The sequence below is a fragment of the Sabethes cyaneus genome, chromosome 1, assembly GCF_943734655.1.
Source record: "Sabethes cyaneus chromosome 1, idSabCyanKW18_F2, whole genome shotgun sequence".
NCBI lineage: Eukaryota > Metazoa > Arthropoda > Insecta > Diptera > Culicidae > Sabethes > Sabethes cyaneus.
This window is the reverse complement of record NC_071353.1, coordinates 107,557,415-107,627,255: the sequence shown is the minus strand read 5'-3', so window position 1 is coordinate 107,627,255 and position 69,841 is coordinate 107,557,415. Positions and strand designations below refer to the sequence as shown.

The window sequence follows — 69,841 nt, the reverse complement described above, 5'->3', positions numbered from 1 at the left end:
GTAAAAATGTCCACGTGGACAACCAGGGGAGGGGGGTGGGGGTTGAGCAAATGTCCACGCTTGTCCACGGAGGGGGACGGGGGGGTTGAAAATTGGTATTTTTCTGTCCACGTGGTATCTGGATGGCCCCTAATAACGACTGAGTTTGTTTTGTTTCGAGCATCGAGCCGCTATGCTGCCCGTTCTCCCGATACTCGACACTCGACAGTGCCTGAGTCGAGTCGAGTTGCACGACATGACTTACAAAATAGAGCCCATATTCATTCGATTTACTGTCCTTGTAACGCAGATGTCTTTTGAGTAGATGTCTTTTTTGTGTTAATTTACTATCATGAGAATATTGCAAACTGGGGCCCCTAATATCAAAGGTCCGGTGGGCCCTTTGGCTCCCAGTCCGCCCCTGATGCATGCAAAGGATTGGTGTCCGTTTTGTCACTCGCTGTGTTTCGGAGCCATCGTTCGCTCGGCTGCTCTGCTATTGACCTGTTAAGTAACGTTTGTTTTGAATAGGTTCCGTATGGCGTATGTTTTGATGCGTAATATTGGATGGGTATGTATTTTGTTTTTATGTACCGTGACCGCACATAATTGCGATCAGCTCCTAATTCCTAACACTCAACCTAACGGGTCAATTTTTAGAAAATTGAGCCCCAATCTGTAGTAAATGAGCACGCTTAGTTGTTGTGCTATGTGTTTATGTGTCAGTTGATGAAAAATGACTGACTTTGGGGCACCATGCACTTCAAAATAAATTAAATTCGACAGGCAGTAGCAAAATGCGCCATCAAAATGTATTTTCTTAGCCGAAGTGCTAAGCGCTCGATCAAATTTGCTAAGATCATAGCAGCGTGAAAATAGATTACCTTCTTCGGTATTCTATGATAACAAATAGATACAAGCATATGTAACCGTTCTTTATCAAATTTGGATGAAAAAATGCTGAATTTGCGGAATTTATTCCATTAAAGTGATTGATCGGAATTATGAACATAATTTTTTTTTCTGCTTCTAATTCCGATCACTATATCAAAGTTATAAACTGGCAAAATGCAAGCTAACGAAGTTGCTATTTGAATTTTAGGATTAATTGCAACATGATAACATGGTAGGATTATCGAACTTTTTTGACGTAGAACTACGTCTTACGGCAGGGTGTCAACCAAAATTTGGAGTTAAGCCACCGTCACGAAAGAATGAAAGATTTTGAGCGCTAATAGCTCTTCCAATTTAAAACGGATTTTGATCATAAACGATGCAGCAATTGTATGGCTTTCTTGAAAAGATTGTTCAAGCTTAAACGCGAAAAGAAGCGCGAAGAAAGCTTTCAAGCTAAAAAATTTCCATACATTTTCCGTATGATAGTCTGGGAAGCAGGCACGGACGACCATTACACACCAAGCTTGTGGCTGCTGCTAATTAACATAAGCAAGCATAAGCATAGGATTTCGCCCGTGTGCTGCTACTCCGTTATTGACCAGGACCGATGAAAATTGCAAAATGATGGTTGGAAAAAGCATGCTTAGGACAGCGCACTGTTCCTTATTGTGCAACCTTATCAGAACCCTGCGTGCTGATCAATACCGACGCCGGCCACGTCCGAATGCGGTTTCTGGTGGGATGGGAAGGAATGTTAGTCCAATACTTGTTGCTAATAAAGACCAGGGAATCCTCTGCATCTTCACAAGCATCAAGCTTGTGGCTGCTGCTTATTCAAAACAAAGAAGTAAAATAAACTTGCGTGTTTTTTGCTTACTACAGAGCACAGTATAGCCTAGGTGCTACATTCCGATTTGGAATTTTGACCTTCTGTTTTTATACGACAGACTTCGCAGCCTGTAAGAGTACGAGACAATTGTAGGACTAGTGCTACAAATCCTTTGACTCTTTCAGTCGAGATTCGAACATGTGACGTCTAGCTTCCCGATCAGATGATTCTAACAAAAATCTTACAGAATTGTTGCTCAAGTTGATATTTCTATCAAACTTTGTTATTTTGTAACAATTTTAGTTATTTTAACTGCTAACGAGATCAAGTTTATAACCAAACGCAAAGGAGACTTTGTTATAAATACTTTACTCAGACGTTTTGCTTTTCTAACGCTGCAAACAAGCGACAGCGACAGCGCAGTTATGAACTACCTTAATAATACATGTTCTTTTAATATAACAATAACATATTATTTTGAGGACTTAAGCTTTCTCCTAGAACTTTGTTAATAGCTGGATGCGTGAGGTAAATTTCTATACTGAAATACTCCGATTTTAGCACTGGAACAAATTTTCGTTTTTGATATCACAAAATAGCTCACCTACCAGCCTCACGCAGCTCTACGCCAACTACATGGTCATGTCTGAAACACAACCTTTCTGATTTGATTTTTACTATTATTTATGATCAAAGCTTTATGAAACCGTCGAGTGTGGCCCAATTTTATTGTAATTGTAACAGTTGAACGAAGATAAAAGAAGAAGAAAGTTTCATAATCCGCTTGTCGATCTTTTGAGTACAAAAATTTTGTGAATATTAAGCTAATGATAATAATGATCATTAACGCAAGCAGAATATGACTGGTAGGGGGATTGTCGTCAAACTACATAAATGCAATACATTTCAGATCCATTTGGTACGAGTTGTTAATAGTTTTATACTTTAACAACCCATCATGACGTGATCGGAATTAGAATCACTCCTTATAATTGATGATCGGAATTAGGTGCACTGACACATTATACTTTGATGAATTTTTTTAACTTTCGGTAAATAATTTAGGTATTTTAGTATTTTTCCATGAAACATAATTGAAAATACTTGCTAAAGATGCATACCGTGTAAATATCAAAGTTTTTTATTAAATTTTTTTCAGAAGGGACTCAAAGATGAATCATGCCTTAGGTGATCGGAATTAGGTGCTTTCACGGTAATGCAATATGACATCAGCTCAAAGCTGTCCACCGTATACCGAACACGTCAAAGCCGCCCTCCTCGGCTGAACATCAGGCAGCTAGATAACCCGCAAGCTGCCGAGAACTACGCGCGAATACTGAATGAGGCACTGCCTTCTTCCGAGGAGTTAGGTGCTTCAAACCTCGAAGACGGTTGGGGCAGAACACGCGCGGCCATCGAAGAGGCCGCTACTGCGGCACTAGGTATTGAGCTTTGGAGTACACAAAATGATTGGTTTGATGGGGAATGCCAACAAGCCGTGGAGGGGAAAAAACTGTATGGAAAAATTATCTAAGTATTGCCACTAGAGAGAACCTGGCCAAATACCGACGCGCTAGGAACCAGTTGATCACGATCCTGAGGAGGAAAAAGCGCCAAAAGGAGGACAGAGATCGTGAAGAATTAGAAAAACTATTCCGAGCTAATGACACGCGCAAGTTTTATGAGAAGGTGAACCAAACTCACCGAAACCTGATATGCGTAGGGACGACGGAGGGAATCTAATCACAAACGGGCGCGAGGTGGTCGACAAATGGAATCAATTCTTCGATGAATACCTCAATGGCGAAGTCGCAGAAGGAGGCGAAACGGAAATTAACCTAGGAGCGTCCATGGAAGATAGTAATGTCCCAACACCTGATCCAAGAATTCAAACAAGAAATCGGGCTGCTGAAGACCAATAAAGCCGCTGGGAAGGACCGCCTACCGGCAGAGCTTTATAAACATGGCGGAGAAACGCTAGCAAAGGCTCTACACTGGGTTATTTCAAGGATTTGGGAGGAGGAAAAGCTTACTGGAGGATTGAATGGAAGAAGTGGTTTGTCCCGTCTACAAAAAGGATTATCGGCTAGACTGCTGCAACTATCGCTGTATTACGCTGGTAAACGCCGCCTTCAAGGTACTCTCCCAGATCCTGTTACGCCGGTTGTCACCGATAGCACAAGGTTTCGTAGGGAATTATCAGGCGGGTTTTATGGGTGCTCGCGCAACTACGGACCAAATTTTTACTATCCGACAGATCTTATACAATTGAGTATAAAATAATTGAAAATATTTGCAGTGAAGGTTTTCATCACATTTATGTTGAGTTGATGCTAAATGGAGGAACGTATGATGTTCACGGTTTGTATCGTCCTCCTTCGTATGATTTCAATCTGCTCCATGATCTGTTAGAGGGTTGCTTACTCAGAAGCAAGGTTAATCGTCCTTGTTTATTATTTGGTGACTTTAATATACCAGTAAACCTAGGAAACAATAACGTAGTCCTTAAATACAAGCACCTCTTGCAGTCCTATAGTTTTATCTGTTCTAACACATTTATTACGAGACCTTCTAGCCAAAATATACTTGATCATGTATTATGCAAAATGATAGATGCCAACCGACTTTGCAATCATACAATATTAAATGATTTAAGTGATCATTCTCTAATTGTATCAGAGTTTAAATTGTGTGGTGGATCTAGCAGGATAATCTTATCAAAAAATATTGTCAACCATAATAAACTTGAAGCTGAATTCAAGCGTTATTTGGAAGGCATTGGACCAGTTCATAACGCGAATGATTCCTTGAAGAATATCATTTCTAAATATAACGATATCCTCAAAGGTTGCAGTAAAACCGTATCTAAGGTAGCTAATATAAAAAGCACCCAATGCCCTTGGATGAACGTTAGTTTGTGGACAATGATTAAAATTAAAAATAATTATTTGAAAAAATGTCGCAGAGATCCAAACAACACGCGATCAGCTGAACTATTGAAACATATTTCAAAAAAACTAGATACAGCTAAGAAACAAGCCAAAAAAAGCTATTACGAAAATCTACTAAATAATACACCGCATTCTAAACTTTGGAAAAATATTAACGCAATACTAGGTAAACCTACTAATAATCCTAAATTCTCTCTATCCATACAAGGAAATTCTGTCACTGATAATAAAACAATCTGTGAAGAATTTAATAAACATTTTACATCTGTTGGTCCAAAGCTAGCCGCTAAAATAAATGCTACTCGTGGAAATCCGTTACGGCATATCAACCCTGTTTCTGAGTCAATCTTTCTGCAACCATCGTCTGAAAATGAGATTGTGCTTTTGATTAACGAGCTAAAATCTAACAAAAGTCCGGGTCCTGACAATATCCCCGCAAAAATAATCAAAAGTAATGTTGTTCATTTCTCACGAATCCTGTCTGAAACATTCAACCTGATTATCGAAACAGGTTCATATCCAGATTGTCTTAAAACTGCCAAAGTGGTCCCAATATTCAAATCAGGAGACTCAAGCCAACTCGACAATTATCGGCCCATATCAACCTTGTCAGTTTTCAATAAAATATTTGAAAAGCTTCTAATTAATCGTCTGATAAATTTTCTGAACCAGCATAACATATTGTACAGTTTGCAGTATGGTTTCCGTAGTGGAAGTAATACAACTGTGGCAGTAACTGAGCTCGTTGATCAAATACTAGAAGAAACCGATGCAAAGAAAATGGTGGGTGCCTTGTTCCTTGATTTAAAAAAAGCATTTGATACTCTCAATCATGATATACTATTGCGGAAATTAGAAAAATATGGCATCAGAGGCATTGCAAATAACATTGTTCGTAGCTATCTGAGTAACAGAAGCCAATATGTCGTATATGACGGGGAAATAAGTTCTCAGAGAATAATAAGTACTGGAGTTCCACAAGGGAGTAACATTGGCCCTTTACTTTTCCTCCTTTACATCAATGATCTTAGTAACATAAATCTTGCTGGGACAGCTAGGTTATTTGCTGATGATACAGCCATATTTTACCCTCACATGAAGTTGAATATCATCATTTCAGACATGAAACAGGATCTACAACTGCTTCAGGAGTACTTTTCTACTAATCTTCTGTCATTGAATTTAAAAAAAACTAAGTTCATGATCTTTCGATCACCCAGGAAAATTCTTCCACAGGTACCTGTATTAGCTATTGGAACTGATATTGTTGATAAAGTCGAATCATTTAAATATTTGGGTGCATATCTAGATTCCACCTTATCTTGGAATATTCACATCGAAAAAGTTGCAAGTAAGATATCTTCTATGTGCGGAGTATTGAGACGTGTTAGCTATTTTCTTCCTCGAAAAGCTATGCTTCATTTCTATTTTGCACACATCCACTCTCATCTGAGTTACTTGATCATTTCATGGGGTAGAGCTTGTAAGTCAAAATTGAAAAAACTTCAAATATTACAAAACCGATGCCTTAAAATAATCTTTAAGTTACCGTTCTTATATCCGTCAATTCAATTATACACTAATCTTCCTCACACAATACTACCAATTCTTGGGCTGTGTGAAGAACAAACGTTGCTAATGGTCCACAGCATTTTACATGACCCAAAGCGGTTACACAATCTAGCAATAGATATAGCACCTCGGATTCACAACACAAGGCAAATTAATTACCTTTCGAGATCTCATACGCATTCCAGCTTCAGTCAAAAGCGGATTTCTTTCATAGGTCCTACCAAATATAATAGGCTACCTATGCATCTTCGAAGAATGACTAATGCTTCATCTTTCAAAACTAATGTCAAACAATACTTGAAAGATCAAATGGCGCAACTAATAATTTAAAAATAAATATATATATGTAATAAGTTGAAATGCTTTTTCTTTCTTTTCTTTCTCTTTCTATTTGTTATTTCCTTTAATATTATTGTTCAATATGTTTTTGCTTTGAGTAATTTTGTTATAATCGTCATTTAAATATAATTCGTAAATAGTTCAATATGCTGTGCTTCTTTAAAAGGATACTAAATCCACTAGAAGCACATATATTATTTCTATGTTAATTTTTTTTTGTTTTTTAGTTAATATTAAATTTAATCTTAATATTTTGATCTGCTCTCAACCAATTAAATTTTGTTTTTTTGTTTAGTGTATGGTTGAGTGTTGAGTGTCCATTACCAGGGGGCTCAAGAGAGCTTTTTGGTGTGGGGGAGAGCGGAGGGTTATAAAAAAAAAAAAAAAAAAAAAAAAAAAGATCTTGCACAAAAGTCGTGAGTGCAACGTGCTCCCAAATACATGAAAGGAAGAGACTCAAAGGAAACAAACGCGCGTCTCCCACGGACGGTAACCGTTGAGGGCGACGAACTAGAAGTGGTAGAGAAGTTCGTGTATTTGGGATCGCTGGTGACCGCGGACAACAACACTAGTAAGGAGATCCGGCGGCGCATCCAAGCGGGAAATCGGGCCTACTTTGCCCTTCGTAAAACGCTACGATCAGGAAGCATACGCCGCTACATGAAGCTAACAATGTACAAACCCCTTATTAGACTGGCAGTTCTTTATGGACTTGAAGCCATGACTCTGCTCACGGAGGACATACGCGCCCTTGCCGTGTTCGAGCGGAAAGTGCTTCGGACGATATTTGGCGGAGTACAAACTGAAAGCGGATAGTGGCGGAGGCATATGAATCATGAGCTACAGGTACTGCTTAGGGAGACTCCCATCGTACATCTAGCGAAAGTTAGCAGGCAACGGTGGACCGGACTCGTCGTAAGGATGCCGGACGACAGTGCGACGAAAATAGTCTTCTTCAACAACCCCACCGGCACCTGGAACAGGGGGGCCTAACGTACACGATGGTTCGACCAGGTCGAAAGCGATTTGCGACTTCTGAGACGACTAGGAAATTGGCGACGAGTGGCTCAAGACCGAGTTAAGTGGAGACGACTGGTTGAAACAGCACGAGCCACCCCAGCTCTATGCTGAAGAAGAAGAAGAAGAAGAAGAAGAAATATGACATCAGGAAGGTGAGGCACGAATAGTACATATAGCCACACGGATCAGGATGCCTTTGCAAATCTGCGAAACATATTGCGCTCAATCTAGATTACTCTCATACGAAAACACGATTTTTTTTCTTTTTTTGTTTTGTTTGATGATTGTCACTTTAACAGCCTGGGGCATTCGTCACTTCTGCGGGGTTGGGATTTGAGCCCGGGTTCTCGGCGTGAGTGACGTGAATGCTAACCACTGCACCGGGATTGACCACAACAAGAATTTTTAACTCAAATGTTAAATCCGTGTTGCTCTATGCAATGTCTCAGCGGAGACAATGCGAAAACTATAAGTATTATTTATTAATCGTCGTCTGCGTATATCATTCGTGCCTGATGGCCTGACAACTGGGTATCCAGTGAGGAACTCACAATATTTCAGAGGAGCACTCGACCGGAATCCGCAAGGACCGCGTAGAAGAAGCAGACCCAGAGGCTCATGACGACGCAGCTTTGCCAACGACATGCTTCAACTTTATCCATCGCTGTAGCAGAGTTTATCGTTACAGACAACAAGCAGTGGGTTGAGATGGTTAAGGAAAAGCGGAATATTTCATACTACTAGGTAGATAAAGCGAACAAAGATGCTACACTGAGAAAACTTTTCGTATAGTTTCTATGTGTTCCACATATAGATTTTTACAATGTGCCCAGTAAATGATCTTTATGTGCCAAACAGTTATCATTTATGTGCAAGCGAAAAATTAACACATACTATTCATATGCGTATGATTTTTATGTGTATAATTGCACATACTATTCACGCGCATATAATTTTTATGTGTATTTCTGGAAGGATTGTGTTTATATTGCGCTCTTCACACTCAATTGGACTGCACAGTTATAAAGTGCAACCTTCAAAACTGTGATGAAAAGTGTGCTACTGATAATATCGCTAGTAATCTTATATCGATAATATCATCAAACTTTATCATCAGGGAAGAATATCGAAAATTGGAGGGTTTAAAGTGAAACCTTCTTCTTGGCTTGTTATTATTTTAACATTTTTGTTCTATTTATTTTATATATGCTGCATATTTGTTCAAGTTATGAATTATGTGCGGAATTATGTATTTAGTAACTATTTTTATATTATTCTTAGCGTCGATAACAACTCTACGTAAGCATTAGAATTCAAATAGGAATCAACCAAGATTCATGGGGTTTTCCCACGAAATTTTGGCAACTTTTCTCACCTACAAAATGTGTGACTGAACAAGTGTGTTCAAAATCCAACTTTCAATGCAAAGGGCAATATGCGGCTCATAATAATCATATGGAATTTCATATGGAAATTTACTATTAGTTATGTGCAGAATATTTTGAGTGTATGTATGGACCAAAAAGTAAGGTTATACCATTTGTAAATCTTCAATATTTAATAATGTATTTTTTGAAACTTCTGGAACAAATTAAGTTTTGTGTTGTTTTTTTTTTGTTGAAAATCGTTGTTGTTTTGTAGAAATCTGCCAATCAATGCGGATAATACGAACCAAGATCACTTACCCTATTTAAAATGAAATTGGTTTTACTGGTTGTTATTGCAAAACCTTTTGCATGATTTAACTACAAGTTAATACCACTGTGCTAATACAAACATCTAATATTAATTAAGTTTAACATGCATATTGTGTATGGTTTCTCATCCATTACATTTCGCACTCCTTTCCTTAGGTAGTAGGAATGCTACTGTAGGACATATAATTTGTTCATCACTTTTGACACCGTTGTCCCTTTTTACCTTTCGACACGTTCGCACAAATCACGTACTGGGCATGACTTTAACCCTTTAACTTTACCCATCGCAGCAGCAGCAGCGTTTATCGTTACAGACAACAAACAATGGGTTGAGGCGGTTGAGGAAAAGCGGAATCCCGACCGTGAGAATCGCGTGTCAATGTTGGCAGTACAATAACGAACAGCTCAGCTATAGGTAGATAGATAGCAGCGAACAAAGCGCGGGAAAACTTTTTGCGAAAAATTCCCCTCAAGCGTAGATTGTGCAACATAAAAAAACGGCGACTGTTAGATCGAAATCCGGTCTTTCGGTCGATTTGGAATGCGAGCCTGAGGAACCTGCTAGACTTTACAATACAAATATCCTTTTTCACTGGCAGTCCGTGTTGGACCGCAGTCTTCCTTGGACCGTTGGAGCCATCGCAGGTGCCTTCAGTTGTACCCGTTAGTGGGGAAAATAGACTTGTATAAGTGAGAAGAGTGCAAAGCATTTTTGCTGTTTTGAAAAACTGAAACTGGGACTGTACGGAAGGGAAAGTGCAACCTGTGAAACGAGAGCTGTTTTGAACTGGAGTTGATATATCTAGGTTAAAAGTGATTTTACCGGGAGTGGAAAATCGATGCACTGCATTGAGTTTTTTATGTGATTGAAACTCCACCCGCTTTGGGCAAGTTGAAAAATTCTGTTCATCCGTCCGTATGGAAGATTTTCAGCTTCAACTGAGCTGTCTGGAGCAGATTTATTCCGGATTCGCACTGTTCGATCGTCAGCAGGACTGGTACCCTATGGACTACAACGGCTACTGGTGCTGGTAAATGGGAACGTCCAACAATCCGCTGGACCATCCGCTGCTATGGAGTCAGCAGCTCAAGCGAGCCCAGGAAAAACGGATTGCTGACGCAAGCTGGCGCGATTGGCAACACCGGAAGCATCTGGAGCGGCAAGCACGTGCCAAAGAGCAGGCCCACGTAAGCCATCCCGCTTGTTTGCTAAGCTGCCTTGTGCCCCATACTCCGTTGTTGTTTAGTTCTAACTGTAGCGATCGTTAGCCAATACGAGCGGATAACCTTTACGGTGGAGTTGTTCAGCCGTAAAGGGCGTAACCTCATTCGTGTTGCAAAATTTGTCATTCATCAAACAACATCATGTAAGCTAAATTTAAATTCGATTGGAAAAGATATATTTTCATTTTCGGTTGCAAGTTTCATCAGCGAACTAAGCTCTTGTGTATTTTTTCTGCAAGTCATGCATCACTGTTTATCAATCGTGAAGTAGACGTGATAATTTAATTACGGTTTTCTACAGTTTGATGATTTGCTATTTTTTTGATTTCTATCATTCATTACTCTACATATTACCATATTTTACATTTATTTACATTACATCACTATAGTAAAGGGAATGTTGAAGAGTATCAGGGCAGATTTGTGTTACCAAGTAACTGCATGTTTGTGCTGGAATCTACTGTACTGTACTGTACTGTATCTAATATTTCCGCTCCAGAAGTTCTTCAGATAATAGAAGCAGTAGGTTGATAGCTATATAGAAAAACAGTTGCAAATCCGGAATAATATGAAATCTAGACCCATTTACCCGGATGGGGGACACAAACCAGATTTCGGCAACCTTTAGCGAAATACTGCATTATACGCTTCATAATGCTCCACAATAGCAGAGCAGATATTTCAAGGTTTTGCCATCTGCATTGTGAAAGTGAACGACATCTATTACTTTGTACAAAACTAAGCTTTCGATTGTGATGCCTACTCGAACAATATCCAGTCACTAGATCAGTATGAACAGAAGAATATGCTTATAACTCTTATATTCTGCCTATAATCGCATGTCAGTCCCGTATGCATTTTCATCGAGTTAAATATCAGATTCTCTATTTTTCTTGCTTTACTATCCATTAAGAGTACAAAAAGCTGTTTTTATTGTAAAAAGTCGGAAAAAAATATGAAGACAAATTGTCCCATCTTAAAAATAATCGCATATCAGTCCCACCAAATGTTTTTCCTGGGTATGGCCATATATTTTACTTCAATCCATATAAATGTAAGAAGGAAAGGTTTAGAGTTGCGAGAATACTTAAAAAGATAATTTTATTTGAAAAATGTTTATAACACTCGTAAAAGCAAAGCACTTCGTGTAATCAGCTTAAATCGAACTGAACTTTCTCGTAGGCTGCGCCGGGGAGATAGCCAATCGTCCCACACGGCCTTTCCTGACACTACTTCCGATTCGGAAGTGACCACGGCTTGAAACAATCACCAGCAGATGATGTTTTCTTAGGTCCCTCGGCTTCGTCGTCGACTTTCCGCACCTCGTAGCGATCGTTGGGAAGAACACTTATGATTTCGTACGGCCCGAAGAACTTCGGCTTCACTTTCTGACCATTACCAAATTGAGTTTTCGGTATTGCCACTAGATCTCCGACTTGATACTGCTTGACCGGCTTCCTACGTAGCACAATGGGGCAGATTGACCCGGCGCTCGGACAAAACCTCATAACTTCTTTCATATGACTGAAGTTTTTGGAGCGTCTTAGTAGAATACGAAACCTAAAAATAAAAATAAGAAAACTTATCCAATTTAATTCTACTATGTGTATTTTATTCAATGACAGATACGTATTTCGCCTACGACTTGCAGGCTTCCTCAGTTCGAAAACAGACACTGAGGAAGCCTGCAAGTCGTAGGCGAAATACGTATCTGTCATTGAATAAAATACACATAGTAGAATTAAATTGGATAAGTTTTCTTATTTTTATTTTTAGGTTCTTTCATATGCTTCGTAGAGCTTTATTGTCTTCAGCAACATTGTTTGTTATAAAATTTCGCATCTTTCTGAAAATTTTAAGTAGTTGTATTTTTATTCCTATAGATGGCGTTGAGATCTAACTTTTTAAATAACGACTTTAGAAATATTGTGTCTTCAGAAAAGTTCTTTGTCCTGTAAAGTTACGTAAAGTTACTGAACATACCAAAATTGTAGGACTTACGGGAATTAAGTTATAAATATTTTAAATACTCAAACACATTTTTTTAAGTATGTAGTCGAAATTGGTAGTCTGACGACCTCCTATACAAATTATTACAATCTGTATATCAAGAGTAATTTAGTATTATTATTCTGGTATAGGGTAAATCAACCATTTGTGTACCTTTCTATACATTATTTTGAACTCGTTACGCTAAACACCCAACCAATGGCACTTACAATATTAGTAACTTTCGAGTAAGCCTAAATATATCAATTTCTGCTGCAAATCTCTATATTTTACAGATTTTTAAAAACAGATTAGAATGTCCATTTTCCTTTTATGGACCCTTGTGGTTTACAATAGAATAACGACCGGGTCCATTATAGGAATTTTGGTGTATTTTGTATGGAGAGGTTAGATTAAATTACGGAAAAGCGAAATTTTTGTTAATTCTTTTCACCGTATTTTCAAAACAGATATGTGAGTGATGTAAGACTGCTACATATTTTCAACAAGAAATATCCTCCTGTTGATATCGTATTTACCGTATAACGAAAAATTACATCAAAACCGAACTAAAATAACATTTGCGCATTACTCAGCAACTATGCTTCGCAAGCAACCAAAGTTTACGTTAGATTCAAGCTGTCAAATCCATGCCAATGTAGTCAATTTACTCGGAATCTGCACCAATAAATCATTGAATCGCACTTTTACCCGCATCGCACTTTTACCCCTCCTTACTCTATAGGTTAACTTACCCTACTATCTGCTTTAGACACATTCCAAGCGCATCTATCCCATAAGAGCAAATTTTGAAAGTAGTAATATTAAAAATATTTGTATGTAGTATGTTCAAACATACTATAAAGCTTACAAAAATCCTGAATTGTCATACTGTTTATTGACAATTCATGCTAAAATGCACCTTACCATTGGGAGGTTAACAATATAGATTTTTTCATCATTTAGGCAAGGCTGCAATTAATTCTCTGTCAATAGTTTTAAGCCAAAATAATTTAAAACTGTATATCGTCAAAACATGTTTCATTACTAGGGTAACATTTTGTTCATACAGAGTTTTTTAAAAAATGAAAACATTTTCCAGATAAGCGGCCTTTAAAAATAGATACTTTTATAATGGTGTCCCGTAACGAAAATTTTGCATTTATTTCCATATACCAGAGATTATAATTCCGAATTTTTTGAAACTATGGATTTTCTTTAATCATATATGTACAATCAAAATCGCGCTGTGCTTGACTTTTGATAAGCATTTCTATGTAAAATAAAATAGGTGCTTCAAAATGGTGTCCCGTAACGTTTTGTTTAACGCAAAAAGTAATTGAATGAAAAAGCACTTATCACATCATATTTCAACTAATCTTTATCGACGATAACAAATCTATTATTTTGATGACCAAATGCAAGTAAATATGTATTTATTATAAGTATGTATAAATATTATTACAATATAATAATATATTGTAATATTAAAGAATGTGCGGTAAAGACGGGCACCTCAAGATTAAAATTCAATATCTACACAAGTATCTCTGTTTGATATAGCCATATACTACTAAATTTTGTTCAAAACTTATGCTTTGACATCAAAAAAATTACCTGGTAATCATATTTTTTAGACATTGTACAGAAAAACGGACACATTATATGAAAGGTGGACACCGCAAAAAAAGGTGTAATGCCTGATGAGTAATGGCTAACAAGGTATGATACCAGTCGTCGTATGTTCGAATCTCGACTGGATGGTGCTGCCAAAATCAGTAGGATCGTTGAACAATCCCCGTAGAGTGATTTATCTATTTTGGGCAGACGTTGCGCGTACGTTATTTTGGACATTTACGGCAAAATCAAATAGAAGTGACCAAAATAAAGTATGCGTAAAGCCTATCCAAAATAGACAAATCAACCTAATTGTTTTGTACTCTAATAACTAGCTGCTCGACAAAGGGTGGCTCCAGGCAAAGGGTGAACATGTGCATTCCATAACCTCTGTTTACTAACTTCTAATCCTACGTCCACGTGTTGCCGGCTGGAGTACGCAATCTCGGTTGCTGTAGGCTAACAGTGAAGGGGACAGAGTGGCTTCTTTCCACCTTAAGGTGGCAGCCACGTCAGTGAGATAGGGACCTGAGGCTAACAACCCACTGTACCCGAAAACAAAAAAAAAAAGAAAGAAAGTCTCTCGATAAAGAAGAAGGGTTAAGCCTTAAAGATATTTATACCTAACGCCGATTTCGACTTACTTCAATACTTTATCATTAAAATACTTGAATAGTCTAAAAATTTGGAATTCCGTTTCTGAAAGTTGTTTAGTCAGCTTTTTTAGCAATTATAGTGGCTTCGCTAAGCACACTAGCAAGAAAGCCTAGCACAGAGAACAATTTTTAGCTTGCAAGATGCATAGTAAGTGTCGTACTTCGAACGGCATCATTTTCAGCTACTTTTTATAGCGTTTCTTTTTTGAAAGTTTTCATGACCCTTTTCAACTGTTTTAGTTTTTTTATATTTTATATAACTGTTTTATGACTGTATAATAATTTGCAAGTTATCAACAAAGTTATTTTAAAGAATAGGCAAACTTAGTCTTTTATAGCAACTTATGTTATCGTTATAGTTCGCAACATGAGTTGTTAATGTTGCATGAAATAGTAGAGTTGCTTAAAAACTTTTAAATTTATGCGTTATGATACGTTAACTGATACGTCTGAAGTAAAACAAAATACCTAATTTTTCGAATATTTGATATTTAATACTATTTTGGCGTGCAGCGCAAATAGAGCATACCTTTCGCATCAAGACGAACCTTATTTACCGTTTTAAATTTTTTCAAATAAAATTTTTGAATTTTGTTATTTTGGCCAAAATCATGCAAAATCTTACATAGGGGGAGGGGGCGATTAGTCAACAATGGGGAAAACTCGTTACATAATTAATGCACAGCCCCTACATTTTAATTACTAATGTGTCCAAACCCTAAGATTAGGCAAGCATTTCATTATGATACTTCAGTATAGTTCTCCCATGGGTATTTCTTTTTACCTGAAAATAAACTTTACCTTACATATACTTCGTTACGTATGTCTTATTACCAAACTATAACACACCAAATCAGTACACTATTGTTACAAAATATAGTGAATATAGACCAGATACAGAAAATATGACGGCCTGAACAGAAATCTAGAGAAAATAAACCATATAATGCAGTTTACTTTTTTCGTTACGGGACACCATTTGCAGAATACCGTTTGCCCAACAGCGCATGGTGTCCCGTAACGAAATGATTTTTATTATATCTTAAAAACTAAACACAAAACCTGAATATACCTTTACATTTTGAGTTTCAGGCTGCCTTCAGCTAAAAATTTTTGGAACATGTCGACTTTGAAAAACTTGAAACAGAGCAGAGTTTTGCAAATGTTTGAATCATGTTCAGAATACGCATTTTCTGCGATGGTGTCCCGTAACGAAAAGTATTCCGCCACTATTCAATGATGCTTATTATAATAAATATTTCGCCCTCGTATTGAGAAAGTACTACTAAATAGCAGCTCAAAACACCTATTTTGAAAGATTTTCGTCAGGCTGTTGGTAAAATATGAACAATTTTGCTACGAAAAAACGGTTGCTCATGGTGTCTCGTAACGCTGGAATGTGTCTTTAGTGCATTCATGCAATTTTTTTAATTCATTAGTTTGACCATACGCAGCAAAAGGATACGAGTGGCGAGATAGGCTGTCATCGGCTTCAGCCAAATCCTGGCAGAAGGCACAAAAAATAACGAGCAACTGACAGAGTAGCAATCTGTTTATCCTGCAAACACGTATCAACATGTTCGACTCTAAATAAACAAAATGGAGGCTAGTTCAATCGAGCTGAAAGTCCAACCGAACATATTCTACTGCCAATTTGACTTGAAACAGAGCTAATTGGGTAAAAGCTGTTAAGTGGTCGCCTTTACAATGTCCTGAATTCCCATTATCGACGCCGATGTATCTCATAACGATAATAACGCTATGTCTTACATACACAAGCATGACTATTTAACGTACAATGAACAACAACAACAATGAGCAACAATGAACTTGGCACTGGCGCGCGCATTTACTAACTTGTCGCCTAAAATGCCGGAAAACATGCATTCGGAAAACTTGAATATCTCCGAACATCGCAACTAGTAGCAGCTAATTTTTTGCTTATTACTAGTTAACACCCTGATTGTTGATTTTATGATAGTGTCAGAGCGGAAATCTGTGGAAATCTTTTTCTACACACTATTGAAAATTGACAAAAATAACAAATATTTTGTTCTAAAACACCCTGCTCTATCGAACTGCTTAACCCCGGCCCGTCACCGCCTCCCTATGAACGCGTGTGACCTCAAAGGCGGAGGAGATCTACCGCGGATGCGGTGTTTCAGCTACGTATTAATCGGTTCGGACTATCTGCTTCACCCCGGTCCGTCACCGCCTCCCCTGGAGCGCGTGTGACCTCATAAGCGGGGGTTCGAACGCGGGTGCGTTTTTCCGAAGGATTTCGCCAATCACTCGTTGATCTACCGTCTAAGGGCTGGTAAACCGGGTCGGCGTATTCAGGCCGAATAATATTAATGGGTCCTAGCACGTGGACAGAATACACTGGTCAGTATCTATGCACTAAGGTTAGGGTTGATTTTTCCCCCGTAACCTGTAAACCTTCCATACCTGACAATGCTAATCCACTTCATGTGCCACGGATCGTATACACAAATATCGTGCTATATAATAAGCACCACTTACTTTAATAAGTTAAAGATTTTAACTAATTTTTATTGAATAGCCGGAGCTAATTAATTTTTGTTCTGATTTAGTGAACCATCTAATCGAAAGTGGTGGTAGCTCCACTGTCGCTGGAGGGAGAAACTCCTCTTTCTATTTCCTGCCGTTTTTTAAGCCATTGAACTGACATTTTATTTCGTTTGGTGTTTGTAGAGTTGTGGATTATGTTTTGTATCGTTGCATCGTGAGTGTTTTTTTATTAGTCCCTCGATTTTATTTACTCGGAAATAATTTTACTTTTTAACTATTTTTCCCTAATTTAATTATTTATTTTTAATTTCGATTTTAATTTAATTTTTATATTTATAATAATGCATCATTTACTTCAAAACGCTCACCCAACCTAAACCTATGAATTATTTATATGCAAAATTCATCACGAACTCTAGTCTGCTTCACGATACATTCAATTTATTTCGATCTACCTGGGTGTTATAGGGTAAAGAGTGCGAAACGGTAACATATGACCACGACCATGGTGGAAAGATGTTTTCCACCAGCACCTTCAACCGTTCTCTGGGCGATTATCTTCTACTCAGACAGCCTCGACTGGCGCGTTCGCATAAAAATGTCAATTTTGGCCAAGTAGTTCTTTAACGTTTAGCCGGTTACTAGGAACTACCGGCCCAAGGCACAGAACGATGAGACCACGTTGCTCTCAGTCTTCATTTTCAGCTTCTGCTGCTACGGGGTGGAGTTGGCAGTACGAAAAAAGCATCAAGCGCAGTTGTTTGACTGTTTTTGACATGGCTCTTGCATTCACATCAACTGATAACGTGGCATGAAAAATCACTGAAATCAATCTGTTTTTTTAATCGTAACCAACCCCGGTGGAAACCGAGGTCATATGCTGTCAGGGAAGAAGAGCTCATTCGAGTTAAGTTGGTCCTTCGGGAATACACTTGGTCCATAACCATTTGGTATAATTTTGGACAGCGCAGTAACTGCTGCCGACGCTTTGCATTATGTATAATCGACGTGGAGTTAGAGCAAACTCTCCCATAAAATTTACACGGGAAAAGCAAAGCAAACTGTTGTATTCATACGGCCTTTTGTCTACCATGATACACAACGTTACATTACGTTTAGAGACAATCACTTGTCCCCCTATAATAGTTTTGGTTCCTGGGGCTGCCTTGAGATTGTTAATCATTACCGCTTTTATCTTATGGTGTACCAATCGTTGCTTGACGTCAATCACCCAATTCTCTATTATGTTTTATTGCGTCTGATGCCAGCATTCGAGGAACTTACCGGTCGCTGTTAGGACGATATCGTCAGGAAAGCCGGTGATCTGGATCGCATTGAACAGCCTGACCTCAGTGTATGACCGAGAATCGAGCCTTGTGGAACACCTGCGGTCACTTTGTACTTTTTTACCCCATCAACCGTGTCGTATACCAGCGTCCGGGTCTCAAAGTAGCTTTTAAGCAACTTACAAAGATGGTTTGGTACCCTCATCTTATGCGATCGCTCCTCAACTACCTCAGTTAAAGGCGTTTTTGATTATGGCACACTTCCCACCTTTTCTGCCTCATTGGCTTCTCGGCCCTCTCTATGACTGGCTTAATGGCATGAACAGTGGACTTCCCTTTACGAAATCCATCCTCGCCGGCTCGGTGTCGCGTTCCAGCATTCGAGCGTTAGCTTGTTTAGTTTAGTAGTAGTTTGCCTAACGTATCGACTATCGAGTAGGCAGATCCCCTGGTGTATTCCCCGGTTTTGGTAACATTTGTCTGGAAATTCGCATACTTCTAGACAGCTTTGAAGTGTTTCTATAAACATAGCAGGATATACTTGGATCGCCGCCGTCAGTGTCTCGTTTGGTATCTCGTCAGGACTGGAAGCCTTCTTCGTCTTTAAACCCCTAGCAACCACTATGAGCTCTGCTCGCCTGCACAGCTTTCACCGATCTGGGGCTTTGCGTTTGCGCGCCCGATGGCAGAAACCCACGTTTCATGCGCTGTTTGGCCGTGAGTGCACACACAGACCAACCAACCTTGATTTTGCCAGACGCCAACAGATTGCTGGCTGTTGCCTCTGGCATATTAATGGTTGCGATTTACTTATCATCATCATATTCGCTACCTTATGTCTAAGGGCGCCACTCAATTTTGAGTTGGTCCCTAGAGCATTTTTCAGGCAAGTGAATTGCCGTAGTAACCTCATCGAGGTTTTAATACTCGACGAGAGTGCACTGCTACGCTGACCTACGCTACGTTGATCTGTCCTGCCTCACCCAGGGACTTTTCTACTAGTCCCTTATATTTCAAGCTCTGGACCGTCGGGCTCTCCTTGAGCTCGATGAGAATTTTGCCCTTTTGAGTATGGCGGGTCCTCTTTACGTTGACGGTACCCCATAACGCGCGTAGCTACCAATTTAGACGTTTCTTCAGGCATCAACACCTTCCGCTTAGCAAGAAGCCGTGTACGCGTTTGACACGGCATTGACAGGACCTTAACTTCCTCGGCAGGGGCTTCGGCAATCCCACACCGTTTTAAAAGCTTGTGTCCTTCCACCTCGGCAGCGATAATCGTTGAGTGGAAACTCACCGATAACCATTTAATATCCAAATGAACATTAAATCTTGAGTTGATGAACGAATATAACTCGTACAATAACCTTTTTGCTTGCTCCAACTTGCTACTAGTTGGAGGTGGTATCACTTCCGCATCGAGAGGGCTTGCTTGCGGTGCTTCCTCAGTCGGATGCATTTCGAAACTCTCGATCGGATGCAACGTCTGTTACTTCTTTTTACCACTGTCCCATGCCTTCATGGCGGAGTCACCAGCGGTGGCCCCTGCAATCTAAAAGGAGTGTTCGATTTTGGCGGGGTCTTCTTGGGCAGCACCCCCGATCTCATGAACGTTCACTGAACTCCTTATGAGCTAGCACCAGGGGATTTTTTCGCTTAATCAGCCAACGAAACGGTCATGAATAGAACTCTATTCAGCTTAATTTTAAAGTAATTAACCGTACTTTTAAGTTCAAGTTCATATTTGATTATTAAACTTCGAAGGGAATTCAAAGCAACTTCTAACAGAACCAGAAAGTTTGCGAAAAGTCCACCTAGAAAACAATAAAGATTGGAGGAATTTTTCCACTTCTTCCTGTTTTGTAGATTCATGACATTTCCCATTTAAACTCAGCCATTTAATTTCGGTTAATAGTAGTGACAACCAATATAAATTATTTTATTTAATGAAAGATCATCAGAAGAATCATCGACTGTTTTTTTCTCATAAATATTAATTTATTGTAACTTACCACACACCACTGCATACCACTGCTCCGTTGCTGAAATATGCAATTTGCATCGATTTTATTCATTTACCATTTCTCATTTACCATAGCTCCGAAACGAATTTACACTCAAGAACAACTCATCGGCAAAATTCATGTCACTAGCGGCGTCAGAGGTGACGCAATGCATCAGGATAGGCTTGCAACGCGGAACGCTCGGGTTCAAATCCAGCAGCGATAGGTGTTAGTTAGAATTTTTTTTAATATGGTCTACCTTAATCGCATGAACCGACTTTACAGAAGTTAGAAGGAGGCGGAGGTAGAAAATATAAAAATATAAAAATAGAACTCAAAGCGGTATGCAATAAATTTTTGACACAGTTTTTTTATAATCTGCTTAGTGCTCTATGCAGCGAGCTCAAGATAACTTTGAAGTTCAAGTTATAGATCCATAGACATAAAGCTTGTTAACCTTCCTTAGACACCATTATCCGAACTTACTTTACTTAGTTACTTTTAAGCTGCATGTGGCACTTTTAAGCTGCATGTTGAACTTTTAAGTAGCTACAGATATTAACGGTACTTTATTGAGAATGAAGTTCGGCTTTCAAATATAGTGTCTGGTTGTTCAGCAAGAAAGTTCTGCGGAACTAAATTTGAACCAAATATGAACTTCCTAGTTCGTTCCTTAAGTGAAATTCGATTGGGACTTCTACAAATGTCCCATATATCACTCTGTTAAATTTTGCTCGGCTGAGACAGTACTGCCAAATGAATCTAAATTGAGTACCTGGTCGGAACCTTAGCCATGAAAAGTTGAAAAGATGAATTTTGACTTGTTCTTCAGCCTTTTCGTGGCTTCGGTTATCAGCTGATTCTCCGTTTTGACCACGAAATTATTGGAGTAGATTCTCCGTTCGAGGTTCGTCCAAAAATTTTCTATCGGTCGCAGTTGAGGGACCTGGGGAGGGTTGACGGTCTTCGGTTTAACAATTATCTTCAGCCGGTCCATCTTCTACAGTGGTCGGTTGGAATCAAATGGGCCGTGGTCAGGTCCGGTCAAGGGTCACATCCTTTTAACATCTTGATGAGGATGGCAACTTGCGGCAGGCACTACATACTGTATATTCGCTGGTTCACCGCAAGCTCCGAAGGAAAGTGCAGCGGCTTGAACATTCCCTTATCGTTGATCGTTAACCGAATCGTTTTCGAAACATGAGATATATTTGACGTCATCGTTTACCTCCTTGGCGGGGGACATAAAGTCCCCGGTGCTTCTTTCCCGTTAGGTCGGTTACTCTGACCTCCCGGTCAAGGCTCGCAATGATGAGACTACCATACTTTTGGTCTTCCTCTTCAGCTTCTGCTGCACTTTACGGGCGCAACCAGATTTTTGTTCGACGGTCTCGACTATCTTCAGAAGGAAGAGGATGTTGTAAATGTCACATCGGCTATATCTGGCGAACACAGAGTGCTCCACGATGTCCAACTTCTTCGCTCTGAAGTGGGGCAGATAGTACGAACAAAGCATGGAGCGTAGTGGTTTGGCTGTTTTTGCTATGGGAGCTGCAAATCAACTGATAGCGCATTCAAATTCTCTATGTACGTTACAGGGTAGCTACGAATGGCGGTGGATTCACCACCAGGTGGCTGGGTAATCGAATGCAAAATCGCTACAATTAGTCCATTTTTTAATGCATGCGTTAGGAATCCCGGATCGCTTTCTGGCTTCTCATGTTTTAGTTACTTTAGCATATCTTTCGCCAACGGAACCTTTAAGATGTGTATGCTGACTTGCTTCCGTTCGGTACCGGTGGCCGTCTTAACTTCTTAGGAAACGTCTACTCTGCGCTGCTGGGAAGCTCCCATCCCCGCGAGCGTTTGAAATAACCATGGATTGAAGAAGACGGTGTTTCCTGCCGAGCTCCCTCTACAGAAAACCTGCTAGCTGACCCGACAAACTTCGTATTGCCACAAATTAACCTGTGTTGTACATAAATCATGAATCTCGGATGATCTTTGTCACTTCTCGAGTTTTGCAAGCCCCCCAGTGGGCGGCGCTTCCGACGGCGGGTCACCGGCAACACTCGCGACCGGCTCGTTCTGAATGATCTAGTGTTACTATAGATAGTTTTTGTGGTCTTGTTATTGATTAATGTTTTATGGAAGAGTCTCGAATTTCTCGACTTGGATTAGTTTTTGAGTTTCGCAAAAATTTCTGTTTTATTTGTATGAGAGTCCATATCCCTCTACCACAGGGGTGAGAGGTCTCTAACTATCATAAAATAAATTCAAGACTCAAAAATCTCCTACATGCTAAATTTGGTTCCATTTGCTTGATTAGTACTCAAATTATAAGGAAATTTGTATTTCATTTGTATGGGAGCCCACCCTCTTAAAAGGGAAAGGGGTCGTAATACACCACAGAAAAAAATTCTGCCATTTAAAACTCTCACATGCCAAATTTGGTTCCATTTGCTTGATTAGTTCTAAAGTTATGAGCAAATTTGTATTTCGTTTGAATGGGAGCCCCCCCCCCCCTCCTAAAAAGGTAAGAAGTCCTAATCCATCATGGGAAAAATGGTTGCCTCCAAAAACACCCACATGCCAAATATGGTTCCATTTGCTTGATTAGTTCTCGAATTATGAGCAAATTTGTATTTCATTTGTGTAGAAGCCCCCCCTCTTGAAGTGTGGAATGATCCTAATTCACCGTAGAAAATATTTTTGCCTCCAAAAACCTTCACATGCCAAAGTTGGTTCCATTTGCTTGATTAGTTCTCGAGTTATGAGGAAATTTGTATGGAAGCCCCCCCTCTTAAAGGGGAGAGGAGTTACAATTCCCCTTATAAAGAGGGAGGGGTCTCAATTTACCATAGAATAAATTCTTGTCACCAAAAACACCCACATGCCAAATTTGGTTCTATTTGCTTGATTAGTTCTCGAGTTATGAGGAAATTTGTATTTCATTTGTATAGGAGCCCCCCCTCCTAAAATGGGGAGAGGTTCTTATTCATCATAGAAAACATTCTTGCCTCCAAAAACACCTACATGCCAAATTTGGTTCCATTTGCTGGATTAGCTCTCGAGTTATAAGGAAATTTGTATTTCGTTTGTATAGGAGCCCCCCCCCCCTCTTAAAGTGGGGAGGGGTCCCAATTCATCATAGAAAAAAATTTTGTCTTCAAAAACACACACATGCCAAATTTGGTTCCATTTGCTTGATTAGTTCTCGAGTTATGAGGAAATTGGTATTTCATTTGTACAGGAGCCCCCCCTCTTAAAGTGAGGAGGGGTCCTAATTCAACATAGAAAATTTTCTTGCCCTCGAAAACCTTCACATGCCAAATTTGGTTCCATTTGCTTGATTAGTTCTCGAGTTATGAGGAAATTTGTATGGAAACCCCCCCTCTTAAAGGGGAGAGGAGTTATAATTCCCCTTATAAAGAGGGGAGGGGTTTCAAATTACCCTAGAATAAATTCTTGTCACCGAAAACACCCACATGCCAAATTTGGTTCTATTTGTTTGATTAGTTCTCGAGTTATGCAGAAATTTGTGTTTCATTTGTATGGGAGCCCCCCCTCTTAGTGGGGGGAGAGGTCTCTAACCATCACTAAAACCTTTCCTGGCCCCAAAAACCTCTACATGCAAATTTTCACGCCGATTGGTTCAGTAGTTTTTGATTCTATAAGGAACACAGGACAGACAGACAGAAATCCTTCTTTATAGGTATAGATTTGTTATTTTGAGTTAATAGCGGGGTCGCATTCTGGGATTTGGTTTAAGTTAGAAACTGGCCGTTTTCCTGGGTGTAGTCGGAACGTTGGCCGTGTGGCCAATGTAATCCTGGACACTTTATATGACGACAAATGAACTACTTTTTCAATTTTGAGTACCTAAAGATGTCACATGTTGTATTTTAGTTCAATTCGGAAACTGATCCCCGATCCGGAACATTCCCGGACGTGTTCAGATGTGTCCGATGATATCTTGAACATTTTATACGACTACCAATGGTCTAGTTTTGCAATTTCGAGTACTTGGAGGAGTCGCATGACGGGATTCAAGGTGATTCAAGGTGCTTCTATGTTCAAGTTTCATATATTCCGGAACTTTGGGAACAAACATAACATTACTGTTTAAAATATTGAAAGAATGAACAATTTAAAGATAATTCTCAGCCTCACTTCAAAAGCGGTGAAAAATCACATGACACTGTTATGCGTTTATGGGTAGTAGCAAAGCAAAGCCTAGGTGCTACATTCCGTTATCGAAACTTGACCTTCTGTTTTTATACGACAGACTTCGCAGCCAGCTGTTTGCAGGGCCAGTTGCTGCGATCCTATTGACTCCAACAGCCTCTTCCAGCCGAGATTCGAACATACGACGACTGGCTTATTAGGCCAGCGTCATACCTCGAAGCCAACTGGGAGGCTTTTAAGGATAGTAATGGTAGTTATCATCAACACATATGCATGTGTATGTAATATACTGATAAATTTGTAGAATATTTGAAATCAATTTTTGAAGATTTGAAATCTATGAGGCTATATTACCTACCAAATGAGACTAATAGCGCATAAATCGGTTTGGCCATCTCTGAGAAACGTTCGACTAATTGTCACCTTGACACGTTTTTGAGCATAACTTTTGAACTGCTGGATTGTTTTCGATAAAACTCTCCCAAAAAATTTGCAGTAGCAAGAGCCTTCATTTGATACTAATGAATTGATACTGTTGAAATCGGTTGTGCGGTTCCGGAGAAAATCATGTCACGTAATTTTTACTTTACACACACACACACACACACACACACACACACACACACACACACACACACACACACACACACACACACACACACACACACACACACACACACACACACACACACACACACACACACATTGCTCAATTCGTCGAACCTTATCGTTTGGTATATGTGACTCGGCCCTCCGGGCCTCGGATCAACTTCGTGTTTTTCGACCAATTTTTAAACCTTTGTTATAGTATAACACAGGTAAAAAGCTTTTCGCTTTCCGCTTTTCTGGCAAAAGCTAAATAAGTTCGCTAGGTTTGTCAACTTGAAAATATATCCGTGAACAGAAAGGTTTAACTTTTACTGATAGATCGTTCTGAATGATTTGATTTATAGCGATCAGAATAAAATATCCCATAGAATATTTATTCAATTTTAAGTAATTTCGTTGGTTTGCAGCATGTGCGCATTTAATTTCATCGTGCATATTGATATGATAGGTCGATAAAATCAGCGCGCCACTGAAATTTTGCAATTTTCGAAAACTGGTTGTTTTAACAAATTGAAAATATTCAGTTAGTTAATCTCAATTTCTAGCAAAATCATTTTAGTTGCTTCCTCTGACAGGAAAACCGATTGATAATTACTTTTTTTCTGCAAAACACTTTGTTTTGATGAATTTTTGTTTGCGAGCTAAACAAAATACTGGAATACGGCAATATGGCTTCGCATAAAAAATGATTTTGGTTTTGAACTTTGGTATTCTTCATAATAGCAGCAAAAAACTGTTTGGTCAGGGTTTTACCGTTTTAATAGCTCTATAATAAAACTAACAGATTTATTGCGGTTTGACAAGTAGCCGCGATAAGATCAATTTTGATGGGTGCGCCATTTTGTATTGCTACGCCACACTTATGGTAAGTTTATAAGAGACGTGGTGCAGCCAACAAGTTTTAACGTGGTAATATAAGCAACCACAATAAATTTACTTTATTGACAGTTTTATTATGGTTTTCTAGCTAGCTATAAGTGTGTTTGGACTCGTATCCTCTTTTTGCTTCATAAAATGCGATAAAATGTGTAAAGGAAACATCCATTGTTAAATAGTACAGTGCATGAAACATGCTATAAGAGACAGTCAATAGTGTTTTATTTTTACAGATAGTTTCGTACCCTTCTATTAGTTAACGCCGTATAATTTAATAAAATTCTTCGGTTTTCCACGTCGCTATCAGATCAAAAGCTAAAAACTTTATCAATTATTCACGCAACCATTCAGTAATCACGATTTTGCCATTTATTCCCTACTTGAGCGCTATTCACTCGTTGGTCGTAGGACGACAGTAGAAAAGAGGAATTGCATGTGAAAAGCCTATTTTCCACACCCTCACTTCCGTCAGCACCTACGTAACACAGAGCTGTGTAACGTTTGCTTCCAACCATTGTTGCAAGGAAAAGTGATGCTTTTCCTCCATCCATTGGCAGGAGAAGAGACAACGCTATAGGCGGTCTAATTGTTGGTAGTTCGTCATCATCTAGTGTAAAGTGGCTGGCCATTTGGTTCCATTGTTCGCTTCTGTGGCACTTGGGTCGGAAGGAATAATCGTATTTTTTGCTCCATGGAAACCTGCTTTAGTGTAGGCTTCCTAAGCTTCTACTGATGAATTTAAAAAAAGACTGCCTTATAACCATGTAATTCATGTCAAGGAAGCACCCTTCAACGGGAACCGAATTTATTTCCAGCGGTAGTTTTATTTGTGCATGCAATAAAACCGTTGTTCAAGCGGTATTTTGGTTCATGGATGCTTCAGGCTGGTGCTCGCAAAAAAAGTTTCGAACTGGAGTACGGTAATTGCGAAAAAAGTTTTAGATAGATCGTTAATTCATACTGAAACTATATGGTTGGACAAAGAAATTATGATGTTTAAATGTTTGGATATATTTGTTTTCAAAGTTTTGGAACAATATTGCTTACTCTCCGCGGCTGTCATATTTTATCAGTATTTATATCGATCACGCCAATTCGGCAATTTTTAGCAGTTGGTTTCCACATTGTTTGACCTTGAAGAATGCTAGACATGATTCCGCAGGAGCAACAAAAAGTGATACACAGGATTTTTTTTAGTTATTAATTTACCACTATGCGAATAGCAATAAAAATTAAATTCATATCAAATTTAGTGGTTGAACCTCAAATATTAAATTTTGAACACATTGGCTATCATGTTCGGTCGTGAAGCTATAGCTATAGAATAATTTTAACCCTTGAAACCAATGTATTATATATTACAAAATGTGATATCGCAATGAAATATAAAATTTATTTATTTGACAAATAGCTCGTGCACTTGCTTTGGGTGAACATTTGTTAACTTAATCCCATATAGCCCTAGTAGTGCTGGCGGCCTACCAAATGGGTTAACTAAATACTCCAAAATATGATTTGATTGGGAGCAGTTTGCAAATGAATGCAGCGATTTTTCACCCTTATGCCATTATAACGAATGTCATGTGCTTTGGATTTAATGCTAAGCATTTTTTTTACCCTCAAACCGTACGCCTGGCTAGCAGCCTATCCCAATGAAATCGAATTTAGGTTAGCAGTAAACAAACGAATCACAAACCCGCCTCTGGTTGACATCCCCACGGCAGGCAGATAACGACCGTGTAGTAAATTTGGTTTAACCGTTTAGACTTTGCTAAACTATTATCCGCGCTTCGTTTGGCATATTAAGCGGAGGAATTCGCATGTCAGTTGCTTCTATCTTCTATGCGAGGTAAACCCTAAGAAGGAACGGGGACCCCGAACCAAGCACGCGACGTGGACTGCCGGGCTCGGGAAGGATGACATACCGATTATTATTAAGGTCGTCCTCGCGGGAATCGCCTATGTACTTTATATTAAAAGAATAAATGTTTTGTCATGTCAAACAAACATCTGGCTTTGCACGACCCAAAGCCAACTGGAAAGCAAAGATTCGCTCCTCCTATATGTGATGGCTTGCTTTACAAGTCTTTGAGTCATGTCCTGCCCCACTTCGTGGCGGGTTGTCGAGTAGTAAAGATCGCATTGTTCTGGCAAGGTAAGATAACCGAAATTGATTGTATGTACTGGCATACGTTTGTTCATTAAACCTATTTTAGCCACACTTTCTGATTTTTATCTGGGAATTTCATTAGTTGCCTCATTGTGAACTGAGGAAATACCATTACCTACATATTTTAAAGCTAGTTTGTACCTTGGGGCGAATTTTACCGATGTGAAAACGTGTAATGTGAATTGATGAGTTTGACAGTTTGACAGCTTGAAATAAGCTTTGTGGTCAGTGCTTAGAAATGTTATATTCAATTTATGCAATGCGCCTGAATTGATGCAATTTACTGTTCGTTCTTTGTTTCTAGTACAGATGAATTGAACTCAGCATTGCCAACCTGAAATCAACGATTCGAACGAATCACTTGTGTTAAAATTATGGCTTCTGCTCCTTCTGATGTTCTGTCAAAAGGAACACAAGAGTGGTGTCGTCAAAATTTACCCCATTTCAAATCGTTGTCTCGCTTACCGCGGAATCACAAAAGTTCTGAATTACTTACTTACTTACTTAATTGGCCTAACGTCTTACGACAAGGCCTGCGCAGTATAATTTCTCCATCTGTTTCGGTCCATGGCAACTGATCTCCAGTTTCGCGGGCACCTAGTGCTCGCCAGATCTCGCTCCACCTGGTCTTGCCACCTCGCTCGCTGTGCCCCTCTTCGTCTTGTTCTTACCGGATTTGATGCAAAAACCATTTTTGCAGGATAGTTGTCCGGCATTCTAGCAACAACTCCGAGTGCTCGTAGGTCCTCTTCTAGCAGTGTCCACGTTTCGTGCCCGTAGAGGACAACCGGTCTAATTAGCGTTTTGTATAGTGTGCACTTTGTACGGGGGCTCAAATTGTTCGACCGCAAGTGTTTGTGGAGTCCGTAGTAGGCCCGACTTCCGCTGGTAATACGTCTTTTAATCTCACGGCTGGTATTGTTGTCCTCTGTTGCCAGTGAGCCAAGGTATAAGAACTCTTCGACTATCTCAAACTCATTCCCGTCGATTACCACGGTACTGCCCAAGCAGGCCCTGTCACGCTCGGTCCCGCCCGCCAGCATATATTTCATTTTAGACGTATTTATCTTCAATTCAATCTTCTCTGCTTCGCGTTTTAGTCTGGTGTACTGATCTTCCACCGCCTCAAATGTTCTGCCGACAGCATCCACGTCGTCAGCAAAGCAGATAAGTTGGCTGAATTTATTGAAAATCGTGCCCCGCATTTCGATCGCCGCTCGTCTTAAAACACCTTCAAGCGCAATGTTGAATAGCAGGCAGGAAAGATCATCTCCTTGTCGAAGTCCTCTGCGAGATTCGAATGGGTCCGACAATCCACTTGAGATTCTCTCACAGCACTGGATCCCATCTATCGTAGTCACGATAAGTCTAGTAAGCTTACCCGGAAAGCCGTTTTCGTCCAAAATATTCCTTAGCTCTGGTCGGTTTACACTATCATATGCGGATTTGAAATCGATGACCAGTTGGTGCGTGGGGATGCGGAATTCGCGGCACTTCTGGAGGATCGGAGGATCTGCCGCAGGGTGAAGATTTGGTCCGTTGTAAACCGACCCTCCATAAAGCCGGCCTGGTAACTTCCCACAAATCTATTGACTATTGGCGATAGTCGATGAAAGATGACTTGGGACAGCACTTTGTAGGCGGCATTCAGGATAGTGATTGCTCGGTAGTTCTCACAATCCAGCTTATCACATTTCTTGTAGATAGAGCAGATAACCCCGTTTTCCATTCCTCCGGTAGTCGTTCCGTATCCCAAATCTTGACAATCAGATGATCCAGACAGCCGGTCAACTTGTCCGGGCCCATTTTAATAAGTTCCGCTCCAATGCTTTCCCGCTGATTTGTTGTTCTTCAGCCGTAGGATGGCTTCTTTAACTTCCCGTTGGGAGTGGCACATCTTCGTTGCTTGCTACACCAATGTGGTCACTTCCTCCGCTATCATGGTCTTCCGCCTGCATGCCATTCAGGTGCTCATCGTAGTGCTGCTTCCATCTTTCGATCACCGCACGGTCGTCAGTCAAGATACCTCCATGTTTATCTTTGCACATTTCGCCCAGCGGCACGAAGCCTTTGCGAGATCCGTTGAGTCTGTGATAGAACTTCCGTATGTCGTGAAAGCGGTACAGCTGTTCGAGTTCTTCGAACTCCTTCTCCTCTTGGTGGCGCTTCTTCTCCTTGATGAGTCGGGTTTGCTGCCTCCGCTTCTGTTTGTATCGCTCCTCATTCTGACGGGTTGCTCTACGCAGCCAATATCTGCAGGCATTCCTCGTCAAACCATTCGTTTCGTCGATTCGGTGCCACACGGCCTAGGACGTTCTCCGCTACGCTGTTAATTGCTGTTTTCACGGCATTCCAACAGTCCTCAAGAGGGACTTCATCCAGCTCACCCTCTTCCGGCAGCGCGGTTTCGAGAGATAACGCGTAGTTTTCGGCGACCTCCGGTTGCTTCAGTCGCGCTAGATTATACCGTGGCGGGCGCCGGTATCGTATGTTGTACACAACAGATAGTTTTTGACGTATCCTTACCATCACTAGGTAGTGATCCGAATCAATGTTAGCGCCCCGATAGGTTCTGACGTCGATAATGTCTGAAAAGTGCCGACCATCTATCAGAACGTGGTCGATTTGTGATTCTGTCTAGTTGGGTGATCTCCAGGTGTACCGGTGGTAGAGGTTTTGCTGGAAGAAGGTACTACGTATGGCCATGTTCTTGGAGGCGGCGAAGTCGACAGGTCTTAGGCCGTTTTCGTTCGTTTGCGGATGAGCGCTGAACCGTCCAATCACCGGTTTGAATTCCTCCTCCTGACCAACCTGAGCATTACAGTCCCCGATGATAATTTTGACATCATGGCTTGGGCGGTCGTATTCACGCTCCAACTGCGCGTAGAATTCGTCTTTGTCATCATCGGTACTTCCGAGGTGAGGGTTGTGCACGTTAATTATGGTAGGAGTTGCTAGGTAAGAGGCTGTGGACCACTGTAGGGTCTATTTTATGCCCAGTGCACAAGGCATCGATGGTACGCATTACCCAGCCGTTTACCAGCCAACACAATTTTTTATTGTTAATTAAAATATCCGATGCACAGAATTAGGTACCATGCGTAGAATTAGGCGCGTTTACGGTACTTTACTATCAAGCAACTCCAATCCCCCTGAATAATGTTTACAAACAAATTTCCATATTACTTTTACATATAAGATTTATTATATATTACAGCTATACCAAAAGAGGCGCCTTATTCCAGGCCCTCGTTGTTCGCTAACCATCCGTATCATGATCAGTTTATTTTGATGATATCAGTTATGCACCCTTTGTCGGGACCGTGTTCACTATTATAGCACCCTTCATTCAGATATCGCTTGCAAATTGAATTAACCCATTCGCATTCCATTAAATTGCACTTTATCACAGCTGTCGCATCAGAAGCTCCCTAATTGACGCGACCGCGTCTTATGCCAGTTACCACTCTTTCAGTACCGGGAAGTGATGGAGCGTTACTCGCCGTGGGGTCGCAAAGGTGGCGGAGCCCCGAATGACACCGTTCGCATTAGAAATATTCAGCTGCAAGGCCTCTATCCGGAGACGAAAAATGTAGGTTCTATTGAATAAATTCCATATGAAGTTTTAGGTTTTGAATATATTTGAAGAACAAGGGAAAACGCCCTATTTCAAGTAAATCAACTTGTTCCCCACAAAAAAAAAAACTATATAGTTTCCCACAACACCCATTTTGCACGCTACCCGGTGCCAGGACTTTCGGAATCCGGTTCCAATGCACCGGCCGAAGGGAGTGAGCGCCGGTGGGGGCGGTGCCCCGCTGCGAAGTTCGTCCGGCCAGATCGTTACTGGACTGACGGATGATCCGATCATCAGTTTCAACGACGCCAACCGGTACCACGTGGATAATGATCTGCGCTACAAAACAACACAGGCTCAGAAGCAATCATACCGAGCGGAACTGGATAAAATTGTAGCGGACAAGGAAAATCGCAGAAAGACGCGAAGCTCTGAGATGGATGCGAAGGGGGTAGGTTTTTTTAATTTGTGAAATCTATCAATAAATATGTGTTATATTTCAGAATGGAGGACCTTGGGGAAAGCCGGGCCCTGGTGGAAAGCCATGGAGACCGCCGAAAAATGTTGGACAAAACTTTATGAAGTCGATGGTCAGTACAGTATATGACACATTCCAGCGTTACGGGACACTATCCCTGCTATGCAGATCGGTCTCTGTTTCATCAAATCCCTTTTATTTTACAACTATTTTACGAGGAATTTTCTAAGAAATTAGTGAATCAGGAAGCGATTCACTCGGTGATAATGGGTGCTGATTGTGTCCCGTAACACTGGAATGTGTCGTATAATACTTCAGGGTCTTCAAATAATAGCTGTTCTAATTTTTAGGGTTGGACAAACAAGGAAACGTTGCAGGATCTTGATATTGAAGTTGTTACCAAGATGCAACGTCAACTGGAGGAGGAAAATAGATATCTAAAAAAGTTTTCCAATTGCTGCTCCCGGTGTGTGTGCCAATGCATCAGCAATAGTCTAGACCCACCGTTCAACGGTAGTGGAAGTGCCCAAATGCCACGTGCCGCCATTAGCCCTCCGAAGTCACAGTTAATTCCGCCAGCTACAGCACCAAGCCAAGCCTTGCGAGAGGATCCAAATCCAAGTACCGATAAAATCACAGATCGACGGGTTCTTAGATTGTGTCAGCAAAATCAGCAACCCACTCCGGGGCGGGCCCCGGTTACAAAGAGAGGAGCCAAGGTCATCCCGACTCGAAACTGTATGATAACTGGGGGTGTTGAGTTGGTTCCGTTGTTAGCGAAGCGTCGCTCCCAGCCAAGACCGATCAGCTTGGGAACCACCGATGTAACCAAAATTGATAAGTACAACTCGAATGGGTAAACTATCATCCCATCCCAACATGGCTCGAATAGATCTAATAGTACAGCAGATACCTAGCGTGAGATGATTCAACATTGTGCATTAATATGATAGTTTTTCTATTAATTTCAGCAACAGCGCCGTCGTCGTGCGTCAGTCTGGAGATGAATATCTGCACGAGCTGTGCACCCAGATGAACCAAAAGCAGCGTAAGATCGAAACTACTAGAGTAGTCGAGTTCGAAACCAGCAAACAACATTTCGAAACGTGGTCCAGCTTTTGGGGCAGGCCGGGCCACGGAGCACCACTACCAAACAAAAACAAACTAAACCTGGACAATCTGCTTTACGCGCCACCACGGTAAAGCAGTTTTTGTGCCATCATCGCTTACGCGCTTTGTAGTTATATCAAAAGTAGAAAATTGGGATATTTCGGTCCAACGGATTGATTTTGTCCACTTGCTGCCCAGGGCAAGTGATAGCGAAGTTGATTGCAAATAAAAAGCAAAAAGAGCAAAACCCCAGTAGTAGAACGCAACAAAACAAACGTTCATTTTGATCACAAATTTGTACATTTCGTTCTGAAATATTTCAACACTGCTTTTAGTATTAAGGGGACCATCTCATAGAAAACTAAGGTAACCTGTTTAAAATCTTTTTCTTTTCTCAAAAATATATAGTAATATAGGGGAGAGTAGTCTTCCATGTAAAATCATGAAATAATTTATTCAGAATATTATAAAAGCATCGAAAAATTCAACTAAGTTATAATAATATAAGATGTAGTTTGCTTAGAATGTCAACTTAGATTAAGCTCGTTAAAATTTTTATCAGATTGTTAAACACTAGTTTCGTTGAATAAGTTATAAAAAATATTTGAATATTGAAATGGTATCATCAAAAAACCACGCATATTTATGAAAACGTTCATGATGACTATAATCATACCGTTGCCTTTAATAAATATAGTTCCACTAATGATAAAATCGGGCTTTCATCAAACTAGTAGCAATTTCGAAAAATTAAGCATTAGATCTATATCAAAGAAATAACAATCGTAGAATCGAAGTTTTGTAGAATTAGAACTTCAGACATCTAATATAAAATATATCGATTACTACTATTGAACTAGTTCACTAATAAAAATGAATCGCTTCCCTATTAGAATGGATTTGAATTCAATTGACATGAACATGAAAACAAATGTACATAAGGTAGTAGAGGTTAGTTTAGCGTAAATAATCAGTTGAATAATATAAATATAAGTAAAATATAAAACGGGAACACATAGTATTTAAGCCCCCTTTTTTCAGGAAAGATTATAATCCCAATTTTTGATTTATAGTAAGTTTGTTTGCAAATTATTTTCAGTATGTTTCATATAATTTGATGAAATTGTGTATGTTTCCTTCTGTTCGACAGAAGTTACAAGAATAGTCGCGAATGTCGTCAAAGTGTCTCGAATCAGTATAAACAATGTATGTATATATAATACTAGTGTCGCTGCTGTTTCATGTTTATTTTGGTGGCAAACATGTTGCTGGTTCATATTTATCTTGAATACGGGAGCAACACTGTCAAATTGCCAACAAAAAATTTTTACTGCCGACGAAATACCCCGAAATGTGCAAATCGGGTAATTCATCCAAGGTGATTTACGGTAAAGTAGGAAGGATTTTTTATCGGGCTACCTTTTCAGTTTGACAGTCATGTTTCCGTTTTGAATCGAGCACTCACACATATAGAGATTGCTGACATTCACCTACAGAGACTATAGATTACAGAGGCGACAAGGAACTCAAAATCCGCTAAAATTTGAATCATAACGGAGAGTTATCTTTATTTATGATGGTATTCTCTGTTTTGATTCAAAATTTATCGGTTCGTGAGTGCCTTGTTGCCTCTGATTCCATAGTATCTGATCTGTACATTTATCGTTATGCACACTTCGCCGCGTATACGTATACGCGGTTTGTTTGCATCTGCAATTTTTTTTTAATGCGAAATTTTTTTCTCGATGCACACAAACCACTAATACAGTCGCACAGATATGTGGTGTTTACCACAAGCACTGTAGCGACACTGGCATTCTCTATATATTGATTCTACTATCGAATCCGTGGAATCCTACACTCAAAATAATCCACACGTCCTTTCCACGTGAAAAATCACCTAAATTTCTCTATAGGCAGTTACGTGATTTTCAGCTGACTGTTATTGGAAAAAATAATAACATCTATCTGATTTTCGCGTTAACGCATTAGTATGCGTGCGAACAACCTGAAAATCACGTAAATAGTACAGGAAAGCTGGATGGAAAATATTCACATAACTTTTCCTATGATTTCGACGTGAAATTTATTTCGAGCTCAAGCGCATACTGATCCCAGTTGGTTTTCCTAGGATCTCGATATGCGGCCTGTGACACTAGGCCACCCACCCATTCGAAAATAATGTGCCTGTGATCAGACAGCGATGCTTCGTCCGACACCTGCCAGTTTTGTATATTCTTCGAAATTACTGGACTGCACAGGGTCAGGTCCAAGACTTTCTCCCTGATAGCATTTATGAATGTTGGTTCATTGCCTCTATTAGCGATATCGATATTGTTTGACGAGAGAAATTCTAAAAGGCACTCGCCTCGATTGTTGATGTCAGTACTTCCCCACAGAGTGTGATGAGCGTTGGCATCACAGCCGATGATAAAGTCTTTGTTGACTTCTCTGCAGTATTTTACAAACGCCGCAACCTCTTGAGTGGGAGTCTCAGGACTAGCGTTGCCAACCGGTTTTTACGAAAATCTGGAAAACGAGAATAAAAGTGTCTGGAAAAGTCTGGCTGCCATTTGCTCCAATGGAAGACAATGTTTGGAAAACGTCTTTTTATGTCTGATTAGGCATCAAAAAGTCCGGAAAATCCAGACAAATCTGGAAGGTTGGCAACGCTGCCAGGACAATCACCAGGAAAATAGGCCGATGCTATGATAATATCGGATTTTCCCCTGGCGGTTGGTACCTCAACTCTGATCGCGACGATGTCTCGTATAATGAACTCTGTAATGGGAAAACTATTAATATTTGCATTAACCAGGACAGCAGCTCTCGGAGAGTCATGCTTGTCATCATAGTATAACTTACATGTTCTTGTTTGAATACCTTGTATTCTTCCTTTGTAGACCCAGGGCTCTTGAATCAAGGCCAGGTCCACAGCATCTTTGATAAACCTCCTGGAAAGTACGCCCGATGCAGCTTTCGAATGATGGAGGTTTATCTGCAGAACCCTAGTGTTCTGCATTTTTGTGAATTTTCCGCTCACTAGCATTTGGGAGAGACAGATTCCCTGGAGGTTTAGACCTCATGGTGGCAGTTTTCTTACTGCCAGTACCCGAACTCGGTTTGAATCGAGGGGGGGGGGCTGGCTGGCTTCGAGTGGTTTCGCTTTTTCCACGGATCTTACAGGAGTTTCCTGGGCCACTTGTGGAGACCATTGTTTCGGTTCCACTCGGCCCTGGCACCGCCATACTGTCAAGATCCATGAGCATGGGAGACTCACCTCGATGAGCCTTCTCTTTACCAGAATGGGGAGTTGGGGACCAGAATGTTGGGAGCCATTTGAGCATTCTGTGGAACCTCCTGTTTGGTTCCACTAGCTTCATGGATCCCCTGGTTGTCAGGATTCTTGGAGTTTTGAGACTCAGCGCCAGCGGACCCTTGATTCACTTTGACTTCGCTAGTACTGGCCTCAGAGATTTTTGCCTCCATAGGCTGACTTGTGATTTGACGTTGCCTCGGAGTTGTTTTCCTCAGCTGGGTTTCGCCGAACCGAAAATTTATAATGAAGTGAATCCTATTCACGAGTTGACGCATAGAAGCTTCATCAATTGTTAGCGACCAATCCGCATGTTTCCCATTGGGATTAGTTCGCTGCAGAATTCGCTATTTATCAGTAACTAGATTCTCATTCTGACTCTCTATGAGTCTTCTGATTCTCTCGTTATCGAATGACGCGCTTTGTGGGAAGAAAGCATGATAGATTTCTGGACGCGGAATGTTCTTTGCATCCAGAGCAACGAGTCTTGATCCTTCCCATAGTGATAAGCCAGGAACCACTTCCTTTAACCACTCCGAAGTTTCCTGGTCTTTACAAGAAAGAACCAGGTACCCGGACTTATACGAGCAGTTAAAGAGCTTAGGTTTAACCTGCTCGTTACGTTGTTGCTCTATGGCTGTTAGTAGAGCATCTTGTATCGAATCCAGTTGTGCCGTACTCAGTTCAGTGCTGGGATAGTCCTCAGAGAGGATCTCAACTCTGATCTGACCTGCGGTCTCCCTGTGAGAGACACCAGTAGTGGAGTCCGAGGGAAGCTTGGGGGCTTCTCTCGTAGACCTCACTCTTGTTCCTCCCCTTCGAGCGGGATGGGTGGTTTGCTTTCACACGACCTGTCCCACTCGCTCTCTAGGGTTTAGAATTCGCTTCTGTGTTTTGGGGATCGGCTTTTTTCCGCTGCAAGGCAGCTTCGATCCTCGTTGCCTTTTACCTGACACATAAGCCGATTGTGCTAACATTTGCTCCCTTGCCTCCTTTGCAGGAAGCCCAGAGGCAAGCAAACTCTTTAACTTCTTTTTCTGAGCTTTAGTCAGGTTCCGTTTCCACGGAATGTCATTCTCAGCTGGACCTTCCACTTTAGGTCCAGATCTGATTATGACTGTTATTCCGTCGCTTTCGTCATCCGTCGACTCACAACGAGTCGGCGTGTTGAGAATAGACGAGGAATAAGACGGAACCTCTGCTAACGCATCGTTCAATTCCTGATCCTCCCCTATGCTCATCTCCTCCTCCTTCGTTTCCGGCAGAGAGAGGCTGCCGGAGCCCTGTGTTTTATTTATATTAAGACTCTCCATATGAATCCCGCGAGTAGCTCGGTAATAGATGGTCCGCTGCATCAGTGACCGGCTTAATGCAGTAAGGGCAAAAATACTGTGGAGGGTGCCCTGGTACTCCACAGGCTCCGTTAGCGGCTGAGTATTTCTAGAACCCCCTCCACCATTCATCCCTCGGCACGGGTCGCATGACACCTTGTATTAGGGGTTTATCCATTTAGATTTTTACGTGATAGCCATGGATAACAGCTATTAAAACCATCCTTCTTAGGGGCTTTGGACCCTCTGCTCAGGTTCTTAGTATTTCCAGGTTCAATGAACATGTTACTACCAAGATCCGTCATTTGCAGGCGAAGAATTTACACTCCGCCTTCACATGAGTGCCCCCTTCTCTGTCCGCATACGACCCTAGTTTCCACCGGTTGTCCGATTTCCACTAAGGAACGTATCCCGGATGGTACCACGAGGAGGTAGAGATAGGAGTTGCCGACTAAGAGGCTGTGGAACTTCGTGGAAGTTCTGGAGCGCATTATTCGACCATTTACCATCCAAAAATGTTATATACTGTTGCCGCTAGCTTTTCATAAGGATACTATTTCTAATTAATTTTATTTCATTTGGAAGTAAATTAAACTTTGAAGGACCATAATAAGTAATACGTTGCAGACACAAATTGGTAGATGCTCTGCTTCTCAGTAATTCATTCGAATGTCTAGTATGGAAATAGTTTCGCCTGGCCATAAATATAATATTACTATAGAAATTTCGGTTATGTGAGGCATTATGTACAAACATGTTAGTTTGTGAGTTGCGCAATCCTAAAATGAGGAAAATTTCCGAATCTAAGTTTGTTGTTGTTGTTGTTGAGTTTATTAGGTATTAGTGATGAATCTAAGTTTGTATCAAGCAAATACGTCGAGAATAAGTTTGGCAAATTGAAGAATACTTTTACACATACGTTATGCAAGGTTTGAATCTTTTAAGTTTTGATTTAGCAGCGAAAGCCCAGACAATGTCCAAATACTGGAATATGGAATGGACGCACGCAAAATAAAATTTTATCAATAATTAATGCGGCACGAAGCAGCGTACTCTTTTCATATGCCCACATAGTGACGAAACTTTGCTAGATACATGCTCAATGTGTGTGTCCCAAGAACAATGCCGTATCGTCCGCAAAGAGTTTTGGTATACCTTCAGGGCTTCGACCGATCCTTTTTTTCTACCGCAGTCACATCAACGTACATTCAAGTTCACACCGTCCGTTTAGTGGTGGAATACGAACGCTATGCATAACACAACTAGTTACTTACTTACTTAGGTGGCTTGCCGTCCTAAGACAAAGCCTGTAGAACAAAATTTCTCCATGTAACTCGGTTGAGGGCTACCGCTCTCCAATTCCTCGGACACCGAGTACTCTCCGCCAGATCTCGCTCCACCTGGTCTAACCATCTTGCTCGCTGCGCTCCTGGTCGTATTGTTTCTACCGGATTTGGGGCGAACACCATCTTTGCAGGGTAGTTGTCCGGCATTCTTGCAACATGCCCTGCCCATCGCATCCGTCCAGCTTTAGCCACCTTCTGGATACTGGGTTCGCCATAGAGCTGTACGAGTTCATGGTTCATCCTCCGCCTCCATACTCCGTTCTCCTGTACGCCGCCGAAGATCGTTCTTAGCACTCGTCGTTCGAAAACTCCGAGCACTCGCAGGTCCTCCTCGAGCATTGTCCATGTTTCATGCCCGTAGAGAACAACCGGTCTAATAAGCATCTTGTACAGGGTGCACTTTGTACGGGGACTTAGTCTGCTCGACCGCAATTGCTTGTGGAGCCCATAGTAAGCACGACTTCCGCTGATAATACGCCTCCGAATCTCACGGCTGGTATCATTGTCCGCCGTTACCAGTGAGCCAAGGTAGACAAATTCATCGACTACCTCAAACTCATCGCCGTTGATCAATATACTACTGCCCAAGCGGTGTCGTTCGGCCTCGGTTCCGCTGGCCAGCATGTACTTTGTTTTAGACGTATTTACCTTTAACCCAATCTTTTCTGCTTCGCGCTTTAGTCTGGTGTACTGTTCAGCCACCGCCACAGATGTTCTGCCGATAATATCCATGTCATCGGCAAAGCAGACGAATTGACTAGATTTGTTGAAAATCGTGCCCCGCGTGTTGATATCCGCTCGGTTCATAACACCTTGTAGCGCTATGTTGAACAGCAGGCATGAAAGACCATCACCTTGACGAAGCCCTCTGTGTGATTCGAATGAACTTGACAATCCACCCGAAATCCGAACACAGCACTGTGTACCATCCATCGTAGATTTAATCAGTTTGATGAGCTTCCTGGGGAAGCTGTTCTCGTCCATGATTTTCCATAGCTCTTTCCGGTCGATGGTATCATATGCGGCTTTGAAGTCAACGAATAAATGATGCGTGGGAACTCTGTATTCACGGTCCTTTTGGAGGATTTGCCGCAGTGTAAATATTTGATCCGTTGTAGACTGACCTTCGACGAAGCCGGCTTGATAAGTTCCCACAAATCTATTCGCAATTGGTGATAGACGGCGGAAAATGATTTGGGACAGCACTTTATAAGCGGCATTGAGAACGATGATCGCTCGATAGTTCTCACAGTCCAACTTGTCGCCCTTTTTGTAGATCGGGCAGATAACCCCATCTTTCCACTCCTCCGGTAGCTGTTCCGTATCCCAAATTCTAACAATTAGTCGGTGCAAACAAACGGCCAGCTTTTCTGGTCCCATTTTGATAAGCTCCGCTCCGATGCCATCTTTTCCAGCTGACTTGTTCTTTAGCTGCATGATGGCCTCCTTAACTTCGCCTATCGTTGGGGCTGGCACCTCTTCCCCGTTTGCTGCACCGTCGAAATCGCTTTCCCCGCCGCCATGGTTTTCCGCCTGGGCGCCATTCAGGTGTTCGTCGAAGTGCTGCTTCCACCTATCCGTCACCTCACGATCGTCCGTCAGAATACTGCCAGTCTTATCCCGACACATTTCGGCTCGCGGCACAAAGCCTTTGCGGGATCCGTTCAATTTCTGGTAGAACTTCCGCGTTTCCTGAGAACGATGCAGCCGCTCCAACTCTGCATATTCCTGCTCTTCCAGGGTGCGCTTTTTCTCCCGAAAGATTTGGTTCCGCTGCATCTTCTTCTGTTTGTGTCTTTCCACGTTCTGTCGTGTGGCACTGCGCATCTTGGCCGCCCGCGCAGCGTTCTCCTCATCCATCACCCTCCTACATTCATCGTCAAACCAATCGTTCCGCTGATTCCGGGCCACATGCCCGATGGAGCTCTCCGCTACACTGCTGATGGCTGTTTTGATAGTGTTCCAACAGTCCTCGAAAGGGGCTTCGTCCAGCTCGTCCTCTTCCGGCAGTGCAGCTTCGAGTGAATGCGCGTAGTTTGCGGCGACATCTGGCTGCTTCAGCCGCGCGAGATCTAACCGAGGCTGGCGTCGGTACCGAATGTTGTTCACAACGGAGAGTCTTGGGCGCATCTTAACCATAACTAGGTAGTGGTCCGAGTCAACGTTAGCGCTTCGATAGGATCTGACGTCGATAATGTCTGAGAAGTGCCGACTGTCGATCAAAACGTGGTCGATCTGTGATTCTGTCTGATTTGGTGACCTCCAGGTGTACTTATGGTGGATTCTGTGCTGGAAAAAGGTACTACGTACGGCCATATTCTTGGAAGCGGCAAAGTCGATAAGTATTAGGCCCATTTCATTGGTTCGCTGGTGTGCACTGAACCTTCCAATCACCGGTTTGTATTCCTCCTCCTGGCCGACCTGAGCATTGAAATCCCCGATGACGATCTTGGTATCATGTTTTGGGCAGCGGTCGTATTCACTCTCCAACTGCGCGTAGAATTCATCCTTGTCGTCATCGGTACTTCTGAGGTGAGGGCTGTGCACGTTGATGATGCTTATGTTGAAGAATCGGCCCTTGATTCTCAACCTGCACATTCGAGGATTGATTGGCCACCACCCAATCACCCGTTTCCGCATCTCGCCCATCACTATGAAAGCTGTACCCAGCTCGTGTGTGTTGCCGCAGCTCTGGTAGATGGTATGTCCATCTCTGAACGTACGTACCGTTGAGCTCTTCCAGCACACCTTCTGCAGCGCTACGACGTCGAACTTGCGGCTCTTCAATACGTCGGAGAGCACTCGAGTGCTCCCTTGGAAGTTGAGAGATCGGCAGTTCCACGTCCCGAGTTTCCAATCCATAGTCCTTTTCCGTCGCGTGGGTCTATTCCGATTGTTCCAGTAAGAATATATTTGTTCTTCGTTCCATGCTTTAGTATTTTTCGTGGTGACGGCTTGCAAAGCCTGCTACACCAACCCCCTGTTTCGCCGGAGGGCCAACGAAGCTCGAAAGAGCCCTCCTTTCCTGTTAGCATACGACCTTGGCTTCCACCGGGGTTGGTTACCCGATCTCCACCAAAGTTGCTCGTATCCCGGCTGGTACCACGAGGCGGTAGGAATAGAAGTTGCTGAATAAGAGGCTATGAACCACTGTAGGGTCTATTTTATGCCTACACGTGCACAAGGCACCGACGGTACGCATTATTCAGCCGTTTACCAGCCAACACAACTAGTAGTTTGCTGTTTGCTCAGTCAAACGCCGTAGTAGAACGAATGCGTTCTATGCCTTTTTGACATTTTCGTTTTGATCAAGTCTCGGGTACTTTTTCATTTAGACGTATCTGCAAATGAGAGATTCTCTTCGTGTCTCCTCTCTTCCGCTTTTTACGGCGATACTAATGCATTGAAAACAAAATTTTCAAAACATTTGGCTAGCTAGTGACTCCGGCAACCGATTCATGCAAAGCTGATGTATCAAAATGCATCAGTATCGCCGTAAACGGCGGAAGAGAGGGGACACGAAGAGAGTCTCTCATTTGCAGATACATCGAAATGAAAAAGTACCCGAGAAGTTGCCTTTACCGTTTGGAGCAGCGAATGACTGCAAAACAGTCGAATGACTAGCAGTCACCACGCTAACGAAAAGCAACCGTGCTTTCATATATTCAACCTTCTACAAAAAAAAACAACCACTGCATGTGCATGGAAGAAGTCGGTCGGACTCCGTCTAATACAAACGAACATTTTGCTTGCATCAGACCGACGTCCGGGTGACAAACTATTACTGTGAGCAACGGATTTGGGGACAAAAAGAGAAACGAAAAAATACGTCATCTTATGGTTCCAGTCAGTTTGCAGTTCAGATTCTTCATATGAACGCGCAAAGCGGGGCAAAGCGGGAGTACGACTGTTTGCTTTTGCAGAGAGGCCGCAAGACAACAGCAGCGCAAGCGGCAGATTGACTGGATTAAAAAAAAAAAAAAAACAATCAAATGATCGTTCAAAAAGCGGAGGTTGAATGCGGAAAGTATCGAATTCACGGCAGTCACATTCAACTTGCGACCCCTTTTCAAGCCCTGTATACCTTGAAGCTGTAAATTTCCAATATCATTAATGAACAGAATACCAAAAACAATAGAGGACCTATGCTACTACCTTGCGGAATGCCAATATCAATCGATCGTAAAGTACTATGAACACCGTTAATAACTACAAAATTGGTGATAGTTAGAGGGATCAGAAGTATCACCAGATTAAAATACACGGAATATCAGTGCTAAGAATGTAAATTTTCCCGGGTAGATTAACTTCGATTGTCAGAAACACACAAGACCAGATAAGACGTAATGCTCTCTGAGGTATTTTTGGTAAATAATTGTTTATTACTATACACTCTAATATTTAAAACATTAAGCACATTCTTGAGATTTCCCATTTCCGGTTCAGGCTAGTGTACGATCTAAAAACCCTACGTGCGGATTAAGTGTACACGATGCAACTTTTGGCAATTTTTAAATTAAGTTTAGTTACATAAATGTATTCAAGATGATTTGAAAAATAACATATTTATTCATGACGTGGAAGTGAACACAAATAATATTAGCGAATTATTTGTTAAAATTAGCGAATTAATTCCATATTTCCATACAAGACTTCAAGTACAAGAGTATAAGTTTCGAATAAATTCTTAAAATATATATAATCGAGTTGATGGCATAGGGATGGTAACGCTCTTTTCTGTGACAGTTTACTTTCAGGACATCGATTTGGTCTAGGTTCAAAGGTACGTATACAAACGATAAAATCAATTGGGAAGAATCAGTGGTTTATACTTTCACAAAGTATGTTTACTTTCGGGACATCAACTTGGTCAAGGTGCAATCAAAACAAATAAGAAATAACGTGCTGCTTTATTAATTCAATAATAGTGACTTGTAAAATTTCTATTGTCCTATTTATTAATCAATGCATAGAAAAGTTTCTCATTGCTTGTGAAATCTATTGAAAATGGCATTGAAAAATAAGCATTTCAAACGTAATCACTTGTTCAACTTTGGAACAGGTTTGCGATTTAGCTTTATGTCACCCACATCGGACATGGACTGAAGAAGACTATCGAAGGCAGCAGAATTAAAAAAAGGTAATAGCCGAGTTTCCAGTAGTTACTAGTTGTAGCGTTCCGAGCAGTGTCTTCTGGGCGTTAGGGTATACAGTATGTCTTTGTTGGTTTAGGAAACTCATTAATAACCCTATTCCATGAATTTCTGATTTTGGAAATGGTTATTTCCTCCCACGATGTAGCCAGCCAAATCAAGCACATTTTCAGATTTTTTAGGTATTGATCGAGCGACAAGTGTCCTTCTTCCAAAACTAATTTTAGCCTGAGCTTCCTCTTATATCTCTTTTTGATTGCATTGATTACCGCCCGATACACCGGTTGACCTTCGCTGGTGACGTTGGATGAGAGATAGATAACCTGTATTAATAGAGATTATATTAAGTAACTAAATTTAACCAGGCATCATCACTCCTCAAATCGCCGCCATCATGGCGCGTAGAGCAACTATCTTAAACCAATAACACTTTGGTCTTTCGTGGCAACCACTTCTATCAGTTGGTATGATTTTTTTCTTTCTGCTGGTGTGAAACAATAAACATCACACGTGTCATCCATGCTTTTTTCGACAAGTAGTACGATAGTGGTAGCTCTTTCTTTGTTCTGCTTGGGAGTTCTCGATGGTTTTTCGATTTTCCAAAAAACATTAATTTCGACAATCCTTTGCATTAACTCTGACTTAAATTTACCGCATGCTTTACATCAGCAGATGATTTAAATCTTTAAAAACTCGAATCTGCTTTGACCTGTACGACATTCGCCGAAACAGTAATGTTTGCTTCCCATTGCTGTAATATCCAAATTACTTACTTAGGTGGCTTGCCGTCCTAAGACAAAGCCTGTTGAACAAAGTTTCTCCATGTAACTCGGTTGGGGGTTACCGCTCTCCAATTCCTCGGACACCAAGTACTCTCCGCTAGATTTCGCTCCACCTGGTCTAATCATCTTGCTAGCTGCGCTCCTGGTCGTCTTGTTTCTACCGGATTTGAGGCGAACACCATCTTTGCAGGGTAGTTGTCCGGTATTCTTGCAATATGCCCTGCTCATCGTATTCGCTTTAGCCACCTTCTGGATACTGGGTTCGCCATAGAGCTGTGCGAGTTCATGGTTCATCCTCCGCCTCCATACTCCGTTTTCCTGTACGCCGCTGAAGATCGTTCTTAACACTCGTCGTTCGAAAACTCCGAGCACTCGCAGGTCCGCCTCGAGCATTGTCCATGTTTCATGCACTTAGAGAACAACCGGTCTAATAAGCATCTTGTACAGGGTGCACTTTGTACGGGGACTTAGTCTGCTCGACCGCAATTGCTTGTGGAGCCCAGAGTAAGCACGACTTCCGCTGATAATACGCCTCCGAATCTCACGGCTGGTATCATTGTCCGCCGTTACCAGTGAACCAAGGTAGACAAATTCATCGACTACCTCAAACTCATCGCCGTCGATCAATATAATACTGCCCAAGCGGTGTCGTTCGGCCTCGGTTCCGCTGGCCAGCATGTACTTTGTTTTAGACGTATTTACCTGTAACCCAATCTTTTCTGCTTCGCGCTTTAGTCTGGTGTACTGTTCAGCCACCACCACAGATGTTCTGCCGATAATATCCATATCGGCAAAGCAGACGAATTGACTAGATTTGTTGAATATCGTGCCCCGCGTGTTAATATCCGCTCGTTTCATAACACCTTGTAGCGCTATGTTGAACAGCAGGCATGAAAGACCATCCCCTTGACGAAGCCCTCAGTGTGATTCGAATGAACAGTACTGTGTACCATCCATCGTAGATTTAATCAGTTTGATGAGCTTCCTGGGGAAGCTGTTCTCGTCCATGATTTTCCATAGCTCTTTCCGGTCGATGGTATCATATGCGGCTTTGAAGTCAACGAACAAATGATGCGTGGGAACTCTGTATTCACGGCCCTTTTGGAGGATTTGCCGCAGTGTAAATATTTGATCCGTTGTAGACCGACCTTCGACGAAGCCGGCTTGATAAGTTCCCACAAATCTATTCGCAATTGGTGATAGACGGCGGAAAATGATTTGGGACAGCACTTTATAGGCGGCATTGAGAACGGTGATCGCTCGATAGTTCTCACAGTCCAACTTGTCGCCCTTTTTATAGATCGGGCAGATAACCCCATCTTTCCACTCCTTCGGTAGCTGTTCCGTATCCCAAATTCTAACAATTAGTCGATGTAGACAAACGGCCAGCTTTTCTGGTCCCATTTTAATAAGCTCCGCTCCGATGCCATCTTTTCCAGCTGACTTGTTGTTCTTTAGCTGCATGATGGCCTCCTTAACTTCGCCTACCGTTGGGGCTGGCACCTCTTCCCCGTTTGTTGCACCGTCGAAATCGCTTTCCCCGCCGCCATGGTTCTCCGCCTGGGCACCATTCAGGTGTTCGTCGAAGTGCTGCTTCCACCTATCGGTCACCTCACGATCGTCCGTTAGAATACTGCCAGTCTTATCCCGACACATTTCGGCTCGCGGCACAAAGCCTTTGCGGGATCCGTTCAGTTTCTGGTAGAACTTTCGCGTTTTCTGAGAATGATCAGCCGCTCCAACTTTGCATTTTCCTGCTCTTCCAGGTAGCGCTTTTTCTCCCGAAAGATTTGGTTTCGCTGCATCTTCTTCTGTTTGTGTCTTTCCACGTTCTGACGTGTGGCACTGCGTATCTTGACCGCCCGCGCAGCGTTCTCCTCATCCATCACCCTCCTACATTCATCGTCAAGCCAATCGTTCCGCTGATTCCGGGCCACATGCCCGATGGAGCTCTCCGCTACACTGCTGATGGCTGTTTCGATAGTGTTCCAAAAGTCCTCGAGAGGGGTTTCGTCCAGCTCGTCTTCTTCCGGCAGCGCAGCTTCGAGTAAATGCGCATAGCTTGCTGCGACGTCTGGCTGCTTCAGCCGCGCGAGATCTAACCGAGGCTGGCGTCGGTACCGAATGTTCACAACGGAGAGTCTTGAGCGCATCTTAACTATCACTAGGTAGTGATCCGAGTCAACGTTAGCGCTTCGATAGGATCTGACGTCGATAATGTCTGAGAAGTGCCGACTGTTGATCAAAACGTGGTCGATCTGTGATTCTGTCTGATTTGGTGACCTCCAGGTGTACTTGTGATGGATTTTGTGCTGGAAAAAGGTACTACGTACGGCCATATTTTTGGAGGTTGCAAAGTCGATAAGTCTTAGGCCCATTTCATTGGTCCGTTGGTTTGCACTGAACCTTCCAATCACCGGTTTGTATTCCTCCTCCTGGCCGACCTGAGCATTGAAATCCCCGATGACGATCTTGATATTATGTTTCGGGCAGCGGTCGTATTTACTCTCCAACTGCGCGTAGAACTCGTCCTTGTCGTAATCGGTACTTCTGAGGTGAGGGCTGTGCACGTTGATGATGCTTATATTGAAGAATCGGCCCTTGATCCTCAACCTGCACATTCGAGGATTGATTGGCCACCACCCAATCACCCGTTTCCGCATCTCGCCCATCACTATGAAAGCTGTACCCAGCTCGTGTGTGTTGCCGCAGCTCTGGTAGATGGTATGTCCATCTCTGAACGTACGTACCGTTGAGCTCTTCAAGCACACCTCCTACAGCGCTACGACGTCGAACTTGCGGCTCTTCAATACGTCGGAGAGCACTCGAGTTGGAAGTTGAGAGATCGGCAGTTCCACGTCCCGAGTTTCCAATCCATTAACCTTTTTCGTCGCGTGGGTCTATTCCGATTGTTCCAGTAAGAATTTATTTGTTCTTCGTTCCGTGCTATAGTTCCACCGCTCCAACTTTTAAAGCGAAAAATCAAAAGCTTAGCTCAACAATAGTGTCTTCCAATGGTAACTGCTTGAAGAACTAAACATACCAAGAAGATTGGTATGCTGACATCCCCCATTTATCAGCATCCCCCATCGCTTGTAATAAGGCAAAACAATCAGTGACCCGCTTAGACTGCTTAAAACCGGTTCTTTACCCTATGTGCTGTGCGATGGATAAAAGAATACTATCAGGGGTAAAACTATAGGCGCCAAACGTGTTTCATATTCGCCTTCATCCAGGGATGTCAATTTTTTCGAGCACTGCAGAGAAGTAATTTGACGTTGTTGTTTTCCTCTGCATTCAACCTTTTAATTAAATAATAAATTCTCGGGTAAATTTTCAAATAGACCTAAGTGGCAATTAGAGATTGTCTTCGCGTCTCCTCTCTTTCGTCTTTCACGGCTACATAAATGCATAGAAAAGGAAATTTTCAAAACATTTAGCTCGTTTATCGTTTTATGCAAAGCTGATGTGTTAAAATGCATTAGGATCGCCGTAAAAAGCAGAAGAGAGGAGACGCGAAGAGAATCTCGGTACCTTCTAGCACACCTCAACCGACGAAACTACAAAAACTAATGTTTCCTTTTGAAAAAACTTTTTTCATGTGGATTCCAAAGGATTTGTTGGCGGAAGGCAACTTTTTGTTTTGTTTTGATTATAGTCACTTTAACAGCTTATTCTTGACTTCTGCGGGGTTGGGATTTGAACCCGGGTCCTCAGCGTGAGAGGCGTGATTACTAACCACTACGCCGGGATTGACCCCCGGAAGGCAACTTCTTCGAAACAGAAACTTTAGTTTTCAGAAGGTCGCATAATGCATGTAAAAGTGTCGATTATGTGACCTTCTGAAAACTAAAGCCAGAAATGACTTTCATGAATTTATTGTGTGTGTCTGGCAATCAAATTCAATCAAGGAAATAAATAATAAATAATATACACCAAACACGTAGAGAATAGCCCACTGTGAGAAACTTATTGATAATGCTTAGTGTTTGCTAGTCGCAACCGTCGCAACGCTTCCTATGCAAGATAGCATGCAAGATTGGATCATAGTTTGTGTAAAAGCGGAACGTCGCTGATAGGTACGATATGCACTACAGTATTTTATTGTTATTCATTATTTGTTAGAGATTTTCTTCGATTCGATTAGGTATGTGCAATTTCAGGACTAAAGGTGAGATGAGTCGTTATTGATTTTGTGAATTTCAAAAGCAATTTTGTTATTTAAAATAAAAATTCTGTTCATGAAAATCTATTCTCTGTGTTCAGATTGGCAAGAGGAATGCAGTGAATACATGTTTAAAAACAGAGTCTCTCTTTTGGGCCCAAAAACTGCTTTCAAAATTGAGCTTTTTGACGAAAATTTAATGATTGCTCATTTCCCGTTAAGAGCTATTCGCGAGAAAAAAGTCAGAATCCTGTTCATGTTGTAAAATGTAGGTATCCAAAATCGAAATCAAACTATGTAGTAAGAAATCGGTTTTCTACGAAATAGAAAATTTTTGTTACAGAACAAATTATCACACACAGAACAATTATCAATCATATCATTTTCAAGATAACATATTTTTCATCAAATGGGCGTTGAAACTGACATTATAACTTTGTAAGTCTAACAGCATTGATTTTGATCAAGATTTACTAGGTTTATAAACGTGCAAAATGGCTTCTTCGTGAACATTTTTTAATTCTTTGTAATAAACAGACGTTCAACGAAGCTTTTCAAGCTAACATCAGTTTTTAATGTCTTTACCGCTCTGTCATCACGAATCTATCTTTGTGTATTTACCAGAAAGAACCATTTATATTAAAAAAATAAGAGATTCACAAGTAACTAAATCTATGATAGGTAGTGTGCTTTTTCAAAGGTTTAAACCCTTCCCTTTCCATTCCCTTCGAAAGCGAAAGACTCTCCTTTTCACTTTTTCTGTCAAAAGACACCCATTTCGTGCAGAAACCCAATTGGTAATTCAACTAAAATGCTACTCATCACAGCAAAGCCATGTGCCAGTAATAATAAATTTTATCTTAACCACGATTTACCCCTAAATCACGCGTTCCACATAAAACGCGCGATGAAGCTCGGCTGATGGCCTACGCTGTGGCCACTTGATGGCCACTAAATGCGTACAAATTTTCTCCCGGCGACATATGGTACAGTCAGCAACACCACATTCGAGTGCGCGAGGTGTTGTTTGGGGCCATCCGACTCGGTGCCTAACCTTTGACACTACGTAATAAGGGACCGGGAAAGCATAATGTGCAAAAGAAGCATAATGGATTTGGATGGGATGCGTGAAGTTTACTCAATCACGAAACTTAGCAAACCGCATTGCCGGACGTATTTGTGCGATTAGGTTTACCTTTGACATTGTGGGATTGTAAATGGATAATAAATTACGACTGTATTCAGGTAGGCCAAATATTTTTTTGTTCGTTATTGATTTTGAGGTATACTACATTTGGATACATTTGGATAGTTGTGTATTTTTACTATTTGTACAACTTTGTAGAATATGAAAAGGTCATACAACAACTACAAAATTTTTTTAGATTTTTTCAATCTTTGGATTTTTCTATCTTCGCTGAAGAGATAGAAGGTTACTGTCTTCAGCAAAATTTCTTATAATAATATCCTCTAAATGGAAAATGACGAAAAATAAATTTTCTATTTTACTTTTAGGGGGTTTAATCAAAAGTTGAACTCCACCAAAGGATAGAGCTTTCAATTTTAAGCAACACTTGCAAAGCTTTCACAGACACTTTTCCTACTCAAAATTCAAGTGCGCATGTTTTTTTAGTTTTGGACCAATGTGAAATGGCGTAATTTCAGGATCACAACCGAGAATAAAACCACAAACTATACAGACAACACGCGAACGATTTTTCCACGTACCAGAAGGGACGTGAGCAATTCACTCACCGTCCCTTCACAAATATTCATTTAGTTCACTTTTCGCTGAAATTGTTAGTTCATCGTTCATCATAAATAGCAACGCAAAACAAATGTTTTAGTAACCATGCAAATAATGAAAAATTGCAGACTAAATCTTCAACGTAAAATATTTGTTATTATTCCGTCGTCATCATCAGCAGCAGAGGACAAGTGTCGCCTTCATTCAAACTTGATCTTAGGTCACTCGTCGCCGATTTATCCGGCGTCTTAGAAGTCGAAAGGCGCTTTCGACTTGGTTGAGCCATTGGATCCCTCTATTCCTGGTGCCGCGGCATGTCGATGGGTTTATTGAAGAGAACCGTTTTCCTCACACTGTTGTCCGGTATCCCTATGACGTGATCGATGTACCGTAGACTAGCAATTTTCGCCAGATGTACGATAGGAATCTTTCCCAGCAGTGCCTGTAGTTCGTGATTCATACACCGTTCTCACTCTTCGTTTTCAGTTTGTACGCCGCCAAACAAAGCCGGCAGCCCCTTCCGCTCAAACACGACAAGGACGTGTATGTCATCCAGGAGCAGCGTCACAGTTCCAAGTCAACCCGACCCGATTTCCCACTTGAATGCGCTGCTGAATTTCTTTACTAGTATTGTGATCTGCGATCTGCGGTTACCAATGATCCCAAATACACGCACGAACTCAGTTACCCTTCTAGTTCGTTGCCAACGTTGCCAACAACGGTTACCGTCCATGGGAGGCACGTAATTGTCTCTTTTGAGTCTATCCTCTCATGTATTTGGGCTATGATGCTTTTTATTTTTAGCTCAATCCTCGTAAAAGCCGCTTTCAGTCTGGCGTATCTTGTCTTCACGGTCTCGCATTCATCCAGGAAAAATCTGGACACTTTACATGAAATATATCCTTGGAATGGGACATCAAATTGTAATTGGCATAGAATTAGACTTTAATTTGGACCAGTTAAGACTTGTCGTATTACTTCAAATTGCACTCAAATGCTACACTCGGGGTTACACTCACTTGCCTATTTTAACACAAAAAAAAACAAGACTATTATAACAGCACTGTTGGCGCGGACGGTTTATTGAAGTATACTTTAGCCTTTGGACTTTAAGCAATAGCCCGTGGTAGATCAACTGATCTCGGGGTTGCTTGCGGGACTAAGTTCTTTTGTTAGCGATAGCCCGATTGGGGTCGCATTAAACGCACAAAGTCTGAAGTCGAAATGGCTTGGTTTATTATCCGAAAGGTTTGCTTTTATAGCTAAATTTTGGTGGAAAATATCGGTAATGCATATCGATATTTTCCTTATTCTAAATGCATTCTTAAAGTTAAAAAGAGATAGACTACTGGGACAGAAAGATTCTTTGTTCGATACATTCGGTTCTGGAATTGTAATTCGAGTCCTTACACCAAGTCACATAGGCCACCGACAGGTCGGAGAGCTAGCTCAGCAAAATGCGTGCACTTGTGAAGTGTATGCATGGCGCTGGTGCTTGCGTTCGGTGCCCGCCGTGTGTCTCAATACAATCGGAGTTGTCTGTTTTGTTTTGCTTGTTGCATAATATTTATTTACATGATGTTGTGCATGGTTAGGGTAGAGTACGGATGGTACACTATTTTGATTCAAATAGTTCTTCAGATGTGGACCCCGCCAAAGGACAAATGAAAAATCTCATTTGATTGTTGATGTTTTTGTTGTAGAACTATAAAATATGATTGTTCAGTACAATTGAGGAGAATAGCAAATTAAAATCTTAATTTGAACCGATATCAGATACAGCTTTTAAAATTTGCGTGCCCTATAATTTTTGCAGCGATATGACTAGCAATACTTATAGAACGGCTGGCTGAGCAATAGGCCTACCAATTTGGACACTGGGAAAATTTGTTTATCGGATTCATTTGTGGATTTGATTAAAAATACATAGTTTTGTCTTATTATGGTATGACCTTATCATTTTTTTAGTCACTTTAACCAGATTTGGTCATTCGTGACTTCTACGGGGTGGGGATTTGAACCCGGGTCCTCGGCGTGAGAGGCGTAAATGCTAACCACTACGCCGGGACTAACCCCTGCCATATCATTAAATCCATCATTATTTCGGATAAAATTGGAAAGTTGCAAACCTTCTATTTTATAATTTATTTCATTTATTTAATACTACATATTTTATTAATTTTAAGATAATTCACAAATCAAGGAAAAATTTACTGGACTGGCATATGATTGGAGAAGTATTGCAAACCGCAGTATTTTTAACCGCAAGCATCGCACGGATCGCCATGGGCATCCTCATAATCACAACCCGGATGAGGACAGGTTCCTTCAACGAACCAATTAGCTAGATAGCGTTCACATTTCCGATAAAGCAGCTGATCCACAGTCCGCGTCCCAATGAATCCTCCATCGTACAAATCTACAGACATATCCTGCACAATCCGTGTCTGCTCGTCCGTTGCAGTTCTTTCGAAATAAACGAACCTAATGCCAAACCAACGATAAATCGAGTTTCAAATTTCGAAATCCGCTAAGGCCTTCGTCTTCGTTATTGAAGACGTTCCACAGATGTACAACGCATTGTAGCCAATACGCCAATAAGACGCAACCAATGATGTTTCTCAAGTGCGTCACATTGTTCACGTACGGCAAAGCTGAAGTGACGAGATTATTCTTCTGCCCAGATCAATCTTAGGCAGCACAATCTTCTCATCCTCACCTGGTCGATCGGCAACTGCAACTGTTGTCGGAACTATCCACCAACACCTGGCCACCGAAATCAACGATCTGCGGATCGAATACCAACAATGTGATGTAAACAACCAAATCGATTCGATTGCTGCAGAGAGGCGAAACTTGGTTCCTCCAATGGAAGTTGCTCGAGCGCTTACTTCATTTCCGGCATTGAGTTAACTGCCTTGGTTAGAAGAAGTGCTTTCTCGATCTGAACAAAACCATTTTGTATAAAAAATACAGTAAATTTTACATCATACTCATTTAGAATCATACCTTCCATATACATACAACTGCACCATTTCTTACAAGTTAACTGCCAGGAAAACTTAGCGAGGCTAACGGGCTGCTGAGATTGATAAGCGAATATTGGGTACTGAGATCCGCATGAATTGGTGAGATATACAAGGGACGAAATTCACTCACTTCAAATGAACCTGGTCCCTAAAGGCCCCCATACACGTACGCATATGTTGGGTTGGAAATGAACAAAATGTTGGAGGTTCATTCCGACCGAGCGCCGAGCCGAACATTTTCTTCTGCCAGTCAGGGTTGCCACATGCACAGATTATTCTGTGTTTAACAGATATTTGAAAGAAATCGCCTGTACAGAATCTGTATGCATAGAATACAGATTTTCGCCAAATTACACAGAATCAACAGATTTTTGAGCTTTTACACGAGAGTGAAAGAGACGGAAATAGTCAGCAAAATGACTCTCTATCTCTTTCACTCGCATTGTTTTGCATTGGACAGATTTTTGCACAGATATTTTTCCTCGCCGTACAGATTGTCAGATTTTTCCAACAAAAAACACAGAATTATATGTGGCATCCCTGCTGCCAGTTTGGTTCGTGGCACTCACACACAAGCGAGCGTGTTGGACGAACATGAATTCACCAACATTTTTGGCCAACATGTACGTACGTGTATGGTGGCCTTAAGATTTTACGCCTTTTGTTCCATGCGTAGTGTCTGTATAGTTTGTGATAAAACTCTAAACTATCGAGTTACGCTGAACGCGTTTAATACATTTCCAGTAATTGTAAATATGTGTGACAGAAAAATAAGGAAGCAAATTTTAGTGATCAATCTAATTATTATCACTAAGCTAATTTAAAAATGTGGCGATCGTGTAATGTATCTACTGCCTAGAGGCTATCCAAGTAAATTTGTCCAAACATTTTAGCTTGAGCCATTTTACGGTTTTTATGCAGTTTTAATCTATTAACGTTGATGAATGCAGTTCATTTCTTATTTAGTTGGTGCCATGTGTTGTTATTAGCACTCTTTCTTATTATGCTGGAGCTGTTATGTACATGCTTGTCTGTGTTGCTAAGTCTGTTTGTCTATGGTTCCAGTTCCTACCAGACATCCGGACCTAAAAGATACTCGTCTCAATTTTAGACTAATTTTGCCTATGGACTTTTATTAGAACTTTGTGTCTGTGATTATTACGATAAAAATATAGTGCGCGGAATTATGTACGCGTCTGAGCGGAATTATAATCAAGACTTAAATTAGTACGCGGAATTATGTGCACTGCACTATGGTCCAGAAAGCGATTTTAGACGGACAAAAATGATTGCGCCTTAACGGGATATTCTAGCTCAATGAAGTCTTCGGCAACTTTTTGAATGAAAACATGACGCATCTTTTAAAAGGATCGTCTAATGTTCAGATGATACCGTAACAACAAGTCAAGTAATAATTTTTTAAATAAGTTTGTTTTCCATTTTTTAGTTTCAAAACATTAAAGATAGATTAATTTCACGTAACTTTTCTAAACATTCCAAATTTCTAACTCTTACGTATTTTCAGCAGTGGACCTTTGTTTATGGACGACCCGTAAAGTCATATTTCCTCTTATAACTCATTTATCTCAACAGATAGCTCAATATGATGTTCTACAAAAATTTGTATACGTAAGAGAAGAATATTTTTGCAGAAGACTGTTTTGCTTTATCTTTATGAGTTAATAAGTTATAGCCGAATTCAGGTTAAAAACAGACCAATTTTACTGAAGCATAACTCAAAAAGCGGCAAACGGATCTTGATGAAACTTTGGCGATTTAATATGCACATATGCATAAAGTTTTTAGCAAAAAATGGTGGATGTGTTATTTTTTAAGAAAAAGATAAAATTCTTTGAACTTTATGATTTACTATAGCTAAAGTTTTCGTTTTATCCATCCCTAACTGCCCAGGTACAGTTTCTTGCTCAGTTTCAAAGCGTTAAAACATAATTTTGTGTAACTATTTTTTTAGAAAATGTCTAAAACATAATACAAAGCTTGTTGCTTTACTATTTATGTTTTATCGAGACAAATACGAACGCTTATCTTACGACAATCGCGGTCTTTTCAATCTGTTTGTGAAAAATATTCATGAAGTTTATTTGATACGTTTAGTATCAATGCCTACATTGAGAGAAAAACTATTATATATACACTGATAAATTACATAATTAAGAAATCTAAATACTATTTGCACTGCACTGTCGGAGGCAAAGGATACCAGCCATAGAGCTATACATATAGATTGTTCTGTGTATTCCCGAAACTGTACATATTTAACCTTCTAAAGAGACAACGATAGATAATGACTATTTTTCAAGAAAGCACACTCAAAAGAAAGTCAATTTGATATTCATGCAAAAGTAATAATCTGGACTAGCAACAGTTAAGGCATATTATAAAATAAAATTTTGGGTTTCATATCCAATCCTTGTTTTTCCAAATATTACAAAACTCAGTGCGTAGTTCATCACTGAATATTTTTGAGGTCGAACATTTTGTTTTAGATGTCCTATGTTTTCAAAAGTAAAAATTGACAAAAATCGTGCAATTATTTTCGTCACAATTTTCCTGAATTTTCGATTTTAAAACATAAGAACTCTTAAACGCATAGTCAGAATGTTGCAATGCTGATGCCAAAATGTCAATCTATTCTCAGCACAGATATTGTGTTATCCAATTAGAATAAATTTCATATATGGCTCTAAGACTCTCAAAGCAAAAACTATCTACAGAAGTCTACCCGTTAAAGGGTTAGTTATATGTTTGCTAATAATTATTAGCATCTCGTGCATTCGCTCAAATAAATCAACGTGGTGTATATTTAATAAATGTTGAAATTGACTGAAGTTTTTTGAGCGTTTCAGTGGAATACTAAGATTGAAAATAAAGGAAAAAAAATCCCGATTTATTTCCATTGTTAATTTTATAGTTTTAAATGGATTTAAAAATCATAGAATTCTTCTTGAATTTCAATGGTGAATTTCCCGAAAAGTATAACAATTAGTGGAATTTCCTTCGTAAGTAGTTCGATTACGCGCAAATCATAAGTTTTCCGCAGCTCTGCTTCATCTTTGTCGTTTTTCACATCGCAGTTATTTTTAGTCTATAAAATATTTTCAAAAAACATTCAAAACATATTGCGAATATACGCGTATAACAGTAAAAGTCCGTGTTAGTATCTAAAGGGATCGTAAAAATCGTTTAATTCAAGGTTATTATTAAACATTCTTTTAGTTTTTTCGCTTAAAAACAAGATTGCGAATGTAACTCTTTGAATGCATTCACTATTTTAGTATCAACCATGGTTATTGCCAGTATATTTGGTGTGTATAGTATTCCGTGGTCGCATACTTTATTACTTGAATGTGAATCTATGAAGAAAACGACAATTTTAGCTATAGTAAATCATAAAATTCAAAGAATTTTATCTTTTTTTAAAAAAATAACACCTCCACCATTTTTTGCTAAAAACTTTATGCATATGTGTATATTAAATCGCCAAAGTTTCATCAAGATCCGTTTGCCGCTTTTTGAGTTATGCTTCAGTAAAATTGGTCTGTTTTTAACCTGAATTCGGCTATAACTTATTAACTCATAAAGATAAAGCAAAACAGTCTTCTGCAAAAATATTCTTCTCTTACGTATACAAATTTTTGTAGAACATCATGTTGAGCTATTTGTTAAGATAAATGAGTTATAAGAGGAAATATGATTTTACGGGTCGTCCATAAACAAACGTCCACTGCTGAAAATACGTAAGAGTTAGAAATTTGAAATGTTCAAAAAAGTTATGGGAAATTAATCTATCTTTAATGTTTTGAAACTAAAAAATGGAAAACAAACTTATTTAAAAAATTATTACTTGAATTGTTGTTACGGTATCATCTGAACATTAGACGACCCTTTCAAAAGATGCGTCATGTTTTCATTCACAAAGTTGAGGAGACTTCATTGAGCTAGAATATTCCGTTTAGGCGCAATCATTTTTGTCCGTCTAAAATCGCTTTCTGGACCATAGTGCACTGACACGTAACCGGCTGAAGCATTTGTTTCTTGTTTATTGGAACTTTACACCAACTATCATATTTTTCTCATAAAAAAGACTAAAAATCCTATCCGATGGTGAAGCTATGGTTATTCTAACTCACCATTAGAATTTTTTACACAGATCATAACATTGTCTGCGCCTCAAGTTCGCGGAATTACCAGCAGTCACGGTACGCCCTTTTGGAAAGTTACTCTCAACTCATGAATCCTTGCATGGCATCCAACATATCAGAAAAATTTCATTCCAATAAAAAATATTCGAGACAAACCGTTTTGATAGTTGAGTTGGAATTGCTCATATGTGCACTCAGTGCACTTACACCCCTTTCCTTCCAAGTGAAAACCAACTTTTATTTTGCTCTTTTTTTCATGTTTCTAAACGGTCAAATTTTGACATGAAATTTCTAGCATGCATAAAACCATGCTCAAAGTATCGTTTCCTACCATTATCTCGATTTTTTCAATTTCGTCACTTACACCCCTTTTCCCTCAATTAAGATCACAAATACACCTTTTTTGTAAATTTAATAAATTTAATATAATGTAATGGTACTACATAAACAACCATGATTTGTTAATTTATATCGAAAAATACTATGCACATTCACAGTGACTTGAAATCCACCTGAAAATAAAAATCAGGCACAATAAAACGAGCCAATGTAACCCTAAGTTGATAAGCATTTCCTCTTATCAACACTAATATGCAGAGATATAACGCCCTACACGATTTCTACCGTTTTGCAATTATAGCATAAGATTCAAAATAATTAACGCTAAAACTCTTCCGTAAATTTAGGACTAACAAAAGCCCAGGAATTTTAACGACGTCGACGTTTTTTTCATCAAAATATATCTGAAATTTTATGGGATACTTACAAATCAATTTTCGATGATAGAAGCCAAAGACCATTGGAAAACACTGTGAATAGTAAAGTATCATCGTTAATCGCAACTTAGCGAGTAAAAAAAACCTTTTAGTACAAAGCCTCCGGTGGTCGGCTAGATTGCTGGTGCTACATCCTCCGGTGAGGTGAGACTACTACTGACTACATTCGTGCGGTTTGTGGCGAAATATTTGCAATGGCTAGCGTTTTGCCGCAAACCAGCGAAGTAACATTGGAATGACATTTGACCGAACCCTGTAATTTGAACCTCGATGGCATAAAATGACACACATACACGTGACAGGAGGTGACGAAGATGATCGCGGTCTTGAGCCGCCGGTCGTTGCAGTGGGTGAAATGCCGAATGAAACCCGGTGCCACAGTCGGCGGGGCACGGTAATGGCTTATCTTGAAAGCATCTCGTTTGTCGGAGAAAATCCCGACGGCCTTTGCAGTGCAATGTAATGTGGCGTGGCTCGACGGGGCACGGCGTACTTTCGGTCATCATCGCCACACACATAAGTATAGATTCACAATCGCTCTTTAGCTCGGCCGATGCAAATAATAACTTCATTAGGCGTGTTTTTTAATTTCCCGCGCACATAAATCGGTTGCATAACGTGCATGTTTTTGCCAACGTCATCGAAGGGGGATTTATGTTGGGTTAGCTGTAGTGCCAGTGGCCCCACAACTGAAGATGATGGTAAAGATAAATACAAAGTCGTGCACGAAGCAGCCAAAAACTAGTCGCAGCCGTTTTTGGTATTGCGTTTATTTTTTTTTGGGAGATTGTTAAGCTGTATATGAAGTTAGGGCAGAGGTACAGTAACAGTATGAACCATAAAAGATTGATGGTTTCAGCCTATTACAAGGAAAGATAAAAACGCATGCCCAAGCACTTGACCATCTTCTGCTTTACTTGAGATTAGCTGACCTAATGCATTATGATTTTCTCGCAGATAAATGACAGAAAATGTTTATTGTAATTAACTGTTGTTGTAGAGGTTAGGTGTATTAAAAAATTGAGAAAAAACTATCCATGCAATGTGACAAATTATCTGTTAAAGTTGAGGAACAAAAACGTAAACTCATCAATTTAGTGGAAGGGGGACTCATGCTGTTTCAAGTTTTCGTTTCGAATCAACTCGATCTTGGGCCAGTCGTCTCAGAAGCCATAAACCACTTTAGATCTGGTCAGGCCATCCTGCAAGATGAGCTCCCCTGTTCCTGGTGCCGGTGGGGCTGTTGAAGAGAACTATTTTCGTCACATTGTCTCGTTTGGCATCCTTACGACATGTCCGGTCCACCGTAGCCTACCGATTTTCGCCAGATGTACGATGGGAATCTCTCCAAGCAGTGCCTGTAGTTCGCTACTCATACGCGTTCGCCACTTACCGCTTTCAGTTTGCAAAATATCGTCCGCAGCACCTTTCGCCCGAACACGGCAAGAGCGCGTATGTTCTCCGTGAGCAGCGTCACGGCTTCAAGTTCATAAAGAACTACCGGTCTAATAAGGGTATGGTACATTGACAACTTCGTACGAAGGCATGTGCTTCTTGATCGTAGCGTTTTATGAAAGGTAAAGTTGGATCTCCTTACTAGTGTTGTTAGCCGCGGTCACCAGCGATCCCAAATACACGAATTCATCTACCACTTCTAGTTTGGCGCCGTTAACGGTTACCATCCATGAGAGCCACGCATTTATTTTCTTTGACCTTCTTCCTTTCATGTATTTGGTCTTCGACGTATTCATTTTTAGCCCAATCCTCCTAGACTCCGCTTTCAGTCTAGCGTAGAGAACCTCATATTATTCAATCCATTCGATATTCGATCCAGTGTTAAGCTTGCTTCATTTAGAATGCGAACAAACTTTTGCTGAAGTTTTTGGAGCGTCTTAGTAGAATACGAAACCTGGAAATTAAAGAAAATAGACACTGAGGAAGCTTGGAAGTCGTAGGCGAAACACGTATCTGTCAAGAATAAATTATACATAGTAGAATTAAATTGGATAAGTTTTCTTTTTATTTAATTTTCAAACTTTTGCTCATATTGTGGCGCACTTGGTGGACGGATTTGGAAGTTTTTGGCGCCCACGAAAATTCCAGTTCCAGTTTGTTCCGAAAGACCTTAACCCACCCAATTGCCCCCAGTTTCGCCCTATTGAGAAATATTGGGCAATCATGAAGAGGAGACTCAAGGCAAAGGGAAAAGTTGTCAAAGTTATCGATCAGATGAAGACCTAGTGGAATAAGATAGCCAAAACGATGGACGAAGAAAGTGTGCGCCGCCTAATAAGCCATATTACAGGAAAAGTTCGAGAATTCTTTTGAAACCGTGACGAATAATTTTATCCGTATTTTTTCTTAAAAGTATGAAGAAAATGCTACATTTGTGTAAGAAAAGATCTTGAATTCAATAATAAATAACTGAAATACACGCAATTGTTTTTGTTCCAGTAGTATCTGAAGCAAGCTTTAGCTCTGGGCACGTGGTACTGCTAACATTTCGGCAAGATCTGTCGGTTGGTCCATAGTGGCGCGAGCCCCCATGAAGCCTGTCTGGTAATTGCCTACGAAAATGTGACATCCGTCGAAAAACTACAAGGTATACAGCCCTAAAGGTTGTACGTAAGGGTGACGTAGGACTATATCAGATCACTAGATCAAAGAATAATGTAAACTGCATTTCTGGCATATGCATGTTTATAAGAATCTGTGAGTGCCATTGTTCAAGCGAATGTTTAAAAGAGGGCGAAATATTCAGATTCAATTCTTTATTTAATGCAATGGTGGCTTTGAAAACACGTGGGCGGGGGTTCATAAGTACAACACCTGCAACCATTGAGACATAGAATATTTCTTTTAAAAATCACTTGTGTGCATCATAAAGGTTGAAATAGTAATGAATGACCAGCCTCCAGATTATTGTATTGAATATGCACGGTGCTCCAAATAGCGTTATTATCAGAAAAAATTCTCCATAAAATCCGAGTATACCAGTCGATTTGTATTACTTTCCACCACCTTCAGTCAAAATTTAAAAAAAATCGTAGGCACAGTTTTGGAGAAACGGCCATTTAATGTCAAAAAGGCGTAAATCTCGTAGAAAAAGACAAAATACATATACAATTGTGCTTATTTTATCACACAATGATTTGAAATAATCATACTGCTGTCATTATCATAAAAAGAACATAGTAGGCCTTGTTCTGCACTACAACAAAAGTTAATGTAAGATTAATTTTTTTGAGATAGAGTAAGGTGGGGCAAACGTCCGATTCAAGGATTTATCAGTGCCGATTCCGCATAATTTGACAACATTGATATGGACTTGACATACTTTGATAGCTTAAAGTCCATCGTATACATTTACTATTTACGAATCATAATTGCAGAGTTAAATGGAAATGCTCAATTAGTGCGGTTTGGATGTTTTATTTCGTAATACGGGAAACGCAATATAAACATAGTTGAAGCAGCATCTCACATTACTCAAGCATCTCTTTTGAAAATGCGGTGAGAAAAATTTACAAAAATATATTTCTATTTTATATAATTTAATCAAATCTCGCCAAGATCTAAATGGCACAAAAGTGCAATTCAATTAGTGTATTAGCAAGTGCACTAATTTAATAAATTCAAACTTCGAACTTTTGCCTCGCGGTCAACGCACTTTTTCCGTGCTAATTTGGCAAAAGTGCGATTCGGCACCTGATCAGAAAAATGATGATTTTTAATACTATTGCTCCAGAGGATTTATAGCTGAATGTAAAGATGTTGAGTTGTTACATCAATATTAAATATACTTTACTGTGCTTTATTTCATGAAAATTGAAGACAACTTTAAATGTCGCACTTACACCCCACCTTACTTTAACGGATAATCACGAAGAAAATCGTAGGAAAGTTTTACGAAAAATAAAAATGCCCACTAGCGTGGCAAAAGTTCGTTTGAATCCAATTCATAATTACCAACGCATTATTTACTTGTCCATGAGGGGTCAATCCCGGCGTAGTGGTTAGCATTCACGCCTCTCACGCTGAGGACCTGGGTTCAAATCCCAACCCCGCAGAAATCACGAATGACCCAAGCTGGTTAAAGTGACTATAATCTAACAAAAAAAAAAACTTGTCCATGAATCGCACTTTTGCTCCGCCCGTGAATTGCATTTTTGCCCTACAAGACGTTTTAAGGGGTTTGATCAAATTATGGAAATAGAAATATATTTTGAGAATTTCTTTCACCGCATTTTTAAAAAAGGAGTGATGCGAAACGCTGCTGCAATGTTTCAACAAGCAATAGCTTCTATATCAATAGGAGCCGTATTTGCCATATAACGAAATATTACATCAAAACCGCTCCAAAGTAACATTTACACTTAATTCAGCAATTATGCTTCATAAACAACAAATGTTTACGATAGATTCAAGCTATCTCAGTATTCGACTATTCATATAAATGTGGTCAAATTACGGGCAATCTGCACTGATAAACCATTGAATCACACTTTTGCCCCTTTTTACTCTACACATATTCACAAATATGCAGTTAATTAAAGCAAAATTCATTAATATACGAGAAAAAATTGAAAAACTCCTTTTAATACTACAATATTTTATGTCTAAAGCTTCCCACTCACTAGAGTCCGAGCCAAAACGGCTTGTAGCCTTCTTTAGTGAGTGGCAAGCGACTTTACATAATAATTTATTATTATTATTCAAAACTCATTAAATCATTCATATTTCCATTATATTGCATGCAGCATATCTCAAAAATATTAAAATACTTCTACCGATATTTGGTACTCTTGTGCGCACTAAACAAGCGTATTTGTATAGCTATTGCGTCAATTTGCTTATGATTTATGCTCTTTTCATTTTAAAAGGGCATATCTCCAAAACCGTGCCTACGATTTTTTTTAAATTTCACCCAAATATAGTGGTAAGTGCTACAAATCGGCTGGTGTACTCAGATTTCATGGAGAATTTTTTTTGATAATAACGCTATTTGGAGCACCGTGATATGATTATGCGTAGCTTGACATGTTTCAATAATCTTACTTTTACTCAATTGTGAGCTTTAAAAGGGCCATTGGTTATAAATAACATTAAAGCCAAAGCACGTTCATCGCAAATATGACGTGCCATTCGAATGTCCTTCTCTTTTGACATGCATGGCAACAGTCGCGTACGGCGTCGGCGTTACATAGCAGAAAATATGGCACATGCGCAAAAATTTCTGTTTTATTTGTATGAGAATCCTTATCCTCCTACCACAGGGGCGAGGGGTCTCAAACCATCATAGAAAAAATTCATGCCTCCAAAAACACCCACATGCCAAATATGGTTCCATTTGCTTAATTAGTTCTCGAATTATGACAAAATTTGTATTTCATTTGTATATAAGCCCTCTCCCCCCTCTTAGAAGGGGAAGAGGTCTCAGTACGCCATCGAAAAAAATCCTACCTTCTAAAACCCCCAAATGCCAAATTTGGTTCCATTTGCATGATTAGTTCTCGAGTTTTGTGCAAATTTATGTTTAATTTGTATAGGAGCTCCCCCCCCTCTTACACCGTCCATAAAATTGCTCTATCGCCCCTCCATAAAATTGCTGATCATTTTATCTTTCCAACGACACATAAATTGTTCAGTTTCATTCAGTAGTTTAGTAGTTATTAGCATTTGAAATCTTTCATTCCAACGTTACACTTCTATTTTCATTTTCACAAAGTGCTACCCAGTTCCAGATAGTAAACAAAGACGTAGTCCTACGTCAAAAAATTGCATTTTCATTAAAAGGCAGCAAAAATATGTTGCTCAGTCATTCATCACTCATCGATTTATTTCGATTTTCGAACTTATTGTTCCAGCTGACGGCGCTTGAAAGTCAGGCACAATTTGTCAATGTTAACTAGATAGACCGCGCGTTACATTGAAGTATCCTTCAAATCCTGTGTAAATCAATTTCAGTTCATTTGCAATCAAAGTTTCTAGCTTTTTACTAAATATTGGATAGAAAAGTACAATGAACTCTAAAAGCTGCTTCGCCGACGCAGATTGAAGCTTGTTTTGAAGCGGAGCCGTGCTACTTCAATTGAAACCAAAGCTTCATTTCTTCATTGATTTGTACCAATTTGCAATTGAATGTTGTTAGAGCCCTTGTTGGCAGTTATTATTTTTTATTAATTGCGATTTTCTATATATATTTTTAATCATACAATAACGCTTAAAAGGTTAAGCTATTTTTATAAACCATTTTTTACTTTCAACACGTTTTTCATTTTTATTTAGAGTTTGTGTGACATCCAAAGAGGGGGGGGGGGGGGGGTATGTTGAGTTTTATGACACAATCGGACATAGGGGGAGGGGGAGGGGGGTCTAAAAAAGCAGAAATTCGGTGGACGTCATATTTGATCGTCCCTAATCCGAGGCAATCAGTAAAATAATCAAAAATAACTTTTTTCAAAGGTGCGTAGTAATCATTGCTGTTGGAAACCCCTTGGGTACGAGGAACGTGAGTATGAATGTATGTTTCGCCATAATTCCGAAATGACTGGACCGTTCTTCACCAAACTTGACATACAAGTTCCATGACATAACAGAAGCAGTGCAGGCGGAATGTTTCCCTTCCGTCATAAGGATTTTCAGAGAGCAAACAGATGAACAAGTAGCTGAAAGAGACGTACTTTATTATTTAGATTGTTGATTGAATGATGACATATTGAAGGCACTTTTGACCCACTTTGGCCACCTTAGCGTACTACTTGCGTTCAAACTATAACCCTAGTAACCTAGCCGATTGCCCGATGTTACTCGGGGCCCCTTTGTTTCTGAGCTACTTGTACATCTGTTATTGAAACGAAAATTCTCATAATGCAAGAAACAAAACGCTTTTTCTTCATTGGAATGTGCCTACTTCCTTTGTCAGTTCCTCTCCTGTTTTCCCCCAGCCGCTTGTAAGTCTGTCTTCTTCTCGGTGCACTGTGCAGCAAATTATCAAAATCTCCATCATCCGTCGCAATTACTTCTGATTGATCAACATACACCATGTAAAACGACTGATACACCACTGTCTGTCTATTATGATACCAAACGTGTCGATTTTGATGCGATCCAAAATCTTTTAAACAGTATCGACGGGAATGCAGCCTTGGAAGAAAATAACATAAATACGGCCGCTTTGACCTTCTCGCATATTTTAAATTACATTATTGACCGTCATGTACCTAAACAGACGTTACGCTTAGAACCGCGCTTACTTTCGACTTGCGCACCGACCTGCCTTGAGGAGGTATAGTAGGTATAAAAAATAAAACCCAATCACTGCGAAACCACTATCTGGCTCTCAACAAGCGTTATAAAAAGCTTGTCCGACACTGTTTGCGCAAATACTTAACCAACGTTGAGTGTAGACTGATATAATAATAGGACTATTTACCGGTCACTGTCCGAGCAAACGCCTTCTCAAAACGATTGGTAGGCTGGACAATGATATTTCCAACTCTCCGAATTCGAAAGCGAAACCGCAGAACAGTGCAGTGCACTAACTCTTCGCAGACTAAGAATCTTCGGTAAAGGAACAATGGAGCCTTTCGGAGTCGGGTCTGCAAATCCCAATCAGGTAATAAACTAGGTATGAATTGACAATGACAAACACTTCCATCAATAGTGTTATGTCGGCAACTAATAACTAGACAAAAGAAGAAGTATACCACAATAGATCAAAATAATGGTCGCAGTGGTCAAATCTTCCGACAAAAAAAAAGACTGAAGCGTAATCGTACGTCGTTCTGGAAATATGTTAGTGTACAGCGGAAAGACGACGATCTTCCATCAGCCATGTTCCTTAGAAACGACACTACGACCAAATTGGATATGGATTGTCAACTGTTTTCGCGGAAATTCTTCAGCGTCATTTTCAACGAAAGGCTGTGCGAAACAGAAGTATCTACTGCACTAGACGGCGTTCCAAATTTCGGCGATTCCCTGACTAACCTTACTATTGACGATTCTATGATCAATAAGTTAAAAAGCTCAACTTCCAGTGAACCGGGTGGCGTAACGGTTACTCCAATACGATGTCTATTTAACTCATCGATTAGCTCAGGTATATTTCCCTCTGCTTGGAAATCCGGTTACATGCCTCCAGTACATAGAAAGGGGAACAAAAGAAACAGACAACTACAGAGGGATCTCTGGCTTAGTGCATTATCAAAACTCTTCGAGCTCGTTGTGATCGTGCCAACTTTCTCGTTCGCCGACGAGAGACTCACTATTGAAACTTAAACCCAAGAGAGTCATTGGTTTTATTAACCATCCCAAGTAACAAATTCAGTTTTAAGGTGTACTTGAAGAGGTTTTCGGCACTTGCTCTTTAAAACCGAAGGTAAAACTTGTAATTTTACAAAACTTCGATAAACGACCTTAAAACTCTCATAAAATTAGAGAGGCCCACATGGTTCTCAAGAATATTTTTAAAGATCCTCTTAAAATTTAAATTTTTTTTGCCGGTATCTACTTATAGTGACTTCCTAGAGTTGCCTTCAACTATAATAAAACCAACACAAGTGTTGATAATTTTATGGTTCTCCTCTTAAAGAACAGTTGACTTGACATCAAAATTGTTCACAGATATTTATATTTATAAACGTCCATATACCGATTGCATCATTTAGAAAACAGTCAAGGCAACCGAATAACGCGAAATTTTTTTTTTAATTATTTCTTGCACAAGACAATGAACATTTTTCCACAAACTTATTCATCACAAGTTTACAAGTTGTTGACGACGAAGACCACGTGCGCTCGAATAAAAATTATTCGAATTAGGGTTTATTTCTAATTCCCGTCGTAGTAAGGAAAGCCACTCTAATGTTCATCATTTTTTAGGTGGATTTAAAGAATACTCCAAAAGTTCTGCTGCTGATTTGACTCAAATACACTCACCTTCCAATTCCTCACCTTTTGAATTCACTAAAAAGCGATTATTAAAGCATTTTATTGAAATTACGCAACTGACTTTATACCTTAAATTCGTCATACCGTTTTGAAATCCGCCCATCAAAATTTTTCATCGTCCGAACAAAAAATCACAATAATGTTTACGAAGCTAGCGCGCATGTATTTGTGTAGGACGGCATGACAAATGTTATTCTGGAAAATTTCTGTAGGTTATGCAAGTTTTCCCGGCTGCAGAATAACAAAAATGCGTTGCGAGGGTTATTTTCATTTTTTTTATGAATGACGGAAATTGAAACGATTAGTCGACATTTTCTTCTTCGTCGCACGAAAAAACATAGGAAATTTGGCTGCTAGGAATTCTTTAATGAAAAAAAGCATTCAACCCATGCAGCACACATTTGGCACTTTTAGTTGCAGTAACTTATTTATGGCTAAAATTAGTCACATATCGGTTGCCACAACTAATTTATAATAACTGTGCTACTAGGGAAATAGATCTCAGCTCACTTTGATTGATCGCGTATGATAGTCAACAAACTAAATTATTAGGGAATAACTAATTTTGCATTATGTGTCAAAGAAATCGCTGATATTTTTAATAATTTGTGTTGGATAGGACGGAAATAGGCAATTACGACGAAGCAGCAACATACCCTACTTCAGGTAACCAAGTTTTTTTGCGACATAGGCATAAACTCGGTCCTCTGTTCTGTATAACAAACGAAAACGTCAACGATATGTGTCAAGTGTTATTGACAATTGCAAGAAAAATTGTACCATCCAAAGTGCGATATCGCTCATAAAAGTCTTCGGCGCACTTTTTCGTTATCTTCCAAGCAATAAGTGCGCCGAAGATACCGAAACGATTTAATGCAAAATAGCATTTTTATGAGCGATATCGCACTTTGGATGGTACAATTTTCCTTGCAATGGACAATATGTAGTTCGAAATCCTACTTGTGACATTGTGTATCACTATCCTGTACATCTTCGTTGTTTTGTGACTTCGCTAATTCTGGCATTAGTTTTCTAAAGGTCACATAACACATGCCAAATGGTTAATTATGCGAGATGCGACCTTCTGAAAACTAAAGCCAGAATTGTTTAGATGAAGGGGTGTTCAAAATAATGGACAGATTTTCGCATAATTGTTGTTGTTGCTTGTTGTTGAGTATGTGCGTGGTGAGTGAGATGTTTGTTTTGAAATTCGACGCTGATTTGGTAATCGACCTTAAAAAGCGAAACAAAGTACCCTGGATCCCCACTAATTTGAACGATGCGAACTAACCTCATGCAAACTAACGGGGTTAATTTTTAATTTGAACATCTGGCAACCGTAAATATGCTGCAACTTGTATAAACTGATCGCCCTACTCTATGTTATTGCCTTGGTGGTGTTTGCCCCAAATTACTATTCGATTACCCCAACGTTCAGCATGTAATATTGCACACCCTTCCGCTCTAAATATAAAATGC

The 69,841-nt window shown here is 40.3% G+C and overlaps 1 protein-coding gene across 1 annotated transcript; it reads left to right on the top strand.

Moving 5' to 3' along the window:
* Positions 1-10,319: 10,319 nt before the first annotated feature.
* LOC128732539 (uncharacterized) lies at positions 10,320-33,692 on the top strand. Its single transcript, XM_053825810.1, has 6 exons — positions 10,320-10,472; positions 31,910-32,026; positions 32,187-32,462; positions 32,515-32,601; positions 32,840-33,345; positions 33,467-33,692. Exons 1-6 carry the CDS (start codon positions 10,320-10,322, stop codon positions 33,690-33,692), a joined length of 1,365 nt encoding a protein of 454 aa, XP_053681785.1.
* Positions 33,693-69,841: the final 36,149 nt, after the last annotated feature.

What these genes read in the sequence shown, in the direction of transcription:
- LOC128732539 (XM_053825810.1), top strand. Translation starts at nt 10,320, where the DNA reads ATGGGAACGTCCAACAATCCGCTGGACCATCCGCTGCTATGGAGTCAG. An exon ending in GTGCCAAAGAGCAGGCCCAC is followed by an intron (nt 10,473 to 31,909) that starts GTAAGCCATCCC and finishes CCACTCTTTCAG; the next exon opens with TACCGGGAAGTGATGGAGCG. An exon ending in AAAACTTTATGAAGTCGATG is followed by an intron (nt 32,602 to 32,839) that starts GTCAGTACAGTA and finishes TCTAATTTTTAG; the next exon opens with GGTTGGACAAACAAGGAAAC.